The 72089-nt window shown below is 38.2% G+C and overlaps 2 protein-coding genes and 1 non-coding gene across 4 annotated transcripts; 1 reads left to right on the forward strand and 2 right to left on the reverse strand.

The window, feature by feature from the left end:
• Positions 1 to 5824: 5824 nt before the first annotated feature.
• Positions 5825 to 13366, reverse strand: LOC122046106 (65-kDa microtubule-associated protein 5-like). Its single transcript, XM_042606640.1, has 11 exons — positions 13217 to 13366; positions 12080 to 12286; positions 11740 to 11994; positions 11450 to 11665; positions 10353 to 10508; positions 8208 to 8367; positions 7491 to 7642; positions 7247 to 7334; positions 6573 to 6646; positions 6403 to 6477; positions 5825 to 6247 (listed from the first exon to the last, which is right to left on the reverse strand). Exons 1-11 carry the CDS (start codon positions 13286 to 13288, stop codon positions 5945 to 5947), a joined length of 1758 nt encoding a protein of 585 aa, XP_042462574.1. The 5' UTR covers positions 13289 to 13366; the 3' UTR covers positions 5825 to 5944.
• Positions 13367 to 14777: 1411 nt separating this feature from the next.
• Positions 14778 to 14849, reverse strand: TRNAC-GCA. The gene has a single exon. It is a non-coding gene; the product is annotated as a tRNA-Cys (tRNA).
• Positions 14850 to 16417: 1568 nt separating this feature from the next.
• LOC122046103 (squamosa promoter-binding-like protein 9) lies at positions 16418 to 28827 on the forward strand. Of its 2 annotated transcripts, XM_042606634.1 has the most exons (10): positions 16419 to 17058; positions 18928 to 19103; positions 20839 to 21074; positions 21228 to 21302; positions 21386 to 21493; positions 22685 to 22802; positions 24818 to 24953; positions 25415 to 25547; positions 26845 to 27408; positions 28433 to 28827. In XM_042606634.1, the coding sequence occupies exons 1-10, from the start codon at positions 16517 to 16519 to the stop codon at positions 28718 to 28720; spliced, it is 2376 nt and encodes a 791-aa protein (XP_042462568.1). In that variant the 5' UTR covers positions 16419 to 16516; the 3' UTR covers positions 28721 to 28827. The 2 variants fall into 2 exon arrangements, with proteins under 2 accessions (XP_042462569.1, XP_042462568.1); XM_042606635.1 differs by lacking the exon at positions 28433 to 28827 and having other exon boundaries at positions 16418 to 17058; positions 26484 to 26914.
• The last annotated feature ends 43262 nt before the right edge of the window (positions 28828 to 72089 follow it).

Raw genomic sequence — 72089 nt, forward strand, 5'->3', positions numbered from 1 at the left:
ATGAGCCATGTAGGTGGTAGGCCAAAGCTTGGGTCCCAAGCTTGGGTGGCCGACCACTAGAATATTTAAAAGGATTTTATTAAAATTATTTCTTATGTGGATATCATGATTTTAAAGAGAGTTTAAAAATTAAAAATTTCCTTTTATAGCTTTCTACAAAGATTAAGAGAAGAGATTAATCTCTTTCCTTATTTGTAGTTTAAAAGGATGGTTTTAATTTTGGTAAAACTTTCCTTATTTGTAAATCATCTACATGTTTAAAAGAGAGTTTAAAATTTGAAATCTTTCCTTATTTGTTGATTAAAGGAGGATTTTAAATTTTAAGAAAATTTTCTTTTTTAACCATGTTCATGATTTAAAAGAAAGTTTAAAAATTAATAATTCTCTTTTATTAGTTTCTACAAAAGATTGAGAAAAGATTTGATATCTTTCCTTATTTGTAGATTAAAAGAGATTTTAATTTTTAGAGATAACTTTCTTTTTATCCACATGTTTAAAAGAAAGATTTTAATTTCCTTTTTATAAACCAATCATGAAGGGATTAAATTATTGGAGAAATTTTATAAATTTCTGGAGACAAATTAGGAAGTTTTAATTAATTAAAACTCTCCTTGTTTGTAGCTTTGGTGTGGCCGGCCAAATAGAATTGAGAAAGAAAATTGTTTTTAATTAAATAATTTTTCCTTTTCAATGGATAAAGAATTAAGGAAATTTTTATTAAATTTTCCTTATTCGCCAGGATCAAGGATTATAAAAGAGGGGGTAGAGGAGGCTTCAAAGCTAACGACTCTATTCTATTTTTCTTTCTCTTTTCCTTGGTGTTGTGGCCGGCCAACCTCTCTTCCTCTTGGTGGTGGCCGAACCTTCTCTATTGGCTTGGAGCTTTTGTGGTGGCCGGATACTACTTGGAGAAGAAGAAGAAGAAGGAGACAAAGCTTGTATCCCTTGGAGCTTGGTTGGTGTTTTGTTCTTCGTCCTTGGTGAAGCTTCTTTGTGTTGGCCGAACCTAGCTAGGAGGAGAAGAAGGTGCTTGGTGGTTTCTCATCTCGGAAGATCGTTGCCCACACAACGTCCGAGGTTAGAAGAGGAATACGGTAGAAGATCAAGAGGTCTTTCTAGAAGGTATAACTAGTAATTTTTCTTTCCGCATCATGCTAGTTATTTACAAGAGGCTTACGATTCTAGTATTTCGAATATGTTTTTCGAAGTTGTGTTTTTTTGTTTTATTTTTCCTTGTGATTTGATTGTTCTTTTCGGTTAACCTAAAGTTATTTTAGGAAATTAAATATTAGATTTCTATAAAAGGTTTTGTCTAGTCGGTGGTGGTTGCTCCCATATCCAAGAAGGCCATGTGCCTCGCCACGTCAGTACTGGGAACCAATTATGGAAATTAATATTTAATGGAATTAATAACTTAAGGTGATTTGGGTCGAACGTGTTAAGTTCCGCAGGAGATCCAAGTCAAAACCTAAAAGAACAAATAGATTAAGTTTTGGATCAAACGTGTTAAGTTCCGCAGGCGATCCAAAATTTAATTTAAAAGAACACATGGTAGCTAGGAAAAGGTTCAGACCTTTGTACAAAATTTTTGTACAGTGGAACCTCTAGGCTTTCCGAGTAGCAACCAACAATTGGTATCAGAGCTAGAGTTTTGCCTCTGTGTATTTGGTATTAGTTTAATTATGCACATGTCATACATAATTTAGGCAGGTTAATAGTAGGATGTGCTAACTTTGTGGTTGCAGGATCCAACTATTATGGCTTTTAGTTATTATGTGTGTGATTGGACCCTTGGACATGTCAAGGGCATTTATATGTGTGTGCATGATTGTATTATAAAATACAGCAGGAGCTGTATTTAGTTTTATTAGGATTTTATTTTTGATCTAGATACATGTACATTCCTTTTATGGAATATAGGATCAAAAATGTAAAATTCTATTTATGTCGCGGATCGAATCTTGCAAAGCGTGGAACCTTCTAAGGACCAGAGGCGCAGCGGAACTAGAAGCAAGATGGATGCGACAGCTAATCCCGATTCCCTGTCCGCTCGGCACTATTCCTCTGATGGAGTCTGGAACAACGCGCGATGAAAGGGGATTGGCGCATTGGGCGCGTCCCATATGTGCCGGTCAAATTCTTATTCTGCCCCCGAACGAATATATATTTCGCTCGATCTCTATATCCGACCTGCTGCTCCGTTGCTGATGTCGCAGTTCATGTACCTGGCGCTCGGCCAACACCTACTGTTGTTGTTGTTCAACTATTTTTTGCTGCTCTGTCTTGTATTAGCATATCTAATTCCTCCTTTTGTCAATATCACCATCGTGAGTCATTCAGCGTCCTCCAACTTCGTGTTTCAGATACATGCCACGTTCCCACAGACGAAGTCAATATGATCCTGTCCAAAAATCATGAAGAAGGTTGGCTGGGGATGTGACTTTTAGGTTGATTGCTTGTAGACCTCGTTCCGCTCTACAACACAAGAAACGTCAGTGCCGAGCCAGGGAAGGGGTTCTCGGCGTTAGCCCAACGATGCTTAAGCCAGTCATCGAAATAATGGAAGGAAGCGGAGCAACAGTAAGCACAGGTGTGAATACTGAATAACATGTACCTCCGTCGGTGCATGGACCCCCTTTATATAGCGCCCTAGTGGGCGACGTGCACGTGCCTCAAGGCGGTGACACGCTTCCCTAACCCTTCTATGAAAGGACCTGTCAGGAAAATGTCTCTAACATCATACCTTAATAGGGCATGCAAATCCCTAATGCGACAGTAGAAGTTTCCATCGTATGATCCGCCTATTGACTATGCATCGTTGTCAGCGGCATTATCTCCCAAAAAGATATAAAGGGAATCCCACTGTTTAGCTGAGCGAGGAAGTCGTTCGACCGAGGATCCCCGCCTGATCGACCTCAGTCGATCTTCTCCAAATTGTTTCTGCCCGACCGAACCAACGCTCTAGTTGCCTTAGCGTTCCTTCACTTTGTGATGAGCATTTAATGTTCTAGCCGTCGTGCTTTTGGTTGTCCGGGCTATTAGAATGTATACTAAAAGCCTAGTTTTTTATATAAACATTTATTTTGAAATGAGAATCACATTGGTCAAACATCTGCATCTAGTTAAATGTAGTTGTCCATTTAATTTATATTATAGATAACATGGTGTGTGGTGTTACACAGAAGATCATGTTATTAGTTCCTTATAAATTATAAATAGAAGCTCACAACCAAGATGGATTGAGACAAACTATTGGAATGGTTGTAGTGTAATTTGGTACTAATTTATCTTGACTATAAAATTACACTAATACACTATGTGTGTATAGAACATGACCATTTGAAGTTATTCCTTTTATACTGACTACATAAAAGAACAGAACATCTGTTATTATGGATGTGCGTACTCTTAATCCCGATGTAATAACAAGCGCATGCACTTAGTATTTATTTCTTTAATTTATCAAAGGGTGAGATTTATTCGTTAAATCAATAGGCCCGATAAGTTGAGAAATAATATTATTTATATAGTGTGTTGTTGATTATAGAAGTAAACTGTGTCCTATTTATTAGGATGATGATGTCCCCTTGAGGAGCTCATAAGGATTGTCATATAAACCCTGTAGGTGGACTTAGTTCCGACATGACAATGAAGTTGAGTGGTACTATTCTTGGAGCTAGATGTTAATTAAGTGAGTTGTCAGTAACTCATTTAATTAATGGGCATTCGATATCTTAAACACAGGTAGATTAACGCACTCATAATAAGAATGAGCCCATATTTTAATATGAGATTGGTGCGGTAGTTCAATAATAACTCTTTAGTGGTATGAGTTATTATTAATTGACTTGAGTTTGATGTTCGGGCTGAGCACGGGAAGCCCAAGTCCATCAGGAGACCAAAATTAATTTCTCATCTAGGTCCTTGTTGTAGCCTCTTTATAAAAAAAAAATCTCATATCCAACCAAGTCCACTTCTTACCCAAGTAATGGATCGGCCACATCCTTGCTTGGTGCCCAAGCAAGGGTCGGTCAAGCTTTGCTTGGAGCCCAAGAGGTGGCCGACCAAGCCTTGCTTGCTGCCTAAGCAAGGGGCCGACCACAATGAATTAAAAGAGATTTTTAATTTTTTAAAATCTTTTCTTTTATAGCTATCCTCCAAGGGATTTAAAAGAGAGATTTTAATTTTAAAAAACTTTCCTTTTAAGGGATTTAAAAGAGATATTTTAATTTTAAAATCTTTCTTTTTTTTTAGCCATCCACAATGGTTTAAAGGAGAGATTTTAATTTAAAATTTTTCTTTAATTGTTGCACAAATAAGGGCCGGCCACACATAATAGGAATTAAAAGGAAGATTTTAATTTTAAATCTTTCCTTTTTTACATTCACCAAGGATTATAAAAGAGAGGTAGATGGTGTCTTATGGTATAACACAACCTAAGTCTCTTCTTTTAATCCTTGTTTTGGCCGACCCTCTTCCCTTTCTATTCTCCCCTTGTTTCCTTTACCAAGGGTCGGCGGCATCAAGAGGCTCCATCTTCTTGTGGCCGGTTACTTGGAGGAGAAGAAAAATAGAAGGAGACTCTCTATTCTAGCATCCCTTGGTGGCCGAAAATCTTGGAGGCAAAGAAGTGGTTCGGGTGGTGCTGTCTTGGAAGATCGTAGCCCACACGACGCCCAAGAGGAGGAGAGGAATACAACAGAAGATCAAGAGGTCTATTGAAACAAAGGAAAAGTACAACTAGTTAATTATTCCGCTGTGTATTAGTTAGTTTATTTTCTTTGTATGGATCCTGAAATACCAACACAAGAGGTCAATGATCTTGTGCTTCGATTGTGGTCTCTGTAGTTAAACCTAAGGTTACTGTGAGGAGTTTAAATATTCAATTTCTTTGAAAGATTTTGTCTAAGAAGTGGTGGATGATCTCATACCCAAGAAGGTCGAGTGTCTCGCCAACGATCTGGAAGCAATCCTTGAAATAGATATTTAATTAATTTATATAATATGGTTTAACTTCTGATGAACACATGAGTTGAACTTGGATTAATAATATTAAGTTTCGTTTGCAATCCAAGTTTAATTTCTGAAAAACACATGGGTTGCTAGGAAAAATTATGTGCTTGTACAAATTTTTGTACAGGGGAAACAGAACGGAATTTTTGAAAAGCAAAGGGTTGCTTGGACACTTCATGCTCGATCAACAACTACAATAAACCTCCACTCGACTACTTTTGGTAAGCTCATTGATTCTCTGACATTGATCGTCTTAACTTTAACCTTTACATTGACTGTTATCTCCACACTTGATCCGCACTTCGTAAGCCCCCCTTTATCTCCACGTCAAGATAATTAACTTGCTTGACAACTAACTCAACATTTTTACGTAACCTTAAAACTTAACCTCTAAAGCCACGGTATAGTAAAAAAGTATTAAATTGTCAAGTATTCATAATTCAACTCCCACTTCAACGTATTTATAAAAAATTTTCACATTAACTATTATCTCCACACTTGATCCGCACTTCATAAGTCCCCCTTTTCTCCACGTCAAGATAATTAACTTGCTTGACAACTAACTCAACACTTTTAAGTAACCTTAAAACTTAACCTCTAGAGCCACGGTATAGTAAAAAAGTATTAAATTATCAAGTATTCATAATTCAACCCCCACTTCAACGTATTTATAAAAAATTTTCTCTAAATAATTAAGACACATAATCATGAGATGCTAAAATTCAAAGTAATCTACCATAACTACTTTCCAATTTATCTGCAAAAAAAGTTTCATAAAATCAACCCCTAAATTTAATTTAGTATTACCTGATTTATTATTTTTAAGCAACCTTAAAACTCAATCTCAACGGGTCCAAAAGATCTAAATAGCCAAACAAACAAACATACAAACAAACAAACAGAACAAGGCCATGAACCTCGAGCAACAGATTCATGGCGATACAACGAGCAACGAGTTGTTGCGAGGCAAAGATTCATCCACCTTCTGAAGGGAAACGTAGTTTACAGGAGCAACTACGTTTCCTCTCCCACCTTTCTTCTCCTCGCCAGATGATGCGAATCCATGGCGTCCATACGGAGTAGCGACACGGCGGCCGCTGGAAACAGGAGTTCCACAAGCCATGTTGGCGATGGAGCTCTGGCCCAGTGGTTTCTTCGCCGGAAATTGCCTCAACGGACTCGGCTTACTTCCCAACGGAGCTTCCGGGGCCGCCGCTGATAGCCTCTTCTGTTCCTGTACAAGGACGAGAAAGAACCAAAGGAAATGGCAATTAAAGCACAAAATATAACAAAAAAATTGTTCTGTAGGCTAAAGAAAGCAATTTATCTAACTCTTTTCCTGGTAATTAGTGTTGAATGAAGAGATCTAGAGAAGGAAATGGAACAGACCCGAGATCGTCGTTTCTCCTCTTCCCTTTGCTGCCTCAATCTGGAGTGCTCTTCCAAGCTGTCGATCAAGCGTGCCTACTTCCAGAGAATAAGATAGATAGAAACCTGAATCAAACTCTAAACGGTATCTGTCATTGAGGTAGTAATTCTGTCGGGAACAATAATTTCACCTTGCAATACATAAATGGAATTTCGTGTTCTCTCTCCCACGCTTTTGTTTTTGCAATCAAATTTTCTAACAGAGCTGAAGAAACATAAATATTGGAACCAAAGATGAAGAATCGCTAAAGCAAAAGCACAGAAAACAAGCGAGTGCAGCAACTTGAAGAAATTAAGCAACTAAGAATTAGCTAGTTTAATAATTTCATGTACTGTATAGTTTTACCAAGGGAGCCTCAACATAATGATAAAATTGTTATCATATGACTTTGTAATCACGAGTTCGAATCGCCGCTTTCAATGTAGTTTGTCTTCCCGAAATGTCAAAAGTTTCATGCATCAGCTGCTTTTTACTGTATAGTTTTAGTCTCACAAGAATATTGCAAAGCAAGTAGAAAATGATCGTATTCATCTGGTAAGAGAATCTAAAGACATTCCATCATGGAACAAGAAACACCATTTAACACAATTTAGCGAAAATGTACATCATGAAATATAGCAATTCACCCAATAAAAAAAAATGTAACCTTAAATTTTTAATAATGCCAAGCTCTAGACTCGTAAGCATATCTAATTCAATTAAAGGGGTTTAGTGATTCCACCATCTCAAAATCTAAACTGGCCTTTTCATGTCATCCAACATCACATTACGTATTCTGTCCAATAAAAACAAATAGAAATGTACCAGGTATCTTATTCATCAGTATCCGAGCCTTTTCTGCACGTTTAAGATTCTTATGAACTCCTCGGCCAGTAGAATAGCGATTTTCATCCTGTTTAATGTGTTAAAGTATATCAACAGCTTATATAACTGGCCAAGGTCTCCACAGACAAGTAGTAAGTAAATTTTAGTGAGAAAATAATAAAAAGAGATGAGAAAGCTCGTTGAAGTGATCATGCCAAAAATTAACTAAAGAATCTAGTCTTGCCTTCTCATAATTATCAAGCCATTTTTCCTCCTCAGATGCATATTTCCATTTATCCACCTTTTCCAAAATGTCTTTTCGACTTAGAGCTTGCTCTTTAGCCTTTTGTATCTGGTTATCCATGCTTGAGAGTAGGTCAGATAGATCTTCCTTCCCTAAAATCAAACACAATAAAAACAAAGAAAATTTTACCCCATCAGTAACCTAGTTGTCATGCTGTTGACCATATAGATATACATGAGACAGAATTTCAAGCACATAACCGTTGATATACACAATAAGTTTATTTCAAAGAGATCATGATTATCCACAGCGGTTAAAGAAGTTTACATGTCACTTCACCTAGAAGTTTATATGGTAATTCTCAGTCTTATATTCTCATATGAGATAGCTAATTTGTTATATTATTTACAATAGTTACAATCACATTAATAAAAAAAATCAATAATTTAATCTATGAATAAGCCAGAAAAAAAATGCATTAGCTATTGACTCTTCAACATCGAGTCCATCCTACAGAACAAGATCTAGGATCAAGCTCAAGCATTGAATCCAAACAAGACAAAATGTTAAATCTCTGAACAATGTGCGGTATAAAAACACAAGGCACAGACGTGTGTCATTCACGATGTAGCATGCACACAAAAACATAAGTTAATTAATTCAATAAATAACTGGAAGCTTCAGAAGAACTTGATCACACTTGAGTAGAGAAAGAACCAGAATCAATGAGGTTGATGAGCATTTTCCTTGTCCTTTCAAAATCGATATCCATGTGAACACTTTTGTAAATTTCATCGAGTTCATTTTGCTTCCTTAAAAGAATTTCTTTCATCTTGACAACTTTTAACGCATTCAATCTTTCAACTTCGATCTCAACCTAGCAATGAAAAATTTGCAAAAGGAATGATGATGTAATATTAGATGTCAAAAAAAAATGGAAATCTTGTTCAACTTAAATTATTAATGATGTATTTTACTTGGATGGAAATTAGAGGAAAAAAAGTTAAAGAAATGAATTTACCAATCTCTCCTGTTTTTTTTGGGAAAAGGGAAAGAGGAGAAAGGAATTTAACTATCTAATTGTTCATTTAGACTGAGTGGAAGTTTGAGTCTCTAATAAATACATGATTTACTTTCTTTCGGTGGCCTTCATTCTATTGGTGCATTTTCTTTCGGTGTCCTAGGTCAATGTTGACTAAGTTTGAACTGGCTCAAGCTTGAGTCCTGATGTTTGAATTTTAATGTTTGACAATGTATGGATTGCAAGTGCAATTGTCCATTTGGGGAGATTGTTGGAGCAATTCTCCTCTGGTCAATATTTGACCAGTTTAGTGTGTAGAAGAATTAAGTAGGTCAACGTTGACGGGATACTTGACTGAAAAGTCCTAATTGGAAGTTAGGTAAGGGCAAGTCCAACGAGGAGGTTGGCAAATGATGAAAATCCAAGTGAGTCAGTGTTGACCGGACACTTAGTGTGGAAAGTCTTGGTTAGTGAAACCAAGTAGATGGAAAATCCAAATGAGTGAAGTTAGGCAGTTAGAAAGCCCTGATGAGTAAAGCTAGATGAAAGGCCCAGTGAGTGAAGCTAGGCAGTGAGAAAATCCTGATGAGTGAAGTCAGGTGAAAGTCCTGGTGAGTGATGTCTAGCATATGGAAATCCAGGTGGGTCCGGGGTGACCAGACATCTAGTGTTTGGAAATCCAAATGGGTCATGGATTACCGAACAGTTGGCACGGCTAGAAAAGTCCAAGTGGGTCAAAGGATTGACTGGACACTTAGTAACGAAGTCCCAACAGGTCAAGATTGACCAGATGCTAGACATGAGCGAGTCCCAATAGGTCATAGTTAACCGGATGTTGGGTTTGGGACCCTAGACTTGAGTTAGTGAAGTTTGGGTTGGTCAATCGATCAAATCAAAGCCCAATCGATCAGTTAATCGATTGGAAGAGCTTCGCGAGCAATCGATTGGTCAATCAATTGCGGCTTATTTTCTTGCTAGATTGTCAGGCAGCCTGAATCAATTGGTCAATCGATTCGGGGTTTATCTGTGAGAGCACAGAGGCGTTCTGAATCGATCGGTCGATTGATCAAAGCCTCCCCAATCGATTGGTCAATCGATTGGGATATGACCGTTGTGTAAAATGCAGGCTTTGGACGGCTGGGATTGCGTGAATCTGACATGACAATCGACTGGGAGCAAGTCCAATCGATTAGGAGCCCTAGATCGCAACAGGATAAAGCCGTTGGTGAGGTTCAAACGCGAACAAGTTCTCCCGTTCTCTTCAACGAGCTCACGACTACTCATCGCCGCTTCTTGAAGCATCTTGGAGATAAGCGTTGTTGCACGTCCAATGTCAAAGGGCATCTACAAGCTACACAAGTTCAAGCAAGAAAGAGGTTTTCTCTTGTATTCTTGTATTTATTTCTTGCGTTGAGTTGTATGCTTGTGTGAGTGTTGTAAGAAGTTTCTCCACCTCCGATTGTTTCGAGAAAGAGTTTCTTTCTTAATGGAGAGTGTGCTCGGTGTGTGGATTCTTGAATTAGTACCCTCTTCTTAAGGTGGATACCAAATAAATCCTTGTGTTAGCATTGGGAGCTTGCTTCGAGTCTATTCTACTACAAATCATCATCATCGAAGCGCGAGAAGCTATTCACCCCCCTCTAGCTCCGAAGTGACCCAACACATTCAAGTAAATAATATAAGGGGAAGTGGATGAAATAAATATAATTCTTTTCTTTTCGTCTAGTTAAACTACTTCCTTTCGCTCTTATTCCTCTTCTCCCTATTCCTATTCTCCAGGTAAATACAGAAATGGTAATACATTGAACATTGAAAAAGAAAAAAAACAACAAGGGCTATACCTTCTCAATTACATCATGTGCGAGGCATCCTTGGCCAAGTACTGAATCAACGTAAGCAGATATCATGCAGGTTACATGGTCAAATCTTTCTCGCTCATTGACGGGTGTGTCCATGAGATTCCATAACTCTATGAGTGTAGCCCCTAAATTTTGAAGCTATAGAAAAACATATCATTCAGGAATTATCAATAGTTTCAAAAGTCATGCAGATTGAAAACTAAATGACTGCTGTCTGAGTATACCCTAATTGTAATTCAATAAAAAATTTGGAGTGCATGTAAAGTTTTATCAAAAATTTGATAGTAGCAGTAGGAGAGAACATACTAACTGCCAAAAGCTAGTAACAATCTAGTTGAATACCTCCTTGATAGACTTTCATATAAAAATAAAGTTTATCCAGAAGGGATCAAATTAATAATGAGTTATTACAAGTCACACTAAAATAAATCAAGCAATGGGAAATAATACTACTATACCATATGATATTTGCCTTGCTTCTGTAAGTTTCATCATGTAAATTAAGTCAAGGACCTAAATTCATCTTTAGATGGAAAAAAGAAAATAATAATATTATTGCCATTGGCATTAGTTATCTCATCTAAGAAGTGACTATTGATATATAACAAAATTATTGTCATAAGAAATGAAAGACATGTAAAGCATGGAAAATAATTCTGTGCTTACCCACACTTTTTGCAAACTTTGCATTTTTTTTCTTGATTTAATCAATCAACAATTCCTGCAAGTCTAGTATGGGTATCATTGCACACTAAATTTATTGCCATCGTCAAGTTACCTCAATTAAGAAAGGAAGCTGCAAGCATATGATGAAATCATTGTCATCAGAAGAGAGATACACAAGAAGGAAAAAGAATTGTGTGGCAAGACGACCACCCCTTGCAGCCTTTGTATTTTTTTTCTTGATTTACTTATACACAATTCCTGCAAGTCTGGCATGGGTGTCATTTCTTACAAAATTTATTACCATTTGAAGTTACCAAATCTAAGAATGGAAGGTACGAACATATTAAGAAATTACTATCATAAGAAGGGAAAGAAATGCACAGCATGGAAAAGAATATTGTGGTTAGCTGCACCTTTTGCAACCTCTGTTTCTTTTCTTGATTTAGTGAATGAACAATTCCTGCTAGTCTAGAAAGGATGTCATTGCTTATGCTTCTTGTCTGATTGATTGCAGAATCACCAAAATTTTGATGCACTTCATGTATCATCTTATTGAAGTCAATAGATAATACAACTGATAAATCAAGAACTTGCTTGGTGTAGATATTAACCTTCTGGAAGCGCAAATTCTGCAAGTTTCAAATAAAGTAAGCTAATTTTTTTCTATGTAACCAAAACTAGGCCTTGTTTGTAAAATAATAACCTTTTCTTGTTGAAGTTCAAGAAGTTGGGACTTCAGATCTCCCAATCTTTTAATTGTCAAATCTTGTTCATCTACCTGAGAAGAGATGGAACTTCCATGATAGATGTTACCAGACATTTCAGAACATACCCATGCAATTTGTGATTGAACATCTTGGAATTCCTTGATTCTTTCTGCTTTCATCTTTCTTAAATCCTCCAGCAATGGTTTTATCATCACCAACTGTTCCCTGAGTGAGCCTGCTGCATTTTCTATCTAAAAGAGGAAAAAATAGAGATCCAAATGTTCATAAAAGAACCATAGTAACACAATGAAGACAATAGCAATTCGAACAACCAACATGCACAAATGATTCTCGTTGTTCTCCAAGTGTGGATATAAGACTAGATATATCTGCTTTGCCCTCCGCCAGCATCTGGTGTAGCTCTGCCATATGTTTTCTGGTTTTGTCTACTTCTCTCCTGTACAGATCAAGACATTCTTGTTCAAGCTGCAGTATAGCCCTGTCTCTTTCAATGTCTTTCTCTCCTATTTCATTCCATAAATCCTGGTTCAAAATAATTATTACTTTCACGGATTTTGCAATCCAATGTGATATATGGAATAGTCCTTGCCAGAAATAAAAATAGTACTACTATAACTGAAGTTAGACAGAGCTGCAATTCATGACTTAAGTCAAAGCACAAGTTGTCAGCTTACAATGATAGGCAAACCAATGATGGCGAGAATGCTCACTCTTTTATACAACTTCACATAGCTATATACAGTCCTCTATCAAGATGGTAGGGCATCAACAATTTATAACTACAATGTGCAATCACACTAAACTGCATAAGCAAAGTAGTACAATGATCTATTCCTCACCCAAAAATACCACATGTTGATGATAATTTAAGATATACGAGGATAAGCTACCACATAAAAGAAGTAAAGTACTATATAACATCCACTGAAAATGTAAGAAACAACTATAAATCATATGAGCAATAAAACATATAGTAATCCGTTGCATGTTATGCTTCATAAATAATTACATATTTGAATCAATAGCATCAAGCTTGGATTTTTTTTTGTGTGTTTGACCATGAGATTCCCACATCATATTAATTCTGAAACCAAGCCCCATTAGGAGCAAGAGTGACAAGGGTAAACCCCACCTAACCTTTGGTTGAAATCCTCCACCTTACCCTTCTCAGATCAATTCGCAATCATCAATGTCCTCAACTATAAACCCAACTATGAAAAAAAACCATGAAACGGAAAATGGAGAGAACAGTCGCTCCAGAATCCCAAATCAGGAATTTTTTTTGCAAAAACGGAAGCGAACAAATCAAAGATTTCGAATTCTTCCTCGATCTCCGAGTCTACCGCACAAGACGCCGAGAAATCAACGATGCCAACACAAAAATCGACGAACGACGGAAAAGAAGCGGAAAAGCTTCGCCGGGAAAAGATGATCGGGAAAAAGAGGACGGACCTGTAGCTCTCTAAGCAGAGAGCCACAAGAGGCGACCTCGGTCCGAGGCGGCGGCGACAAGAGGCGAGGCATCTCCACTCGCTGGGAATGAGAGATTTGAGAGATCGTCCAGAGAAGAAGGGGCAGAAATTTGAACAGCGCAGAGCGCCAAAACCGAAAGGTGAATCAAATCGCGATCCTGAACTATAACGGAAACGGAGCAAGCATCGCGACCATTCGGCTGCTTGACATGAGCCAGGATACACCGTTCCGAGCATCTATTTCTCTTCAGAAAGCAGAAGGGACCCACACTTCGATCTGTTGCAGGGCCGTCAGAGAGAAGAATGGTGTTTCCTGGATCGTATCAGTTCAGGGCATCTTTTCGGAAGCCAGAAAATAAACCGCTACGGTGGATTCTCCGGAGGGGAATGGGGGAAAACGGAATTGGCGGTTACGATGTCGATTTTAGAATATTTTGAAATTCCAAGGTGTTAAAAGATATATTGGACGATATTGAACTTATAAGGTGTTTGAATAGCTCATGAGGTGAACTCAACATTCATAACTAAATTTGGAATAAATTTGATGTTAAACTTAATAAGAGTTTATTTATATTCATTTAATATATATAAAATTAATTAAATAAATAAATTTGAACATCTCATTAAATTAAATAAGTAAATTTGAACATATGTATTCAGTTCGTTAATATTCATGAACAATATTTATGAATCATATTTATTAATAAAATTATTTTTAATATAATAAATAAATAATAAAATAAAATAAAATAACACAAATAAATTTGAATTATCAAAGTTTTAAAACCAATCAAACAACAAAAAGTTTCAACAATCAAACAAGCTTGAATTATAAAGTTCGATAATATCTAAACGAACTAAGATCGAACCAAGCTCAAGCCAAACTTGAAATGAGAGCTTGATAACATTTAAATAAACCAAGTTCAAGTCAAGTTTCAAACAAACTCAAGCTCTTACAAAATAAACTAAGTTAATCTTGAACAATCATTTCAAAAACTTGATTTATTTTAATTTTGGCTCGACTGGACTCGACTCAATTACCTTATCAAATAAGTTTAAACACCCTTAAAACTCGGCTCGACTTGACTCATTTACAGCCTAATTCTGAGTGGAGGTTGGCTAAATAATTTTGATATAATTTTAAAAAAGAATTTAATTTAATATTGTATTTTCTAATAATTTGTATTTTTTTATTTCTACTCTGTGAGTAAGAAAAGTTCAAATAAATTAAAACTAATTAAAAATTAACAAATAATAAAATTTAATAGATTGGAATAAAAGGTGATAACATGTCCCATCTTTTCCCAGCTAGATTTAGATAGATAAATTTAATAGAGGTTGATAGATGAAGAAGTTCAAATAAATAAATTAAGAGTGTGATAAAAAAAAAAATTAATATGTGAAATGTAAATATATTATTTTTGCTTTCCTAAATGTTTTTTCTTTGGGCCTCAAAGATTGGATTTTGTAACTACGCCTATACTTTATTACTTATTTCATATTTAACCTCTGAATTTAACTTCAAAAAATAAAATAAAAATAGGGCCCAACCGGGTTCGAACCGGTGACCTATTGATCTGCAGTCAATTGCTCTACCACTGAGCTATGGACCCATTTGTTTTATATTGTTTACTTTTAAATATTTGATAAAATATAGTTGTTTAGTAGTTATACTAAGTTTTATTGATGATGTGGCCATAGAGTTAATCCTCAAGATTAAGATTTTGCATTTTTATATTACATAATAAAGTTTTAAAATAATTTAAATCATTTGGCATATGCGAAATACCTAGTGAATTAAAAATAAAAATAATTTTGTCATTTATCTTTTGGATATACGTACACTCAAAAGAATAATCCTAAATGCATAATACAAAATTGTCTTTTTCATCTACAATGAATGGGAAAGCTCGAGATAAGAATATCATCATTTTGTCCTCTTAAATAGTGTAATTAAGAATAATACCCGAAAATGACCACATTTTTTTTAAAAACCCCTTAAATTTTTTTATTTTTTTTATTCGGTGGAACAAAATAATTGGGCCCACCAACATTGCTTCGTAATATCTCCTACTTCTTCCCTTCCCTTTCAAGTCATTGCCATTTACTTGTTCAACTTCGCCCACCCACTCACTCACTTCTCAACAACTACAATTTTCCAACTACTTAAATTAATTTTAAATCGGAAGAAAATAATTTTTAAAATTATCATTTCCTAACAAACTTTTCTTATCCATTAGTTTAATCGAATTCAAAACCTCAAAAATAATAATAATTTATAAATATTTAATCCATCGTACTGTGAAGTTTGCCTGTCTCGTGCGGGACAGGGACAGCACATGAAAATGTCTTCGTCCCTGGATGATAATGTCATGCATCCTGTTGCCTGTCTGCGGTAGTTATGAGAAATTTGGCTGGATCATAGAAATCGAGATTAAATTGGACTTTTTCTAAATTGTTTTTTTATTTATTAATTCAACAAACTGAATATAAAAAATATTATCGTTTCTTTTGCTCCATTTGTTTGTGTGATCTATACGCAACACGGTTCACAGCTGTACCTTCTCCAATTAACTCGGATTGGTCGCACTTATGAGTCAAGACGCGGCCCACAGAAATAGGCAATTCAGAGATCGACGCGACTGTTTTTAAGTAGCAAGCTAGCTGTTCCCGGTACTCTTTGTACAGGAAATCTTCCGCCCAACGCGGACTCGGTTGGTTGTTATTTCTAATTTCCAGTATCCAAAATAAAATAAAATAATTTAATAGATAATCATATATATTAAATTATTTAATTAACGTTTAATCGATGATCGAAATAAATTAAAAATAATTCATAAATTCAATAAATTTCCTAAAAAATTATTTAATTTGTTAAATTTGAGACTCTATCCTTACAAAAATTGAGAGAGTATAATCGTCTTTTGAAACTACCATGATTAATACATGGAGTATTGTCATATGATATTTTGAATTTAAATTCAACCCATTTAAGTATGTCTTTTTTTTTATGTTTATTAATAACTTGAGTATATAATCTTATTTGAACACTATTGAAAGAATATTTGATTTTCTATAAAATTGAAATAAATAAAAAAATTGATTTCCAATATTTTTGGAAATATAGAAAATTGTTTTTTTTTTCTCTGGAATATTTGATTTTCGTGTTGTCCAAACCTGATTTGGCTGACTTGAATCATCGCCGTCGAATCTGATCTATAACCTCGCCGCGGCGGCGGAGCGCTCCCTCGTCTCGTCGTCGTTTCTCCTTCTCGTCACGATGGAGGCCCCTCCAGCTCCGGCGTACGATGGCATCGCACCCACGGAGGCGGAGGCGGCGATCTGGGACTGGGGTAACTTGCTCGACTTCTCCTTCGCAGGCGACGATTCGCTGATTCTCCCGTGGGGTACCCCTGAAGAGGCTGGGACGCCACCGGAGGTGGACTCGACTCCTTATCCCCTGTCTTCCCCCCACTCGGTGCCGCTGCCCTCGCCGCCGACCGTGGATTCGGTGGGCCGGGTCAGGAAGAGAGATCCCAGACTCGTTTGCCCGAATTATTTGGCCGGGGTGGTTCCGTGCTCGTGTCCCGAGGTGGACGAGAAGGTGATAGAGGCGGAGAAGGTGGAGGTTGGCGCGAGGAAGCGACCAAGGTCAGGCGGTGCCTCTACCAGCGTTGTGAGATGTCAGGTGCCTGGGTGCGAGGTCGACATCAGAGAACTGAAGGGCTACCATAAGAGGCACAGGGTTTGTCTCGAATGCGCCAATGCATCATCGGTGGAGCTCAACGGGGAGCAAAAGCGCTATTGCCAGCAGTGTGGCAAGTGAGTTGTTATAACAGCGCCTGTTTTTCTTTTAATCTATAATTTTTTCAAGCATACACATGTGAACTCCCTTCGTGATGTTGTGAGAAGCACAGATCTTTCTTTCGGCCTATTCATGATCATTTTTATCCCCATCGGCTTATCTATTCAGTATATTTGTTCTATAGTTGAGACATCCTTTCATATTACTACCACATACATTCGTGTAGTCTAATCTGACATATATACATTTTCTAATATCAAACCACTACTGTTTACTGGGCGTTACTCTAACTGCGGGACTACAAGATGGCAAATTTGAGAATCAAAACTATATTCACTAACGTTTCAGAGGAGCAATCTCGGAGTTCATTCCCCAGGCACACCCTATCTTTAGTTTTAGAACCTCATGCATTACTATTCTTCCAAGTAATTACTCTGAAAACAAAAAACATTAACTTTAGTACCCTCTAGAAACGACAAAGCAGCCTATGCATCCAAGGAAACTTTAGTACCCTATGAGCATTTATTTAGGTTCGTTAAAGGGCTTCCCAAGGTAACTTGTCTATTCTGTAGCAGCAGGTGATATATGATGCAATCTCTAATTGTACTGTTTGTTATGATTGAGTGTTGTTAAATAAGGTCATTTCAGTTCGCATTCATTAATCTAACATCTTGAAAGGCTTAGAATGAAGTACCTAGCTCTAAAATATAGCTTGAGAGAAATAAATTATGGTGTTTTCTTATGCTGTATTACCTTATAATCATTGTTGTTATTTCCATCAAAACAAAGAAAATCCATTTAACAAAATCTCAAGCAAAGTTTGAGGTATTGTTTTGAGTTGGGATATTTTTTCCCCTACTAGAATGGCTGTTCTAGTGTGGCAACATGTTGTGTGTGCAGCATTGAGGAGGAGGAGGTGGAGGATGTTGATTCTTGGTTGGAGAAAACCCTACTTGAAACCTCAATAGAATGCCTCATTGGTAAAAGACAGAGCAGAAGAAGACTTGAGCCTGCAAAAAAGCTAGAGAAGAAGTCTCATTTCTAGAAGAAAATCTAGAGGAAACCTCCCTGCTTTGCAGTTCTGCTGATCACAGATGAAGATCATGCCTGGAAAAATGCTTTTCTCCTAATCCTTGTACCAATCAGTGGGTGGGAGGATATATTTCGTTTGTGTTCACTGGCTTGGGACTGTATTCTAAACTATTATAAAAAATCTATTATGTTTTAGATCATCTAGGTATTTCTAGTTATATGACCTTAGAGCTCAATGACAAAATAGGATCCATGCGATCAACTACAAATATTCTAGACACAAGGCTTGTTTCGTTGTTGGTGCTGCTGATTTTGGTTCTGCCCGATCATACTTTTTTTTCTTTCCCATTTTCTTCCACAATCAACTCAAGATGGATTTATGTGTATTTATCTGATAAATCCAGATCATCAAAACCTTAAGCTAATTTCAAAGTTCAGAAATGTTTTGGAACCTTATTGCAACCAAATTATTTTCAGGAGTTTGAGATCCTTCTAAGACATTAATTTTAAAATTTGTGGTAAAAAATCTCTAGGGTTAGCTTTCTTATCTTCTTCAAACATGACAATTTTATGCCATTCTATATCATGGTATGTGTAAAATATATGGACTTTGCGGCAATTCATCTTGTAATTTTTTGTTCAAAGATTTTATGCTAGTTGCTAGGCACATTTTCAGAGTTTACCTATAAATTAAGCAGCTCCTGGCGTTGGATTGATGTTTTTTAGCTTATCTGATATTTTTCTAAATTATCTATATCCTTGGATATTTACACCTTGCCCTTGGATATTTACTATGAGAACATGTTCTTAGTCTGAAATTTTGTCCTTTTTTTAAAACCTTTTTTACTTTCCAGGTTTCATGTTTTGGCCAACTTTGATGAAGGCAAACGTAGTTGTAGAAGAAAATTAGAAAGACACAACAACAGAAGGCGGAGAAAGAACAATGATCCAAACAATATAGTAGAAAAAGAAACAGAAGCTCAAGGAGACCCACTACTAGGTGTTACATGTGATGGTGAACTAATAAAAGGTTAGTTTCTGAGATAAAAAAAAAGCTCTGGCATTGTGCTAAACTCAAGGATTATAGGACATTTACTCTAGTTTTTCAGCCATTTCAATTGAAAGAACTACTGGATGCATGCATTTTCAAAGAATTTCCAGTCCCAAAGATTAGCTTTTACAGTTATGTGATATTTACATACTGGGTTCTGCTAACACAATACAACTATTCTGCTCATTACCACTTTGTTGATTTTAAGATTAATTTGTGCATTGATTGATTTGAGCTGCAGAAGAACTGTCACTCAACAAAATTGTATGTGTTAATTGATCCATGCACCAAGGTTTAATTTTCATGCTTTGAAGTACCTCACAATTCCAAATTCATCTTGTTGACCCTAAATCCTAATCAATTTAGACATGTTTGTCAAGCATGTTAGTTTTTGATCAAAGTGTGATTTTTGGCACATTACAGTAAGGAAATACTTCAATTTGTTTCTTTGATGAATAAGATTTTACTATGGAAATACTCTTTATACTGCTATCTAGTGTCATGTTGTCATAGGAACCTTGTGTTCCATCTTGTTTATCCCAATCATCCTTGTTAAATTGATTGACTAGCCACTTATCCAAAAGCTTGAGCTTTTATGAAGTGGTCCAATTTATATTTATATAATGACCATTGTACTTGTCCATGTGGTACCAATAAGCATCACAAATGTATATATATATATATATATATATTATAAAAAAATTGTGTTGGTTTTATAGTTAGATTACTATTGTTCCTTAAATCTATAGGTTTCTCAATCCCAAGAATCAATTAAGTTTTTGTGCGCGTAGCTCCTAGTCTAGTTCCATGAGTGAATTTGCTAACTAAGCCCATAAGAGGTCCTATAATCAGAGATATTTGTAGTAGGGATTACCCAAGGAAATTAACCATACTCTTTCCCTTTCTCCAAGTCAATTTAGTTTGACAAAATTTCAAACTATTCCATCCTCTTCATTAATGATTGGATGAGCTCTCAGTCAATTTAATATATTTTATAGTGAAGTTCAACTCATTCTACCTAATTCCTTGATTTTGTACTTTTGTAAACTTCTGCATTGATATATGTGAATGATTGGTTTCTTAAGAAAAATCGAATTAGCCTTTACTGATACTAATCCAACTCAGGTAATCTGTATTGGTTTCAATTGATTTTAGCAACCATGATCTCTACTCTCCTACAAGTGTAGTTATTTATTCTTCTGCCAAATCAGTTTCATACTTTCTCTTATTGCAGAACCCTACTGTACCCTTATGATGCTATACTCGTAATAATCTGTCTGGCCTCAATTGCTTATAGTCTTTAATCTCTACTATCATTCAAGTTAATGCCCTTTTGTTAGTTTATGGTTTTTACTTGTGCAAAACTTGGTTCTTTCCCTCTCTATGCTCTAGCATTCGTCCAGCCAAATAATTGATCCACAAGTCTTTCTCTCCTGATATAGTTTAGTATTGTTCAAGGATCAACTTAAAATTCGGACAACCTTTTTTTTCTTGAATTTTTTCAATGCATTACAGCTGTGCAAACTGATTTATGTAACTTACACTTGCGAGCTTTACATTTTCTTTCTTAGGCATGATGACCAGAGATATAGGACTGTAGTTTTATTATTTTCTGTGTTATTGTGTTCCTATTTGCCATGTTTCTTCTTACTTTAGCATAGCATAAATGAGCCATTTATTTGATTGGTTCATTCTGATTTGATGATTTTTCTAGAGACACCACATGTATTAGGGTGCAACACAGCTGAGACAGTTTTGAGCAGTAAAACTCAGGATGGGGAGACAGTAGATTCTGAAGATGGGCAGGGTTCTCCCATTGCTTCACTTCCTAGACTTAACAATGATGAGCTTTTAACTTCTGTTGAAGCTCATAAGGATGAAAGGAATTCACTTTCAAAATCTTCCCCTTCAAGTACATTTTGTGACGAGAAGAGTGCTCATTCATCTAGGGTGAGCTCTTTAATTTTCATCTTCTTATCTGTTCTCTTTTTCCGCCGAAGTTTGATCTCAATTTTATTAACAAAGAGTTGATGGTGCTATTTTTTACTAGTAAGAGAAATATTTTTATAAGCATTTGGATTGTGATGCATTACTTGATTGTAGTGCCCTACAGGTCGAATATCATTCAAGCTCTATGATTGGAACCCTGCTGAATTTCCTAGACGGTTGCGCCATCAAGTAAATTTTCCAGTTTATGCAATATTTAATTTTAAAAAGTTCAGTTTTCTATAAATGGTAAAATGACTAAGTCTCTTTTGCAGATATTTCAATGGTTGGCAAATATGCCTGTCGAGCTGGAAGGTTATATTCGACCTGGATGCACTATATTGACTGTATTCATCGCAATGCCAGAGTTCATGTGGGAGAAAGTACGATGGACAATCTGTATTTCTTAGTAGATTAAGTTTATTGCAAATGCTTTCTCTTCATTTTAGATGCTTTTAATGCCTTTTTAAAAATAATATTCTGTTTCCATATTTGGGAACCAAACCACTTTTTTGCATATCCTGCTATCAACGACTACGTTGTCCGGGAAACTATTGTTTTGTTAACTGTGAAGCTTTTCTTTGCTGTTGGCTTTACGTTTTTCATATTGAAAGTCTAGTTATTCTGAACCCTATTCAGATGATATGCAAATTGAGAAATAGTTGCACAAAAACTTCTTGTTGGTACATTTCAGTTTTTACCTGACTGTTTTTCTAACTACTGCAAACAGTTAGTTGGTTGTTGGTGATACGATATCCTTGTCAGTAATTGTGTGGTTACTCTGCATGTTTATATGAATTGGATCTGAGTGAGTTGATATACTGCCATCAACAAACAAAAACTAAATCAATGAATCGTCATTTAGCTAGGGTGAGAAGAACAGATGCATTGAATAGATGAAACTTATCCAACTTGGAAATAATACTCATTCTATCATGGTGGGTATTCCATTTAGTTTGAACTGCTTCACATACTGCATTTTGGTGTTTTGTATCTGGAACAGCTTCACATGCTGTATTTATTTTTTGCACTATATGTTTTGATGAATAAGAAAAATGATACTGCAAATCATTGGTTACTTTGGAATATTTGTTACTGGATACTGCTACAAAATGTTGGTTTATTATGACCTTTGAGATTTGTTTGCTATATGACTCAGTACTCATATCAAGTAAAACTGTCATACCATTTATGATCACACATATTTCCAACTAATTTGTACTTCCGTATGTGAAAATTTATGGATGAGATTATAGGAGATTTAAGTCAAAATTAAAGAATTTTTCTCTTGGACTGTTAACTAACTGAAGTTTTGTCCATCAATACTAACTATTGTAAAATTTGTTTTAATCTTTTAGTAACTTCTGCAAATTTGTTCATCCTCTACTTGATACAAATTACAAAACCATTCATCTTAAATTCCTCACTTACTCAGTTCTCAATAATAATCAGTTCTTTATTGTCTTTCATTTGATTCAATTTCTTGCTCAGTTTTCTTTGTGTGAGACTATGTTTCCCTGTTGTGATACATTCAGTTGGTTACTGACAAAATTAGGTTCATTTTCTCCTATCAGATAACTCAAGATGTGGCTCATTCTTTAAGAGACTTGATTAATCAACCTGGAAGTTTGCTACTAGGAAGAGGAACCTTTCTTATTTATCTCAGCAACACAATCATTCAGGTTCTACAAGGTAGGATTCCTTGATCCCTATTCGTTCTCATTAATTTTCCTTCAACTAGCTTTGCTAACTTTCTTTTCTCTTTTAAACTATTATGAGCTGGAATCAGCTAATGCAATTGGTAATTAGATTGAGTTATTGTCTCTCTCAAAGCATAACATATTAGGAGGTCCCAACTATTATTTTATACTCTTGATCCTTGGAATTTTCATCTGTCCCCTACCAATGTTGAATATGTGAAACTGTGAATCAGTAATCTACGCTCCCATTTACCACATGGAAAAGCATTCACAAAATGAGCCATTGTAGTCTGAGATTCCATACTTGTATGGGATATTCACATGTAAGATCTCAAAACAGGTTCATATGCAAACGATCATCAATAAGGTAATACAATAACAATAACCATTATTATTTGAGATAAGATAGACTCTATGATTAGATCCAAAAGGAAAGAGCTACCTTTATGCATACAAAAAGGAAAAGACATGATAACATTTGTCAACTCACATGTCTCACATTAATCTGAGCACAGAAAACTAAGAGACACCTTTATTTTCAACATTGATGGATGATGAAGATGACAATGCCACTTGGGCTTGGTGGTTGGTAGAGTGAATGGATCCTCGAGGTATTATACTACATGAGACATGACCACGATCAATATTGCCTTCATTCATAGTTCCTGAAATGCACAGTGAGTGGAAAAAAGTTGCACACTAGTTGACGGATCTTAGAAGTGTTAATGAAGAATATGTTCACAGACAATTGTGGGATATAATCTTTTTAGAGTAATGATAAAGTATGCAAAGAATATTGTTGCCATGTGAACCATCAGCTACCACGAGTGATGGATTGAAAGATGAAAGGTGAAAAATAAATTGCAGTTACATTTCATATGGGAAGATGTGCTAGAACCAAGCAACCATGGAGGCTTTGGAGTGTAACATGGAAGTGTTACAGAAGAGTTAGGAACAACAAATCTGGAAGAACTAGAGTCATTGTAAACCAAGACATCAAACTGTTCCGGAAGAACTAATTGTAATCTTACAAGGATGTTGGAGCAGAGCAGCCACAGGACAATGGACTGATCACAGCTCAAGTAGTAGAGGTTCACCTAAACTTATCCAACAATGCTGTAATGGGTGTTTGGTGCAACCAGAACGAACACATAGTGGTTAAGAAATTTATCCACATTTAATACCCTTGTCATTGCCATAACTGCCACAACCTTGTATAACAATATGAGCAGCAACTTTAAATGGAGCTGGGGAGGTTGCAAATGCATGATAAAAACACGACACTCAGAAGCCAAGAAACATTAGAAAGAGTTTGTACAATGGCATTTCTAAAAAGTGCAACTGAAATCATCAAAACTAGAGGAAAAATTTCCTAGAAGTCTTCATGTTAGTGCATTAAACTTTGAGATCTGTTGAGATAGGGTGATGTATGGTAAGTTCATCCTAATTGCCTCAGAACCAGCAATAATGTATTATTCTGACCATAGTTTTAATGGGAGCTTAAAAATTAGTGGTATCATATCTTATCTAATTCACATCTAGTTTTATATTTTCTTTGATTTGCAAGATTCAACATGTTCTATTGATCTACAGAGTGTTTATTTTGATTGGTAACCTGTTGTTCCAACTATCAGGGAACTGCTCAATCTATACCTCTTTTATTCCTTAGAACAATAATGGTGAAAGAATGAGTGGTGTCATATACTTGTATTCTTCTTCAGTTTTATTCTATGTCTGATTTGTAATGGTTATAATTCGTTAGTGATGCAATTCTAGTTATTGGTGAATCAAATTTGTAAACCTGGATTTGGAATCAGTTATTTTTTCAAATATATAAGGATCATTTTGAGGCATCACAATGTAAATATTTGTTTGCGCACAGTTGAGCACATTTCACAAATTTCTTTTAGTTAACACCACCTCATCTTATATCCATGCTCATTTAAGTCATTTTATGAATAGCAACCACATCCACAAAATTTGTTAAAATTGATGCATATTGTTCAGACGGTACGACACTGACAAATATCAAGATGGAGGTGCAGTCACCGAGGCTTCATTATGTTTATCCGTCTTATTTTGAAGCTGGGAAGTCACTGGAGTTCATTGCATGTGGCAGTAATCTTGGGCAGCCTAAACTTCGGTAGTCTACTTGCCTAACAATTTTGGCTATGCAGTAGTAGATAGTTATGTCTATAATAACTTTACCGCATGGTGAATTTTCTCAGTGATTGTTTTTCATTCTCAGCATCATTTCTGCTAGACGTGTTATATGCTTTGTTGGAAAGTGCATGTCACCCATATGCATCTCAAATAATTTCAAGTTCAGTTTGAATACATTTGACATCAATTGTGCGCTGCATGTATGTGAAAAATTGAGTTTTCATTTGGATTGTCCCTAATTTACAAACTGCATATGGAAAAAGAAGAGAGTGCTACTTTTCACTTGTGAGTTTTTCCCAATTGGGAGGATTACTGCTTATGCACTCACTGCATTGTGATGTTTCTAAAGTATGTTCATTGTACTAGCAATTTAAATGTTTTAACAGATAGTTCCTTACACAAGAAGCTAGCTGTTGTAATAAAAAATATTTTATGTGGCAGGTTTCTGTTATCCTTTTGTGGGAAATATTTAAAACATGAAGTGGAGCAAATCACCACCAGCTCTGAACATGAGCTGTTCAGGATAAAAGTGAAACACACTGATCCAGAAGTGCTTGGCCCTGCTTTTGTTGAGGTCAGCTTGCTTTAATGAATTTCAAAAACTGATAAATTTAATGTTCATTACTCTTCAAATAAATTAACAAAATTATTTCCATTTTCCTGAAAAATACTTGCTAAATGTATTCCAATAAATGTGACCTCTCACATCTGGTCTCATGTTCCTTTCCATTCTTTTCCTCGTGAAATTATGGAAAATTATTTTCATACATCTCTGTATTAAAACTTTGTCCTACAATGTTTCTGTGACCATATAATAAGTATCTAGCCCAGCGATTATGAGGTTCTCGCCTTGGTGGCAGTCAATCAAATCACCCTATGCTTATGACCAAACATCTAGTATAGTGTTTTGAGACTGTTCTTCTATGTGGCACTCAATCAAGTCTCTGCTTTGCTGGAACAAAGGCTATTGATGACACCAATGATTGTTTAGGCGCTTGTCAGGTGTTAAATAGTCAGTTAAATGTGGCAGTAGTAGTTATCCGAATGAATTATGTGGTTGGTTTCAAGAAATGGTTGTTGAGTATGGACTATGTTGTTATTTGGCCCACGTACTAGTATGGTCATAGTAGGATGCAATGTTTTAGTTATTGCTTTCAAGCAATGTTATGAAAATTGGACATGAAAGCGAACCATTGGTCCTGTGGTTCGCTATTTATGCAATTGAACTGGGCCAGAATCTGGTTCAATCTTATTTTTATCTATTAATTGGACTGGACTGTTTTTGCTTTTGGTTCAATTTAACTCAGTTGATATAACCAATCCAGTTTGGTTTTCCAAACATTGCTTTCAAGTTGTGTTGTAGTTGTAATAAAGTCAAAACATAATTTAATCCATTTTGCTTAAGTTACTTAAAAGTTTAAGAAAAATCAAATAAAATGCTTTAAACTCAAAATAGAAAACAATGAAGGCATAACCATTGCTATCTTACAACCTTTCTGATAGCTGCCAGGTGTGTTGCCTCTTTGAGATAGAGGTATGCATGGGTTTCTTCTACATCCACTTGAAATCCCTTGATTCACCCCCTGTTTGCTCCATCATCGGTTGCAAGGTCACACAACAATAAGAACTCGTTGTTCTGCATCCCTCCTGTAACTTGATCTCTCATCTCGTCTGCTACACCTTGGATAAATACCCTCTATGCGAATGATTTGTTGCTTGGAGCCTTGGATAGCTTGGTGCTCATGTGTAACACACAAGAAAAAAGGAAAGGAAGAAATATTTCATTTTTTGTTCTGACTTCTAATATCTATAAATCAGTTCATTTGGCAAACCATTGATTTTTGCAACTATAAGGTTTCATCTCTTTGTAGGTTGAAAATGTGTCTGGAATATCCAACTTTATCCCTGTTCTTGTTGGTACCAAAGATGTATGCTCTGAGCTAGAAAGGATTGAAGAGCTTTTTGCTGGAACCCATGATGACAGCAGCTTAGTGTTCCATGCTGATTCCTCAAGATCATGTAAAATTCTTATGTCTGGTCAATATGCTATGTCTACGTTGCTCTTGGACATTGCATGGTTACTGAAGGCACCTCATCCAGAAGAGATAGAACACTTGCGGAGTTTGACAAATGTCCAGAGAGTAACTTCGTTGTTGAAATTTCTACTCCCTAACAAGTTTTTAAGCATCCTCCGATTAATAGTGTGCCACCTTGACGATCATATTTGTATTAAAGGAGTTGACAACCCAGATAGCTGGACTTCTAATGCTGACCTGAAGCAATTTCACGAGTACCTTAACCATGCAAAAGAAATTCTTTTCCAGGAAAAGCTGTATCATTTTAGATCAGAAGTAGAATCAAGAAACTCAGTTTCCAGATCCCTCATGCTACAATATGAAAAGAGTAATATGGGTGACAAGTTCTATGCAAATCAGGTAATTTCCATTGTTTCTTCAAGCTGAGTTAATTATAATTCTTACAATTAATGCAACAAAAACGTGATAACGCTCACGCCAAGCACCCCTCGTCGCCAGCTCTATGGTGAGATGAAGGGAGGTAAATTAGGTACTGAGCGGTCCCCTAAGTGGGAGGGTTATTTTCTACCCATTGATGCAAGTCTACCACTTGGATACCAACTCAGCTACGCCCTGGGGCGATTATAATTTTTACAATGTTTTGATAACAAATGGTGTCACAGATGACAAACAAATTATAATTGGTTTCTCTCTTACAGTGATATTGATCATGTTGATAGCCATGGATTAGTTGTCCTTCACTCTGAGATTAATTCGTTATATTAAGTTTGCTTAAGGTAGCATTTATGTTTGGTCTAACTAGAGTAACTGCTTTTGGGGCCTTATTAACAGTGAAGTTAAAATGTTAATATTTCAGAAAATAATTCTTTTTTATATTGGCAATAGAACTACTTATAGTTATATATGCTTATCTTCCTAGTTGTTAATATGATATCACTTCATTGGTTCAATTCCCATTTTAGATGCCCTTGTATTCGTGCAGAGGAATAAATTGCATTCTGTTTTACCTTAATATTCTAAATGTAAATTAGATCTCAATATTGGTGTTGCATTTAAGAATATTGATTAATCATTCAAATTCATGGATATTAATAGCATTGTCTGGCGTACTTGAGAGGTGAGATGGGGAGGAAATTAGGGAGGTTGCAAAAGGTAGTTGTATTTCTTTGACAGTACAACAGGAATGTAACTCCACCTCCTTCGGAAATAGCAAGATCTTTGGCTCAAGAAGGGGGTGAGCTGAATCATCATCTTGCCTTGTTGACTTGGTTCTGCTTCCCCTGCTCTTTTAACAATAGCGAGTAAAAGAACATCTCATCTGTTCAACTATACAGATCTTTATGACTTGTTTACTTGAGTGGATGGATACTCAGCTTTATGTGCACTCTTGCTAATCAAAGAAGTTGCTCTAAACTTATTGCAGGACGATGAGCCAATTAGAGACAGTTCATTCCCAGATCCACTGCTGCCATCCATGGAGCATGATGTTGAGATGCCACTTGTGACCAAGGATATCATCCACAGGCATACTTGTTACCAAAACTCTTTTATTGATGTATTCTCAAACAAAATCACAAGGTCTCGCTTATCTTTCTTTGTAGCCGTAAGTGTTATTTTGTGTTTAGTAGCTTGTACCATCCTCTTTCACCCGCGCAAAGCTGGGGACTTTGCAATTTCCATTCGAAGATGTATGTTTGGTGACACGGCATGAGTCTGACCAACCTAACCTTTTGGTTTTGCTTCTCCCCTTTGTATATTGTAATTGCTTATGTTGTACTTGTTGCAAGGAGCATTCTTAAATGATAAATGTTCAGGTAATTTCTATGGGTTGGTTGTCTTATCCCCACGATCATAATTTTGAGTGGAGATTTTGAACTCCATTTGTTCATTTTTATCTATGAGAATGTGATAATCGAGTTAGAATCATCCATTTGATGTATAAAAACCTTTTGGCCTTTATCATGCCTGTGCTTTTGAGCTTTAACATTTTGTTTTTTTTTTTAGCAAAACAATGGCTGGATCTTGGCTGATGCAGCCAAATACTCTTGCATATCAAACCAAACGGTGATAAAAGGTGAATACGTTCGTTCCTAGCGCCCCCGCTAATTCGTCCCAGGTTAACACGGAAGAGGTAAATCATGGGCGGTTATTAGTTTTTGGAATAGTGACGAGCACATAAGGGAGGTATTTATCTCAATTCTGTCGAGATTCGAACTCTAGATCTCATGATGATAACACCTATATGTTAGTCACTAGACCGTCTCGAGGGGACTCTCTTGCATATCAAACATGATTTTACAATGATATAGAAATTATAGTTAATTTTTATTATTAATCTGTAATACTTGGATTAAGTCACTTGCTCTTCTTATTTGAATTGATAAAATTGATTATGAAATGATTCTTTATTTCGTATGTTAAAAGGATCATAATTGATTGATGCATAAATATGAAAATGCTCACGTCAAGCGTCTCTCATCATCAGTCCCATAATTTGACGAAGGAAGATAAATAAAGTACTGAGCGCCCCTTGTTTATTTGCTATAGTCTACCACTTTGAATACTAACTCAACCATGTTATAGGGTCAAAGGATAATAATTGATGGATAGGTATAAGATATTAAATGTTTTTTTTTTCATAATTTAAGTTTTATAATTTGGTTCGAAAGATAGATGATTTTTTTATTCGGTCTAAGTAAATTCAGAGCACATTTTATACTTGTTTAAAAGTTGATTTTTAAAATATTTGTCACATTTAAACTCTAATCATTTTATTATTCACTATGTCACACAAATGGAATTGCATTTTTTTTTATATATTCTAGGTGTTTAAGTTTTGTCTGACTAACTCTAGAGGTAAAATGCAAGTATTTAAATTTTGCTTGATTAATTTTAGAGATAGATCTTCTTTAATCTTTCTTCTAGTTAATAGATTCGAATTCTGTTTTTTTATTTATTTTCCCAAGTATTTTATTACTACATCAGGCAAATTAAATTATATGGAAAGGATTATTTATGAAAAAAGAAATATAATTACTATAAACAAATCTATTTGACTAAGTTCATTTATGTTTTATATTTGTTAACATAAATCAGTTATTATCAAATTAATTCTCACAATATGTTCTACGTATAATAATGTATTGAACTACTTCAACAAATCTATGTGTGAAGTATCCAGCATCTGATATTCGTACAGTAATATCTATAACTCCTTTGCGAGCCCCATATCAAGAAATTATATATTCTGTCAAAGAAAATCCTTCACGTAAATGACTTTGAATGAGTAAATAAATCATTTGTTTTTGGGGATTCGACATTAATTTTCTCATATCTACTAATTGATGTATCTGAGATATATTTTCTCTAGCTCCCGAAAAAATATTATATTACTGGATTAGAAGGATCAATCATAAAAAAAAATTAGGATTCATTTCTTATCTCAAATATTAGCATATCATATCTCAATGGATTAACGTACTCTCTTTATGTGTGACTCCGTGCACCACACATAAATTTCGTATGTTGGGATCACTTTCAGGTGTCTTGCACATTTATTGGACATGAGAGTCCGACACGGGATCAGATACCGTATTAAAGTCGAATAAATTAAACTGAAAAGTAACAATAATAAAATAGCTTTTTTATCAATAAAAATTTGAAATTACGTGATTTATGCACGTTTATTGGACATGAGAGTCCAACACGGGATCAGGTGTCATATCAAAATCGAACAAATTAAACTGGAAAGTAACAATAATAAAAAAACTTTTTATGTAAGTATACGACATTGCCTCACGTGAGTTTTTTTCCCCTTTCTCCCATATTTTCATCGTCTATACTAATAACTAATAGTTATTTATAATTTTTTTATCAAAAAATAATAAAAAATAATAGTTATATGTGATTTAACTCCTCCCTATTAACTTAGAAACGGATTGACGAGAATACTAGGAGCAAATGAATCAACTTTTATCACGTATAGGATAGTTTTAAAATGACTAATTTATATATCTATTTTTCGTTTTACTCCTAATAGATCAATTCATAAAAAAATTAGTGAAAATCAATCGACTGATTTTTAATACTAGTCAAATCAATTTCTCTATATGTCGAAATTTTGAATAAATCAATCGACTGATTTATTTTTGTATCAAAATTAATTTTGGACAAAACTAGCTGATCTTGTCGGAAGGCCGCTAGCTCTGGTCGATACTTGATTGACAGGCATAAAACTTCTTTAGCTTAAAATGGAATCTTCCTCCGATTCTGCATATAGTCAGATGATCTGACAAAGCGTTAGTGATTAAAGACCAAGAAGGGATCCTTGACAAGGTCTTTCGACGCTCAAGTCAGTACACTTTCTGGCGAGAGGGCGAAGCAGAAGAACTATAATGGATATGCGTCAAAGTAAGGTGTAGATGATACTAATTGCGTACCTCGTCAACAGAGAGAATCTCCCTTTATATGCCACCTCTTACAACTTCTGTGATCGTGAGGTGGCCCCTTGCGTCAGAGTTTGTTAGGTGATGGAAATAGTACAATCTGGGTGATCGGCAATGATGGTCCGAGGAATCATTTTTTTTACCCACAGATGTATATCTTTTGTTGCTTATGCCTTACGCATTTGATAAGGTTGTTGAGATATACTATTATAACGAATCAATTAGTGAGGGAATCCTCAAGGAATATTCCTTGACAACTTTGACAGTCTGTCAAAATGTTGTCTGCTGCATGTCTGCTAAATATATCTCGGTCAGTCCTTAAGTTGGTCGTTTAACTAAAATGTCTTTCATTGAATATATTTCGGACTGATCTTTCATTTGGCCGGGCATTTATAGTAAGCCTTATGAAATGAAGCATCTTTAACCTGTATCGGTATCGATCTACTCTGTCGTGTGCTAAGTACTACAAAGACCTGTTCAAAGACTAGTATGATGCCCATAGTATGCCAAAGATCTATTCAAGGAATCATATGATAAGTTATGCATGTTAGAGTATTTATTTTGGAGACAATATAATATCAAGTAACTTAGACCCGATCAACCATTGCCTGGTCGACCGTATATGTAGAGTTTCCTAGGGATAAGTATCTTCAAGCCTGCTTGGTCTTTGCTCGATCGGGCGTACACATAGAGTCTTGTGTTCAACCAATCTTTATTTGGTCAATCTAGTATAAAGAAGTTTATGAGGCTGTCTTTAAGCCCGCTCAGTCTGTGCCCGGCCGGGCGTACACATAAAGTCTTCTGTTCGACTGACCCTAATCCGGTTGATCGTGTATTAAGGTCTTTGCGAGGCTAAGTGTCTTTAAGCTCGGTCTGCCTTTGCCCAGTCGGGTGTACACAGAGAGTTATGTTTGATCGGTCTTTATCTAGCCAATCGTATATTAAGATCTTGGTGAGGTTAAGTGTCTTTAAGCTCGGTCGGACTTTGTCCGACTGAGCGTACACAGAGAGCCCTATGTTCGATCGACCTTTATCTAGCCGATCGTATATTAAGATCTTTGTGAGCCTAAGTGTTTCATGGCCTGGCCGACCTTTGTTCGACCGGGCGTACATAGAGAGTCCTATATTCGATCGGCCTTTATCTGACCGATCATATATTAAGATCTTTGTGAGACTAAGTGTTTTTGAGTCAAGTTAGCCTTTGTCCGGCCGAGCGTACACAAAGAGCCCTATGTTCGATTGACCTTTATCTGGTCGATCGTATATTAAGATCTTTATAAGACTCAAGTGCCTAGGGTCCAGACAATCTTTCATCTGGTCGGGCTCCTTTGAACCCGACCAGCTATTTACCGTCTGAGCGCATTATTTCTTTAGTTTCAGAGTAAAATCCTAGAGTCCTTATACTCGATCAGGTGTGTACCTGGCTAGCCTTATCTGAATGCCCTGCTTTAGAGCCACGCAGGCAGGACTCGAGAATTTTGAGGCTGGGTGATCAATAGGACAAGTATGGAATGCACCTCTATCCTGACTTTGACCGCTGCGTCACCTATACCTTGACTACAACGTTATCTTCCGAATTCACTAGTTATAACTCGTATCACTAGCCTCCCTTCAAGTATAGTCGAAGGAGATGTAGGCGACTAACTGGACTCGAGTTTTAGTCTCGTTCACTCACCTTCTATACTTGGTGATTTTCCATATTCATGTTCTTGGTTGTGCCTTAGGTACTTGATGCTTTTTTCAAAAACGATCTTCCCTCTGTTGGGGGCTAGTACCAAGGACATGCAAAAAGATATTTTTTGCTATAAAATGTTTCGCTTGTCACATCCTTCATAAATGCTCGTTTATAGGTGCATGCCACGTGACCCCACTACTCATTCTCTGCAACTTTTGCTGTCGTCAACTGCCTCGTATAATGCACTGGCACACTCAATTTTGCAAATCAACTATCCTCCTTAAGTGGGTCATTTTAATCTGACAGTGGCAATTAAATTCCTCTTTATAAAACTCTAAATGCTGTGGGTTCTTAGCACTTCGTGCTTCCTTTTCTCTGGTTTATTTTCTTCGGTGACCTTCCTACATTCCTTTATTTTCTTCGGCGACCCTCATTCCTTTGTATTACTTCTTTCTTGAATCACCAATAATCTAGTAAGTTATGATAGATCAGATGCGAGCGATAGAGGGGGGGGGGGGTGAATATCGTGCTCTTTTTAAAACTTTTCTTTAACTTTAAAATCAGAATTGTGCAACGGAAAATAAAAAGATAGACAAATTCTTTTACTTCGTTCGGAACCTAGCTCGACTCCTACTCGAAGGCCCGCGGTCCTTGACCGCACCGATGGGCAATCACTATAACTCTTCTTTCTGAAACCTTCGGAAAGAAGCAGATCGTACAGATACAGAAAGTATAAGATAGTAACAACCCTACTATCTTATTTAAAAATGAGTGCAATACAAAAGTTATATCGACAGTAGTATTCGTAGAATGTAGCTTGGTTGGTACTTCCGGACGGAGTGGCTTGCTGAGCTGATGAAGACGTGTAGCACAATTCGTACGCAAAGAAGAGTTTTTTAGATGATCAGAAGTATATACAGCCTCATACTTCGAGCCTCCTTTTATAGGTGTACTGGACGTTCGGTCGACCGATCCTCCTGTTTGGTCGACCAATCCTCCTGTTCGGTCGACTGAACACGCTCCCTTCCTTTCTGGCTAGCGTCTGACGCTGGCTCGATCTCTGGCAATCAATGCTCTTTAAGGGTTCGGTCGACCAATTTTTTCGGTCGACCGAACAGCTTCCTTCCCTGTTCGTCGTGATTTGCCGAGATCAACAGTTAATGCGCCTTTAATGCTGATTGGTTCGGTTGACCGATCCATGCATTCGGTCGACCGATCAGTGTGCTTTCCTTCTGCTCTGATCGTTGCTGTCTGTGCTGAGTCATCTGGGTTCGGTCGACCGATCATAAGGTTTGGTCGACCGATCAGTATTTGATTGGACTTAGACTCTGTTCTGGTCTGGTCTGAATACTGCACTGATTTTGCCTTGTTCGGTCGATCGATACAGTGGTTCAGTCGACTGATCCAGTTGTACCTACAAAACAGTGTTAAGCAAAAATCTCCTGCAAAACAGATGTTAGAACAATAATATTATAATACAGGAGTAATATGAAAGACAGTAGAACTGTCTTGATCTCAACTTTGAAACCTTCTCAGTTTCTTCAGTTGGATCAGCCACCTTAGGTTGTTCCCTTCGAGAACACGACCTCACTGTCGCTCCTCCAGTTTATTTACCTCAACCTACCTGCAAAACTTTGATCCTCCAGATCTAGTTTGGACTTTTCACTCAGCCTTGATCGGCTCCCCAGGACTTTTCTCTTGATCTTCGGTCCTCCAGACCTCTTGATCACATTGCCAAGCTTCGGGTCCCCTCGACCTACTTGGACTTACACCTGGGTTCCACGATCTGCTAAGATTTCTCCTGCATAGCCTCCAACTAGGTCTTTTCCGGTTGAGTAAACATCCTGCACACTCAGTCAACTTGTTAGATCATAACAAGATTTACTTGAACCTTTGACAACATCAAAACATAGGTTTGATTCTGGTGCAACTTGCACCAACAATCTCTCCCTTTTTGATGTTTGACAACCAAGATTCAAAGTTAAGTTAAAATATGTAATAATTAAATAAACAAGCAATTTTAAATTTTAACTCTCCCCCTGAGTTAAACAACTCCCCCTGAATTCACTATCTCTCCCCTTTTGACACACATAAAAAATAGGGGAAGACTAAAAAACCAAGTATAAGTAAGATTGAACCTTAAAGTTTGAAAAATTTAACACTTTAAAAAATTTAGCTAGGTTTATAAAGAGAGTTAACCTTTTATTTGTAAAAGAACACTAACAATCCATTAAAATTGTCAAGGTATAGTAATTTTTAAAGGTTTACCAAATTTTAAAAAGATCTTACTAAGTTTTAAAGTTTTACTAAGATTTTAGAAAAATATTTTACCTGAATTTTTCAAATATAATAAATTTAAACACTTTTAAAAGTCTAAAAATATGAAATCCAAGTGTAAAATAAGAATTTTACTAAGTGTAAAAGGTTTTTGAAAAATATAAATCTAAAAATTGAAATATAAAAAGTTTTTGAATAATTTTGAACACTTTTAAAAAATATGAAAGAATTTTACTAAGTGTAAAAATTTAAACATTTTTGAAAAGGTTTTCAAGAATAATTTTGAACACTTTTATAAATCTAGAAATCTACTAGATATATATATATTTTTTAATTTAAGAATTCAAAAGTTAAGAGTTTAGCATAGATAAATTATTTTGAAAGACACAATGTGAAAAGTTCCACTAAGTTAAAAATTATAGAAATATTTTGAAAAATAATTTTTTGGAAATTTTTGAAAATTTTGAAATTAAGATACATAAGAATGTGAAAATTTTAACGAAGTTGAAAAAGTATTTCAAAAAAGATTAAAAAAAAATATAGTTCAAGTCTCCCCCTAGAATTGATGACAACTTAAAAGTCCAAGCATGGGCAAAAAGACTAAGGAAAAATGTCCTTATGATGAAATGTCCAACCTTTGTACAAAGCTAACTACCATAAGATAGTAGCAATTGACTCAGGTTGGTCAATTTGAGTGTTTAGGACTAACCAGGTTTTTACTTGCTAGTTAACTCAAATTGATCTATGTATGCAGTTTAAAGCCCAGATTTATAGCGATGCACTGACATAAGCATCTGAAATCTTGGGTTAGGTCCTAAGCATCTCACCCATTCTAAGTTATCAAGCAAGGGATCCTACTGTGCTTGTGAAATGTTGGCTCCTAGAACTATAGGAACATGCAGTTCTACGGTAGAACCTAGGCTACTTTAGAAAATTAAAATAATTTGAAAGAGTATTGAAAACCAAAATTTTGAAAGAGGGATTTTTACAAAAATAATTTTTGAAAAATAAACTAAGTAATAATTTTCAAAAATAAAAGAACCTACTCTATAAAACATATTCCTAATTGTCTTCTTAAGTTACTAAATTTTATTTCAGGTAATGGCTTAGTGAAGATATCCGCTAAGTTAGATTTAGATTCAATATAGTTAAGTTCAATATCCCCTTTTGAAACATGATCCCTAATGAAATGATATTTTACTTCTATATGTTTCGTTCTAGAGTGATGAACTGGAGTTTTAGTTAGATTTATAGAGCTAATATTATCAATGTAAGTTTTTACATTTTTATAATTTAGATTAAAATCTTTTAAGGTATGTGACATCCATAGCAATTGGGCTACGCATTCACCCATTGCAATGTATTCGGCTTCGGTGGTTGATAATGCAATACATTGTTGCTTATGACTAAACCAACTAACTAAAGATGATCCTAGTAATTAACATCTTCCACTAGTACTCTTTCTATCTAACTTACACCCGACATAATCAGAATCAGAATATCCGACCAAGTCAAATTGTGAAGTTCTAGGGTACCATATTCCTACATTAATAGTTCCCTTTAAATATTTAATAATTCTTTTAACCAATGATAAATGGGACTCTTTCGCACAAGTTTGGTATCGGACGCACATACTAACGGCAAATAAAATGTCGGGTCGGCTTGCCGTTAGATAAATTAAACTTCCTATCATGCTTTTGTACAATTTTAAGTCAACAGATTTTCCATTTTCGTCACTATCAAGATTTATGTTACTTGCCATAGGTGTTTTAATTTCTTTGGAGTTTTCCATACCAAATTTCTTAATAAGGTCTTTTGTGTATTTAGTTTGATGTACATAGTTATTATCTTTAGTCTGTATAATTTGAAGACATAAAAAATAGTTTAATTCACCAACCAAACTAATTTCAAATTCATTTTCCATTAAAGTTACAAATTCGTGTAAGTTTTGAGTTGGTTGAACCAAATATAATATCGTCAACATAAACTTGAGCTATGAAAATATCTGAATTAAAGGTTTTAATAAAAAGTGTAGGATCAATTTGTCCTTCTTTAAACTCTTTAGATTTTAAAAAATTAGACAGTCTTTTATACCAAGCCCTAGGTGCTTGTTTTAGTCCATATAATATCTTTTTTAGCTTAAAGACATATGTTGGGTTTTCTATATCCTCAAAACCGGGTGGTTGACTCACGTAGACTTCTTCCTTAATATATCCATTTAAAAAAGCGGATTTAACATCCATTTGGTATAACTTGAAACCTTTAAATGCTGCATAGGTGAGCAGCATTCTAATTGATTCAAGTCTGGCTATCGGGGCATAAGTCTCATCGTAATCTAGTCCTTCGACTTGACTGAACCCCTTGGCTACTAGACGAGCTTTATTCCTTAGGATTTTACCTTGATCGTCTAATTTATTCCTAAATACCCATTTGGTGTCTATAATGGTCTTACCTTTTGGTGGAGGCACTAAATCCCAAACTTGATTCCTTTCGAATTGATTTAACTCTTCTTGCATTACAATTATCCAGTCAGGTTCTGTTAACGTATCACTTATGTGTTTAGGTTCAATTTTAGATATTAATGCTATTTGACTTAGGTTTCTAAAGGCAGATCTTGTTTGAACCCTTAATTCACGATTTCTTATGATTTGGTTAACTGGATGATTAGGGTTAAATTTTATTATTCTGGGATTAGAATTTTCAGATTCTTTAGGTTATGTTAAGTCTTCTTCTTCTTCTTGATTAACTAGATGATTAGAATTTGAATCATTTTGAGTAATAGAAATATGATCGTTTTCATTAAAGGTTACATTGGTGGTTTCCTCAATTTTCAAAGTAGATTTATTGTAAACTCTATAGGCCCTACTTGTAGATGAATACCCAAGAAAGATTCCTTGGTTGGTTTTTGAAGTAAATTTGCCTAAGTGATCTTTGAGATTTAAAATGTGAACATTACAACCAAATACTTTAAAATATTTTATGTTAGGAATTTTGTTAAAATAAATTTCATAAGATGTTTTATTTTGATCTTTATTAATAATGATTTGATTTTGGACATAATAAGCTGTATTAACAGCTTCGGCCCAAAAATATTTTGGTATATCATATTCATTTAACATTGTTCGTGCAGCTTCTTGTAAGGTTCTATTCTTATGTTCTACTAAGCCATTTTGTTGTGGAGTTTTAGGACACGAAAACTCATATGATGATAACCATTTTCTAAACAAAAATTATTAAAGTTTTGATTTTTGAATTCACCTCCATTATCACTTCTTAATTTCTTAATCTTAATCTCTTTTTCGTTTTCTACTTGTTTACAGAAATTTTTAAATATTTCAAAGGTTTCATTTTTATTAGATAAGAATTTAACCCAAGTATATTTAGAGTAGTCATCAATGATTACTAAGCAGTAAAGACTTCCATTTAAAGATTTTATTCCATGAGAATCAAATAAATCTAGGTGTACTAGATCAAGTATTCTATTTGTTCTATATTGATTAGTAAGTTTATGAGTTGATTTAATTTGTTTTCCTTGTTGACAAGAATTACAAAATTTATTTATAGGATTCCCTAACTTCAGCAAACCCTTTACTAAACCATTCTTATTTAATTTTAATAAATTTCTAAAGTGAGTGTGAGCTAATCTCCTATGCCACAACCAAGTTTCATCATCATTTGTTAAAAAAACATTTAGGTATTGTTTTAGGTAGATGAATTGAATATATATTTTTATCTCGAAAGCCTTTTAATAATATATTAGTTGAGTCATTGCAACTTATCAAGCATTCAGAAGACAAAAATTTAACCTTAAATCCTGAATCACAGAGTTGACTTATACTAAGGAGATTATAATTAAAATGTTCAACAAGTAAAACTTTTTTAATTGAAATGTTAGACTCTAATTGAATTTCACCTATACCAATTACCTTTAGCTTGCCATTGTTTCCAAAGGCAACTGACCCTAAGTTTTTGAATTCAATGTTGGTAAATTTGTGCTGAACCCCAGTCATGTGTCTGGAGCAGCCGCTGTCCAAGATCCATTTATCCAGAGCTTTGGATTCCTATAAAACGTAGGATTTAAACCAAAGTTTGGTTAAAGGAAGAAATTGAGTGGGTAAGTTTTTGGATTTAAGTTAGTTGAGGTGCATTTAATTTTTTAATATTTAATGAGTCTTTGATTAAGTTTTATAATTTTTAATTAAGTTTTAAAATAACTTTTAAGTAAGTTTTAAAATAATATTTAAGTTTTTTTTATAAAATAATTTTTAATTAAGTTTAAAATAATTTTTTAAGTTTTAAAATAATTTTTAATTAAGTTTTAAAATAACTTTTAAGTAAATTTTAAAATAATTTTTAAGTTTTAAAATAATTTTTAATTAAGTTTAAAAATAATTTAGTTTAAAATAATTTTTTAAGTTTTAAAATAGCTTTTAAATTTTAAAATAATTTTTAAGTTTTAAAAATAACTTTTAAGTTTTAAAATAACTTTTAAGTAAATTTTAAGTTTAAATAATTTTTAATTAAGTTTTAAAAAGATTAAGTTTAAATAATTTTTAAATTAAGTTTTAAAAATATTAAGTTTAAACAATTTTTAAATTAAGTTTTTTAAAAAAGATTAAGTTTAAATAATTTTTAATTAATTTTTAAAAAGATTAAGTTTAAATAAATTTTTAAATTAAGTTTTAAAAAGATTAAGTTTAAATAATTTTTAATTAAGTTTTAAAAAGATTAAGTTTAAATAATTTTTAATTAAGTTTTTTTTTAAAAGATTAAGTTTAAATAATTTTTAAATTAAGTTTTAAAATTTATGTTAATTATTTTTTAATTATTGAATTATTGAAAAAGGTTGTTGAACCCATGTTAGATTCAAATTTAGCTTTGGATTAATCAAGCAGACTTCCGAAGGATAAACTTTCAGTTCAGTGGCGAGACTTATGACCTTCTTGTGTATCAACGGTGGACCACTTGCTGAATACTTTCCAAACTGTTCCCGCCCAAAAAACTTAATACTAAATTCTGGTCTAACTAGCCCATGTTTGACTGGGGTAGCTTCGGCCAGATCCACTAAGTCTAGTGCACCAGATAGAATTCCATATTCAGCCTGGACATGCCTTCGACAAAGTTTCCTTGACGTACTATCATCCCAATCCATTCCGATGCTATGTTGTAGGGTTTGGTAAACATTTTTCATCTAACCATTCTAAGTAGAAAATAAACCTAATCCTAAGTGTTGAGTTTGGTTAATCAAGTTGGTTGTATTATTTTTCTACTTGCTCCCCCTGAGTCATAGCTTAGATAAGGTCTATCTAAGTAATGAATCTGACTCTTAGGGATTAAGTATAGGTTTGGTTCGATTTGTTTGGTTAAAAGTTTTATTTGAACTCATGCTTGGACTTGACTTCTAGCATTTTGACTGATTAAAGATATGATTTGTTTATTTTATTCGATTTATAGCCAAGCCCCGATTTGTTGTACACAGCTCGTTGCGATCCAAGTACCATATTTAGGCATTTGGATCCAAGTTCGAACCTATCCAACGTTTTCTTGAGTCACTCGACTTGACCTTTCAAGTTGGAATTTTCTTCCTCAAGTTTTTCAACTTGAGTTGAAGTTCCGACTTGAACTTGGTTAGTCGAGTCACTCAAGCTAACTTGTTGCTTAAGGTGGTCTATTTCCTTAAGTAACAAGTTATTTTGTTTTTCTGGTTTTGACAATTTTTTAAACAAACACTTAACTACTTTAAGCAGATTAGACTTAGAATAAATCGTTACCATATTTGGATCTTTCGATCCGCGGCTTTTGTCGGACTCGACGTCAATCTCGGACTCGTACTCGTCATCGGACTCAGAGTCGGAATCTTCGTTTCTTGCTATAAATGCAAGATGGCTTGAATGCTTTGTTTGCTCCGCGTCGGACTCGTCAGAAGAAGTCTCGTCCCTTGTCGCTTGAAGAGTCTTCTTTCGTCTACTCGATTTAGGTCCTTCTTCCTTCCAATTCGGGCAATCGATTTTGAAATATCCCTTTTTGTTGCACCCGTAACAAATCACTTCTGATTTGTTCTGGGTCTGGTTGAGCGGTGTCTTCTTGCCATTTCTTTTGAACTTCTTTTTCGTCAAAAGTCTTCGGACCATGTTGACTAACTCTTCTTCGTTTGTTGAGTCAGAGTCAGACTCACTTTCTGACTCGATCTTCGTTTTTGACTTTACTTCCTTGCTTGGACCTGCATACAAAGCAACTCCTTTCTCGACATGACTTATGTTAGATTGTTTATGTAATTCCAACTCGCAAAATAATTCATCTAACTTAAGTATTGAAAGGTCCTTAGAAACTTTGTACGCATTTACAATTGATGCCCACTAAGCATTCCTCGGAAAAGCGTTCAGAGCGTACCTTATCGTGTCACGATTTTCAAGATTATGCCCGATCAGGTGGAGGTCGTTTAGGATGTCCTTTAGTCGAGCATGTAGTTGCGAGGTCATCTCTCAGGGAAATATTTTTATATTAAATAAATTATTTAAAAGTAGATCTCGTTTGTTTACCTTGGACTCATCGGTTCCTTCGTGTAGTTTGACTAGCGAGTCCCACAGTTCTTTGGCGTTGTCGTAGGGCCTGACTCGGTTCAACTCCTCCATTGTGAGCCCACACTGAATGGTGTTGATCGCCTTGTAGTTCAGTTGTGCCTTCTTGATCATTTGGGGAGTCCATTCTTCTGGTTCTAATGTTATTCCGTCTTTCGTTGGAAGAGTGTAGCCTTTTAAGATTGTGAACCAGAGCTTGATGTCAGACTTCAAGTAACACTCCATTCTATTCTTCCAATAACTGAAATTCTCTCCTTTGAATAGTGGAGGTTAGATCGTACTGTGACCTTCTTGATACGAGTTCGACATCCTTGTAAGAAAAAAAAAGAAAAAATATTTCCAAGACTTTTGTCTTGAGATTAGTAGTGCTTGAAAAATAAAAATGAGAAAAAGAATTATTCTACAAGAAAAGAAAATAGTTTTAAAGAGTGCTTTGAAAATCGGTTAAGAACTTTCAGAGCTAACGAGGCTCTGATATCAATTGATAGATCGGATGCGAGCGATAGAGGGGGGGGCGGTGAATATTGCGCTCTTTTTAAAACTTTTCTTTAACTTAAAATCAGAATTGTGCAACGGAAAATAAAAAGATAGACAATTACTTTGTTCGGAGCCTAGCTCGACTCCTACTCGAAGGTCCGCGGTCCTTGACCGCACCGATGGGCAATCACTATAACTCTTCTTTCCGAAAAACCTTCGGAAAGAAGCAGATCATACAGATACAGAAAGTATAAGATAGTAACAACCCTACTATCTTATTTAAAAATGAGTGCAATACAAAAGTTATACCCACAGTAGTATTCGTAGAATGTAGCTTGGTCGGTACTTCCGGACGGAGTGGCTTGCTGAGCTGATGAAGATGTGTAACACAATCCGTACGCAAAGAAGAGCTTTTTAGATGATCAGAAGTATATACAACCTCAGACTTCGAGCCTCCTTTTATAGGTGTACTGGACGTTCGGTCGACCGATCCTCCTGTTCGGTCGACTGAACACCCTCTCCTCCTTTCTGGCTAGAGTCTGACGCTGGCTCGATCTCCGACAATCAATGCTCTTTAAGGGTTCGGTCGACCGAACCCTTTTTTCGATCGACCGAACAGCTTCCTTCCCTGTTTGTCATGACTTTTCGAGATCAACAGTTAATGCGCCTTTAATGCTGATTGGTTTGGTCGACCGATCCATGCATTCGTTCGACTGATCAGTGTGCTTTCCTTCTGCTCTGATCGTTGTTGTTTGTGCTGAGTCATCTGGGTTCAATCGACCGGTCAGTATTTGATCGGATTTGGACTCTGTTCTGGTCTGGTCTGAATACTGTACTAATTTTTCCTTGTTCAGTCGACCGATACAGTGGTTCGGTCGACTGATTCAGTTGTACCTACAAAACAGTGTTAAGCAAAAATCTCCTGCAAAACAGATGTTAGAACAATAATATTATAATGCAGGAGTAATATGAAAGACAGTAGAACTGTCTTGATCTCAACTTTGAAACCTTCTCGGTTTCTTCAGTTGGATCAGCGCTCTTAGGTTGTTCCCTTCGGGAACACAACCTCACTGTCGCTCCTCCAGTTTGTTTACCTCAAACTACCTGCCAAATTTTGATCCTCCAGATCTAGTTTGTACTTTTCACTCACCCGTGATCGGCTCCCCAGGACTTTTCTCTTGATCTTCGGTCCTCCAGACCTCTTGATCACATTGCCAAGCTTCGGGTCCCCTCGACCTACTTGGACTTGCACCTGGGTTCCATGATATGCTAAAATTTCTCCTGCCTAGCCTCCAACTAGGTCTTTCCCGGTTGAGTAAACATCCTGCACACTCAGTCAACTTGTTAGATCATAACAAGACTTAACTTGAACCTTTGACAACATCAAAACTTAGGTTTAATTCTGGTGCAACTTGCACCAACAATCTCCCTCTTTTTTATGTTTGGCAACTAAGGTTCAAAGTTAAGTTAAAATATGCAATAATTAAATAAATAAGCAATTTTAAATTTTAACTCTCCCCCTGAGTTAAACAACTCCCCCTGAATTCATTATCTCTCCCCCTTTGACACACATCAAAAATAGGGGAAGACTCAAAAACCAAGTATACGTAAGATTGAACCTTAAAGTTTGAAAATTTTAACATTTTAAAAAATTTAGCTAGGTTTATAAAGAGAGTTAACCTTTTATTTGTAAAAGAACACTAACAATCCATTAAAATTGTCAAGGTATAGTAATTTTTAAAGGTTTACCAAATTTTAAAAAGATCTTACTAAGTTTAAACGTTTTACTAAGTTTTTAGAAAAATATTTTACCTGAATTTTTCAAAGATAATTGATCCTGTCCGAATCGCTGAATCAACGGACGCTGGGCACGTGGTGCTCTCCTTGTCGCTGACGTAGATCTTCGGCCGGTCGGATGGCGCTCCGGCGAACCTGCAAAGAAGTCGGGCCGGGAAGGGGTTCCCGGCGACGACCCTCCGACGCTCAAGTCAGGTAAGTGGGCAACAAAGAAGTGGCTCCGAATATGCTAGCATGCGTACCTCCGGTGAAGGGTGAGGCCCTTTATATAGGGCTGGAAAGGGACTCATGCACATAGATCGAGGCACATACGTGTCCTCAGCCCATACCTCCATATGGGCTTATCAGAAAATCTTACCTGACCCCTTACTGCTACAGTCCGAGCACGTCTTTGATGGGACAGCGGACCCCTGTCATAAGATCCTGCGTATGGCCTGCTCCTCGAACATGTCCACTGTCAGAGGATGTTTCCTCGTCCTGTTCTCTCCTTACTACATGCCGAGTGTCCGGCCGGTCGGCAGTCCACTTGCGTCCGGCCGGTCATACGTGCTGGTCCACTTAGGATATTCCCGGTAGTGTGCTCGGTGGAGACTGATCGCAGTATTGCTACCTTATGCCTTCGGCCGAGTGGGCCACCCGCCCGGCCATACAAATCTGTTCAACGAGCGTCGGAACCCTGACTCCTCGCTGGGTGCCTTTGACTCCGATGGGACCCTGTTTGGCCGACCGGTCTCCTCCTCTCCGGTCGGCCCTTTGACTTCCACGTGGCGTTGACTTTCTTCAGAGGGGGGGGGTCCCTATTCCTATCGCTGGATCACTTGCCTCCCCTTCCAGTCTAGTCGAAGGAGGCGATTAGTTCGACTGACTGGACTGTCAGTTGGGCCGAGCGGCGTGCTGCAACTACCATCCGCTCGGAAACCAGGGGCAGCCAAAACGCCAGTCAACACCACCGTTACTCAGCATTTCTTCGAATTTTCCATCAATCTCCATCATTAAGGTCTAGCACGCGCACATTAAATGTGTTCCAGTGGTTGAATGCCACGTGGCGATGCTGCCATCATCGTACGGCGGCGGCGTGGTGTTCTGATGGGATCGAGGCGGTTCAAAATAAACGGCGCGATGAGTGCTCCGATTCTCGCGACCTGGATCCAACGGTGGAGGTCGCTCGGGCTCCACCCTATAAAAAGCTTCGTTTTCTCCCTTCGCCGCACTCTTGCTCTTGCGTGCCTCCCAACTTCTCGCGTTCCAGCTTTCCGGCGATCTCATTCCTCTGGTTTCGGCGATCTCCGGTGCTCTTCCTTCGATCCTCCTCTTCGTTGCAAGGTTCTCTTTCTTTCCCTCTTTGTTTCCGGCGTTTTCTTTGCATTTCTTTCCCAAGTTTCCATCTTTGGGATACTATTCCGTTGCCATCTTCTTTTATCGTCATTTTTGATTTCGTCCGCTCGGACAATGGCCCAATCTTCTCAATCCCAAGACCAAACCCTCGGCCCATGGTACACTACCATGGAGTCGCGCTTCGAGCGGCGCGACGCCGACCTTCTGATTAATACTTTTGAGATCCCCTCCAACCTTGAAATCATCATACCCACAGACTCCGCTCGGTCACACAAACCGTCGCGTGGAGCATTTTGTGTTTTCCGCGACCAGTTCACAACCGGTCTACGACTCCCCATTCATCCCTTCTTTGTAGAAGTTTGCAACTTTTTCGGCATTCCGCTCGGAAGCCTAGTCCCCAATACTTTCCGCCTTTTATGCGGTGTAGTCGTCCTCTTCAAAATCCATAACATTCCCCTCCAGCTGGAGGTCTTCTATTACTTCTATTACCCCAAGCAATTCGAGCCGGGCACCTAAATGTTCCAAGCTCGGCCCGACTTGGTCTTCTTCAATAAACTACCTTCCTCCAATAAGCATTGGAAGGTATTCTACTTCTACATTCGCCTTGCCGAACGGCCTACCTTCCGAACCCAATGGCAGGTCGGCCTTCCTCCCACCCCAGAGCTCAAAAAGTTCAAGACCCGACCGGATTATCTCCACGCCGCCAACATGTTGGCCGGTCTACGGTTTGACATCAACAAGTTCCTTCCAGAAGGGGTCATGTACATATTCGGCCTGAGTCCGATCAGAACCCCCCTCCCGAGCAGCTTCGGTAAGAATTTTACTTGGTCATTTGCTTTGATTGCTAATTGATTTTCTTCTTTCTCCTTTGCAGCGAATATTATCATGGAGTCGGTAATGGCTGGCATTCTCAAGAAGAAAGCGGCGGCGCTCGAGGCCGCGGTTGCTCGAGAGATGGAGACGCTCGGCATCCAGTCGGTCGGCTCTAATGAAGAAGAGAGCGGGACAAATGCTGGGGAGTCGGCCGCTCAGGCTTCTCTCCCAGAGCCAGCGGCTGGAGCAACTGTTAGCCAAGAGCCTTCCGCTCAGGAGGAAGGCTCCGCTCCGGAAGAAGAGTGGCCTCTCCAACAAAAGAGGCGCCGAGTGGAGACTCCCCTCCGATCAGCCACGTCAGCGGTTCAGCCGTCCGCCCGAGCCATCGCAAGCGCTCGCGGCAAGGCCCCAGAGGTCGAGGCTATTTCGTCCGACCGGACCCCGTCTCAACTGGATGCGCAGGCGGACCCTCTTGAGGCCATTCCCGTCAGCATCCTTCCGCCCGCTCCCCAATGAGTCCAGCGTTCAACCATCTTATCCCAATTCTCGGCACCGGCCTCTGATCCTCTCCCCTCATCCGCTCGGACGACCCCCGGTCATGGTCGCACTGTCCGGGTTACACTTCATCTTCCGACTGAAGAATTGCTACCCGAGGCCGATCGCCCCACCGCGCCTGAGCACACAATCACCCTGAAGGCGCCCCTAGTCGAGATGTGGGCCGACGCTCGGGCGCGCGTCGCGATGATCCCCCTCCGCAATTTGGCTAACAGCCATATGCAAGAGGCCAGGGGGGTAAGTTCGTTTTCCTCCCAAAATTCTTCGCATTCTGCGCGCTCGGCTCGACCATTTGGGAGGAAGCTGGGTGGATGAAGTGCCGGGCATCCTATGGGCCATCCGAACGACCCCGAAGGAGGGAACGGGCGTGACGCCATTCCACTTAGTCTATGGTGGCGAAGCTGTCATTCCGGTTGAAGTCGGCGTCGAGTCCGTCCGGATCCAGAATTATGGTGATGATAACGCCGAGAGGAGGAACATGGAGCTGGATTTGGTCGACGAAGAGCGCGCCAAGGCGTCCGTCCGGCTGATGGCGTACCGGCAAAGAATGAAACAGAACTACAATCGGCGCGTGATCCCTAGGGCATTCCAAGTTGGCGACCTTGTCTAGAAGAAAGTAAAGCCGGTCGGCGACGTCGGCAAGCTGGAGGCTCCTTGGGCGGGCCCCTTCAAAGTCATCGAAAAGCTCCGCTCGGGTGCTTATTATTTGGAGGATGAAGACGGACGACGGTTAGATCGACCTTGGAGCGTGAATCATCTCCAGCCGTACCGAGCTGGGTGAAAGGTGCACTGATGTAATTTTATATATGTTTTAGTCGCCTTTGTCCTTGTAATGCAGGAAGCAGAAATGATGAAAGGATGACAATTAGCTTAGCCAAACGGCAGTGTCAAAATTAGCCTTAAAGGCCGTCGAGCTCCGACGTTAAAAATCGAGAGACGAGTCGGCGTCTATAAACCCTCCGAGCGGAAGACCGTCAAGCTCCGACGTTCAAAATCGAGAGACGAGCCGACGTCTATAAACCCTCCGAGCGGAAGGCCGTCGAGCTCCGACATTAAAAATCGAGAGACGAGCCGGCGTCTATAAACCCTTCGAGCGGAAGACCGTTGAGCTCCAACATTAAAAATCGAGAGACGAGCCGACGTCTATAAACCCTCCGAGCGGAAGACCGTCGAGCTCCGACGTTAAAAATCGAGAGACGAGCCGGCGTCTATAAACCCTCCGAGCGGAAGACCGTCGAGCTCCGACGTTAAAAATCGAGAGACGAGCCGGCGTCTATAAACCCCCCGAGCGGAAGACCGTCGAGCTCCGACGTTAAATATCGAGAGACGGACCGGCGTCTATAAACCCCCCGGTCCGAAGACCGTCGAGCTCCGACGTTAAATATCGAGAGACGGACCGACGTCTATAAATCCCCCGGTCGGAAGACCGTCGAGCTTCGATGTTAAATATCGAGAGACGGACCGGCGTCTATAAACCCCCCGGTCGAAAGACCGTCAAGCTCCGACGTTAAATATCGAGAGACGGACCGGCGTCTATAAACCCCCCGGTCGGAAGACTGTCGAGCTCCGACGTTAAATATCGAGAGACGGACCGGCGTCTATAAACCCCCCGGTCGGAAGACCGTCGAGCTCCGAGGTTAAAAATCGAGAGACGAGCCGGCGTCTATAAATCCTCCGAGCGTAAGACCATCGAGCTCCGACGTTAAAAATTGAGAGACGAGCCGGCGTCTATAAACCCTCCAAGCGGAAGACCGTCGAGCTCCGACGTTAAAAATCGAGAGACGAGCCGACGTCTATAAACCCTCCGAGCGGAAGACCGTCGAGCTCCGACGTTAAATATCGAGAGACGGACCGGCGTCTATAAACCCCCCGGTTGGAAGACCGTCGAGCTCCGACATTAAATATCGAGAGACGGACCGGCGTCTATAAATCCCCCGGTCGGAAGACCGTCGAGCTCCGACGTTAAATATCGAGAGACGGACCGACGTCTATAAACCCTCCGATTGGATAGTTTCACGCATCGCACGACTCCGTGGTAATAAGCGGCCAACGACAGATCCTGCTCTTAAGATAAGAATGAGGCCAACGCACGGCCCGGTGGCCCGCTTATCAAAAATACTGTTCACATGGCCAAACACTGTTCACTTGCCAAACGGTCTCGCGACCGAGGGCATTTTCGCAAACAATCGATTCAAACTCGAGTTGGAATGGTGGGCCGAACGGCTAACTCATAAAGAATACTTTAGCGTAAAGATGGAAAAAATGCTGGCCGAAACAAAAGTTAGTGGATGGATACTGGTCGAGCAACCAAATGACAAACAAAAATAGGATTCATTTTCGCCAAACGACGGGCATAAAAAGTAGTTATAGCAAAAATATTTGTGCCGAACGGCGAGAATACAAAAATGTAACCACTCCTCACGCATCAAAATCAAAAAAGGCGTCAGGGATAGAGCCCATCATGACAGCCAGATCTTCTGGGGGGATGGACAGCTCGGCTGGTAGGTGGCCCTTAGTCTTGAAATAATCAACCGGCACCTTGATAGCCTCTTCAAAAGTTAGAGATAGCTTGTCACTGAACTTCTCACCAAATTCGTCCGAGCGGACGAAAGCTTTTCGCACTTCAGCCGACCGGCTGGGCTCCCCATCTTGATATTCTTTGAGCGTGGCTCTGGAAGCATCAAGGGCAGCCTGGAGATCTTTCAAATCCCCTTCAGATTTGGCCCGTTCAGCCGAGCGGCTCTCCCGTTCGGTGGTCAGTAGGCCGTCCAAGTCCCTCACGCGTTGTTCCAGCCCTCGGTTTTCCACCTTCATCAAGTCCATATCGTCCATGGCCTTGAGCTTCTGGCTGGTCACGAGCTTTATTTCCTTATCACGTTGCTTGACCAGAGCCTCGAGCCGAGCCACCTCACTCGCCCGATCAGAAGATCGTTGTTGTTCGGCTTCCAAGAGCTTCTTGGCTTTCTCCAGAGCAGCCGTGGACTGTCTGCTTTCCCCCGAGGTTTTGAGCTTTTTCAGCTCGTCCTCCAGCTCGGCTAGGCGGTTGCTGATGGCGATCTGCTCCACCCAGTTCTGTGAACGGATGTGATCAAGTTAAAAGCTAAGCCAAATTAACCAACAAGACAAAGGATATACCCCAGTCGCCTGCTGCAGATTGCTGTCGCCTAGCTGGCTGGGGGTCATAAGCGCGACGCGGATCCGAGTGTCCTCCCAGACTTTGGCTAGCGGCCCGGTGAGGGTGATCTGCTGTTCGGGAACCGATGGCCGATCAGCGGCCAGTAAGTATTCCTCCGAGGGAAACCGAAGGACAGTTTTAATCGCCCTCGGGCCGCTCAGATCATCCTGGGACGTAGCGGCTTGGCTAGAGGGCTCACCGGTCAGGACTGGACAGTCGCCTAGTCGCCTAAGGCGACGTAAGGTCCGAGAAGTGGAAGGCTGTGCCTCGGAGAGGGTGAGTGGTGAGTCAAGCTGAGTCGGAGTGTGCTCTGAGGAGACCGCCCCAGAGACCACGGGAGCATCGTCACCCCGCTCGGAACTCTACTCGTTGGATGGGGTCGGCTGAGGGACTTGCTCTTGCCTCCTGCGTTTTCGGGCCACCAGAGGAACTTCATCAACCGATCGGCCCTCTTCCTCTGCTTGAGCAGAGGAGGTGATATCGCCCACGGCCTCGTTGGGGGAAACAGGGATGGCTAAAGCTTCAGGGACACTTTGAGTCCCTTCACCCCCTTTATCTGTTGAGCCGACCAGGATAAGCCCCCGTTCGACGACCTCCTTGTTCTTCGCCGCTTCAATTTCAGCAGCTTTCAACTTAAGCCGCTCGGTAGCCTTGGCATGCCACATGACTTCAACTACAGAAACGAAGAATAAATCAGTTAGAACAAAAGAAAAAGGGTGATAAGAATGCTTACTCATGCTACAAGGCAGATCGGCTTGGACGGGGGACAAGCCAAATATATACATCACTCCCGGGAGGAGCAGCTTGTCGATATTGTAGCGCTGGCCGACCAGTTGGTTGGCCACATGAAGATACACCGGATGGCTCTTGAATTTGCCAAGTCCCGGTTGGTTCGGCACCGCTGTCTGCCACTTGGTTCGGAAGGCCGGCAGTTCGGGAAGACGCAGATAGAAAAAATGCTCCTTCCAGTGCTTATTGGAAAAGGAAAGTTCCCCACTCGGATTGTTTCGGGTAGAAGAAATAGTGGAAGATTTTTGGATCCAGTGGGATGTCATTCAGCTTAAAGAGAATTATCACCCCTCTCAGCAACCTAATGGAGTTCGGAACTAGCTGGCCGAGCGGGATACGAAAATAGTTGCATACTTGAAGGAGGAACTGGTGAGGAGGAAATCGCAGCCCGCCCAAAAATTGGTCCCGGAAAAAACAAATCGTGCCGGTCGGTGGGTCATGGGGCCGATCGGAAGGAGTAGCTAAAACTATTTCATGGTCAGTAGGGATCTCATATGTCCAAACAAGACGTAGGGCGTCTTCCTCATCAAAATGGCTCTCCATGGTCATATACCAAAGACCAGGAGCGCCAACTGATAGTCGAGAGGTACTCGCCATAGTCGAAAAGAAACAGGAGGCAAAAAAGAAAATCGAGAAGCAAACGGAGGGCGATGATAAAATGAATAGGATAGACAATGAAAAAAGGCGAGGGATGTAGTAATAAAGCTTACGAAGGAGAAGATGATTGAAGAAGGAGGCTGTGGAGGCGCCGGTAAGTCGAAGAACAAGATCACCGGAGCAAAGACAGCAGCAGAAACTCTGAGCACGAAGAAACGAGAATGCGGCGGAGAGGAGAGGATTAAGTTTTATAGGGTGGGGGCCGAGCGACCTCCATCGTCGGATTCAGGTTGCAAAAAACAAAGTTGCCATCAGACCGTCCATTTCAAACGGCGATTGTCCCATCAAAGGTAACGCCATCGCCGTACGCTGATGATAGCTAGTCCGCCACGTGTCGGTTGGACACAGGGCGCATTTAAGAAAAGCGTGCTCAGCTTTAATTATAAAGATTTGGCACAAATTCCAACGTGATATCGAAGAAGGCATCCATGGAATAACACCGAACGGGCATGACAGAAAAGAAGAGCCGAGCGGAAGAGCATTCCATGGGCTGGTTCAACGAGCGTTATTCAATCAGACCGGCGGTCCAGTCCAGTCAGTCGGACTTCGCCTCCTTCGACTAGACTTGAAGAGGAGGCAAGTGATCCGGTGATAAGGATGGGCCGATGGGGGACCCCCTTTTATGAAGGAAGTCAAAGCCACGTGGCGACCCAAGGCCAAGAGGTCGATCGGGAAAGAAGTGTCGATCGGCCTAGAGGAATATAAGAAGAGGCACAGAGCCCGACAAGGAGTTGGGTTTCCGACGCTCAGGGTGAAGAAGCTTGCCTGGCCGAGTGGACGGTCCGCTCAGCATAGGCATAAAGCAGCAACTGACAGGCGCAACCGAGCACACGAGCTAGACTCTCCTGAGCAGATTCATACTTAGGGCCGGTCGGACGTAACGGTACGATCGAACGGCTGGACCCTCGCCCTAAACAGAAGACAAGAACAAAGAAACATCCTCTGACAGTAGACATATTCGGAGGACAAGCCATGTACGGAATCTTAGACCGAAATGTTCTAATGTCCCATTATGGAGGTGCTCGGACTGTAGCAGTATGGCGTCAGGCATGCTCTTCTGACAAGCCCATGCTGGGGTATGGGCTGAGGACACGTATTCATCTCGATATGTGTGCATGAGCTCCTTCCCAGCCCTATATAAGGAGCCTTGCACTTCATCGGAGGTACGCATGCTAGCATATTCGGAGACACTTCTTTGTTGCCCACTTACCTGACTTGAGCGTCGGAGGGTCGTCGCCGGGAACCCCTTCCAGGCCCGACTTCTTTGCAGGTTCGCCGGAGCGTCGTCCGACCGGCCGAAGATCTACGTCAGCGACAAGGAGAGCACCACGTACCCAGCGTCCATTGATTCAGCGATTCGGACAGAATCAATAATAAATTTAAACACTTTTAAAAGTCTAAAAATATGAAATCCAAGTGTAAAATAAGAATTTTACTAAGTGTAAAAGGTTTTTGAAAAATAAAAATCTAAAAATTGAAATATAAAAAGTTTTTGAATAATTTTAACACTTTTGAAAAATATGAAAGAATTTTACTAAGTGTAAAAATTTAAACATTTTTGAAAAGGTTTTCAAGAATAATTTTGAACACTGTTATAAATCTAGAAATCTACTAGATATAATTTTTTTTTTAATTTAAGAATTCAAAAGTTAAGAGTTTAGCATAGATAAATTATTTCGAAAGACACAATGTGAAAAGTTCCACTAAGTTAATCATTATAGAAATATTTTGAAAAATATTTTTTTGAAAATTTTTGAAAAATTAGGATTTTTGAAAATTTTGAAAATAAGATACATAAGAATGTGAAAATTTTAACGAAGTTGAAAAAGTTTTTCAAAAAATATTAAAAAAAATATAGTTCAAGGCTCCCCCTAGAATTGATGACAACTTAAAAGTGCAAGCATGGGCAAAAAGACTAAGGAAAAATATCCTTATGATGAAATGTCCAACCTTTGTACCAATCTAACTACCATAAGATAGTAGCAATTGACTCAGGTTGGTCAATTTGAGTGTTTAGGACTAACCGGGTTTTTATTTGCTAGTCAACTCAAATTGATCTATGTATGTTGTTTAAAGCCAAGATTTATAGCGATGCACTAACATAAGCATCTGAAATCTTGGGCTAGGTCCTAAGCATCTCACCCATTCTAAGTTATCAAGCAAGGGATCCTACTGTGCTTGTGAAATGTTGGCTCCTAGAATTATAGGAACATGCAGTTCTACGGTAGAACCTAGGCTACTCCAGAAAATTAAAATAATTTGAAAGAGTATTGAAAACCAAAATTTTGAAAGAGGGATTTTTACAAAAATAATTTTTGAAAAATAAACTAAGTAATAATTTTCAAAAATAAAAGAACCTACTCTATAAAACATATTCCTAATTGTCTTCTTAAGTTACTAAATTCTAATTCAGGTAATGGTTTAGTGAAGATATCCGATAAGTTAGATTTAGATTCTAGTTAAGTTCAATGTTCCCTTTTGAAACATGATCCCTAATGAAATGATGTTTTACTTCTATATGTTTCATTCTAGAGTGATGAACTGGGTTTTTAGTTAGATTTATAGAGCTAATATTATCAATGTAAGTTTTTACATTTTTATAATTTAGATTAAAATCTTTTAAGGTATGTGACATCCATAGCAATTGGGCTACGCATTCGCCCATTGCAATGTATTCGGCTTCGGTGGTTGATAATGCAACACATTATTGCTTACGACTAAACCAACTAACTAAAGATGATCCTAGTAATTGACATCCTCCACTAGTACTCTTTCTATCTAACTTACACCCGGCATAATCAGAATCAGAATATCCGACCAAGTCAAATTGTGAAGTTCTAGGGTACTATATTCCTACATTAATAGTTCCCTTTAAATATAATAATTCTTTTAACCAATGATAAATGAGACTCTTTCGCACAAGTTTGGTATCGGGCGCACATACTAACGGCAAATAAAATATCGGATTGGCTTGCCGTTAGATAAAGTATACTTACTATCATGCTTTTGTACAATTTTAAGTCAATAGATTTTCCATTTTCGTCACTATCAAGATTTATGTAACTTGCCATAGGTGTTTTAATATCTTTGGAGTTTTCCATACCAAATTTCTTAATAAGGTCTTTTGTGTATTTAGTTTGATGTACATAGTTACCATCTTTAGTCTGTATAATTTGAAGACCTAAAAAATAGTTTAATTCACCAACCAAACTCATTTCAAATTCATTTTCCATTAAAGTTACAAATTCGTGTAAGAATTTTGAGTTGGTTGAACCAAATACAATATCGTCAACATAAACTTGAGCTATGAAAATGTCTGAATTAAAGGTTTTAATAAAAAGTGTAGGATCAATTTGTCCTTCTTTAAACCCTATAGATTTTAAAAAACTAGACAGTCTTTCATATCAAGCCCTAGGTGCTTGTTTTAGTCCATATAATGTCTTTTTTTAGCTTAAAGACATATGTTGGGTTTTCTATATCCTCAATTTTCAAAGTAGATTTATTGTAAACTCTATAGGCCCTACTTGTAGATGAATACCCAAGAAAGATTCCTTGGTTGGTTTTTGAAGTAAATTTGCCTAAGTGATCTTTAAGATTTAAAATGTGAACATTACAACAAAATACTTTAAAGTATTTTATGTTAGGAATTTTGTTAAAATAAATTTCATAAGATGTTTTATTTTGATCTTTATTAATAATGATTCGATTTTGGACATAACAAGCTGTATTAACAGCTTCAACCCAAAAATATTTTGGTATATCATATTCATTTAACATTGTTCGTGCAGCTTCTTGTAAGGTTCTATTCTTACGTTCTACTAAGCCATTTTGTTGTGGAGTTTTAGGGCACGAAAACTCATGATGATAATCATTTTCTAAACAAAAATTATTAAAGTTTTGATTTTTGAATTCACCTCCATTATCACTTCTTAATTTCTTAATCTTAATCTCTTTTTCATTTTCTACTTGTTTACATAAATTTTTAAATATTTCAAAGGTTTCATTTTTATTAGATAAGAATTTAACCCAAGTATATTTAGAATAGTCATCAATGATTACTAAGCAGTAAAGACTTCCATTTAAAGAGTTTATTCCATGAGAATCAAATAAATCTAGGTGTACTAGATCAAGTATTCTATTTGTTCTATTGTGATTAGTAAGTTTATGAGTTGATTTAATTTGTTTTTCTTGTTGACAAGAATTACAAAATTTATTTATAGGATTCCCTAACTTCGGCAAACCCTTTACTAAACCATTCTTATTTAATTTTAATAAATTTCTAAAGTGAGTGTGAGCTAATCTCCTATGCCACAACCAAGTTTCATCATCATTTGTTTAAAAACATTTAGGTATTGTTTTAGGTAGATGAATTGAATATATATTTTTATCTCGAAAGCCTTTTAATAATATATTAGTTGAGTTATTATAACTTATCAAGCATTCAGAAAACAAAAATTTAACCTTAAATCCTGAATCACAGAGTTGATTTATACTAAGCAGATTATAACTAAAATGTTCAACAAGTGAAACTTTTTTAATTGAAATGTTAGACTCTAATTAAATTTCACCTGTACCAATTACCTTTAGCTTGCCATTGTTTCCAAAGGCAACTGACCTTAAGTTTTTGAATTCAATGTTGGTAAATTTGTGCTGATCCCTAGTCATGTGTCTGGAGTAGCCACGGTCCAAGATCCATTTATCCAGAGCTTTAGATTCCTACAAAACATAGGATTTAAACCAAAGTTTGGTTAAAGGATTAAATTGAGTGGATAAGTTTTTGGATTTAAGTTAGTTGGGTTGCATTTAATTTTTTAATATTTAATGAGTCTTTAATTAAGTTTGATAATTTTTAATTAAGTTTTAAAATAACTTTTAAGTAAGTTTTAAAATAGTTTTTAAGTTTTTTTTTATAAAATAATTTTTAATTAAGTTTAAAAATAATTTTTTAATTAAGTTTTAAAATAACTTTTAAGTAAATTTTAAAATAATTTTTAAGTTTTTGAAATAATTTTTAATTAAGTTTAAAAATAATTTAGTTTAAAATAATTTTTTAAGTTTTAAAATAATTTTTAAGTTTTTAAAATAACTTTTAAGTTTTAAAATAACTTTTCAGTAAATTTTAAGTTTAAATAATTTTTAATTAAGTTTTAAAAAGATTAAGTTTAAATAATTTTTAATTTAAGTTTTAAATAGATTAAGTTTAAATAATTTTTAAATTAAGTTTTTTTAAAAAAAAGATTAAGTTTAAATAATTTTAAATTAAGTTTTAAAAAGACTAGGTTTAAATAATTTTTTAAATTAAGTTTTAAAAAGATTAAGTTTAAATAATTAAGTTTTAAAAAGATTAAGCTTAAATAATTTTTAAATTAAGTTTTAAAAAGATTAAGTTTAAATAATTTTTAATTAAGTTTTTTTAAAAAAGATTAAGTTTAAATAATTTTTAAATTAAGTTTTAAAAAGATTAAGTTTAAATAATTTTTAAATTAAGTTTTATAATTTATGTTAATTATTTATTAATTATTGAATTATTGAAAAAGGTTGTTGAACCCATGTTAGATTTAAACTTAGCTTTGGGTTAATCAAACATGCTTCCTAAGAATAAGCTTTTAGTTCAGTGGCGAGCTTATGACCTTCTTGTGTATCAACGGTGGACCACTTGCTGAAGACTTTCCAAACTATTCCCGCCCAAAAAACTTAATACTAAATTCTGGTCTAACTAGCCATGTTTGACTTGGGTAGCTTCGTCAGATGCACTAAGTCTAGTGCAACAGGTAGAATTCCATATTTAGCCTAGACATGCCTTCGACAAAGTTTCCTTGACGTACTATCATCCCAATCCATTCCGATGTTATGTTGTAGGGTTTGGTAAACCTTTTTCATCTAACCATTCTAAGTAGAAAATAAACCTAATCCTAAGTGTTGAGTTTGGTTAATCAAGTTGGTTGTATTGTTTTTCTACTTGCTCCCCCTAAGTTATAACTTAGATAAGGTCTATCTAAGCAATGAATCTGACTCTTAGGGATTAAGTATAGGTTTGGTTCAATTTATTTGGTTAAAAGTTTTATTTGAACCCATGCTTGGACTTGACTTCTAGCATTTTGACTGGTTAAAGATAAATATGATTTGTTTGTTTTATTCGGTTTATAGCCAAGACCCGATTTGTTGTACACAGCTCGTTGCGATCCAAGTATCATATTTAGGCATTTGGATCCCAGTTCGAACCTATCCAATGTTTTCTTGAGTCGCTCGACTTGACCTTTCAAGTTGGAATTTTCTTCCTCAAGTTTTTCAACTTGAGTTGAAGTTCTGACTTGAACTTGGTTAGTCGAGTCACTCAAGCTAACTTGTTGCTTAAGGTGGTCTATTTCCTTAAATAACAAGTTATTTTGTTTTTCTAATTTTGATAATTTTTTAAACAAACACTTAACTGCTTTAAGCAGATTAGACATAGAATAAATCGTTACCATATTTGGATCTTTCGATCCGCGGCTTTTATCGGACTCGACGTCAATCTCGGACTCGTACTTGTCATCGGACTTAGAGTCGGAATCTTCGTTTCTTTCCATAAATGCAAGATGGCTTGAATGCTTTGTTTGCTCCGCGTCGGACTCGTCAGAAGAAGTCTCATCCCATGTCGCTTGAAGAGCCTTCTTTCGTCTAGTCGATTTAGGTCTTTCTTCCTTCCGATTTGGGCAATCGATTTTGAAATGTCCCTTTTTGTTGCACCCGTAACAAATCACTTCTGATTTGTTCTGGGTCTGGTTGAGCGGTGTCTTCTTGCCATTTCATCTGAACTTCTTTTTCGTCAAAAGTCTCCGGACCATGTTGACTAACTCTTCTTCGTTTGTTGAGTTAGAGTCAGACTCACTTTCTGACTCGATCTTCGTTTTTGACTTTGCTTCCTTGCTTGGACCTCACAAAGCAACTCCTTTCTCGACATGGCTTATGTTAGATTGTTCATGTAATTCCAACTCGCAAAATAATTCATCTAACTTAAGTATTGAAAGGTCTTTAGAAACTTTGTACGCATCTACAATTGATGCCCACAAAGCATTCCTCGGAAAGCGTTCAAAGTGTACCTTATCGTGTCTCGGTTTTCAAGATTATGCCCGATCAGGTGGAGGCCATTTAGGATGTCTTTTAGTCGAGCGTGTAGTTGCGAGGCCGTCTCTCCGGGAAACATTTTTATATTAAATAAATTATTTAAAAGTAGATCTCGTTTGTTTACCTTGGACTCATCGGTTCCTTCGTGTAGTTTGACTAGCGAGTCTCACAGTTCTTTGGCGTTGTTGTAGGGGCTGACTCGGTTCAACTCCTCCATTGTGCGCCCACACTGAATGGTGTTGATCGCCTTGTAGTTCAGTTGTGCCTTCTTGATCATTTGGGGAGTCCATTCTTCTGGTTCTAATGTTGTTCCTTCTTTCGTTGGAAGAGTGTAGCCTTTTAAGATTGTGAACCAGAGCTCGATGTCAGACTTCAAGTAACACTCCATTCTATTATTCCAATAACTGAAATTCTCTCCTTTGAATAGTGGAGGTCAGACCGTACTATAACCTTCTTAATACGAGTTTGACATCCTTGTAAGAAAAAAAATTAAAAGAGAAAATATTTCAAAGACTTTTGTCTTGGGATTAGTAGTGCTTGAAAAATAGAAATGAGAAAATGAATTATTCTACAAGAAAAGAAAACAGTTTTAAAGAGTGCTTTGAAAATCGGTTAAGAACTTTCAGAGCTAACGAGGCTCTGATACCAATTGATAGATCGGATGCGAGCGATAGAGGGGGGGTGAATATCGCGCTCTTTTTAAAACTTTTCTTTAACTTTAAAATCAGAATTGTGCAGCGAAAAATAAAAAGATAGACAAATTCTTTTACTTCATTCGGAGCCTAGCTCGACTCCTACTCGAAGGCCCGCGGTCCTTGACCGCACCGATGGGCAATCACTATAACTCTTCTTTCCGAAACCTTCGGAAAGAAGCAGATCGTACAGATACAGAAAATATAAGATAGTAACAACCCTACTATTTTATTTAAAAATGAGTGCAATACAAAAGTTATACCGACAGTAGTATTCGTAGAATGTAGCTTGGTCGGTACTTCCGGACGGAGTGACTTGCTGAGCTGATGAAGACGTGTAGCACAATCCGTATGCAAAGAAGAACTTTTTAGATGATCAAAAGTATATACAGCCTCAGACTTCGAGCCTCCTTTTATAGGTGCACTGGACGTTCGATCGACCGATCCTCTTGTTCAGTCGACTGAACACGCTCCCCTCCTTTCTGGCTGGAGTCTGACGCTGGCTCGATCTCCGACAATCAATGCTCTTTAAGGGTTCGGTCGACCGAACCCTTTTTTCGATCGGCCGAACAACTTCATTCCCTGTTTGTCGTGATTTTTTAAGATCAACAGTTAATGCGCATTTAATGCTGATTGGTTCGGTCGACCGATCCATGCATTCGGTCGATCGATCAGTGTGCTTTCCTTCTGCTCTGATCGTTGCTGTCTGTGCTGAGTCATCTGGGTTCGATCGACCGATCATAAGGTTCGGTCGACCAATCAGTATTTGATCGGACTTGGACTCTGTTGTGGTCTGGTCTGAATGCTGCACTGATTTCGCCTTGTTCGATCGACCGATACAGTGGTTCGGTCGACCGATCCAGTTGTACCTACAAAACAGTGTTAAACAAAAATCTCCTGCAAAATAGATGTTAGAACAATAATATTATAATGCAGGAGTAATATGAAAGACAGTAGAACTGTCTTGATCTCAACTTTGAAACCTTCCCGGTTTCTTCAGTTGGATCAACGACCTTAGGTTGTTCCCTTCGGGAACACGACCTCACTGTCGCTCCTCCAGTTTGTTTACCTCAACCTACCTGCCAAACTTTGTTCCTCCAGATCTAGTTTGGACTTTTCACTTAACCTTGATTGGCTCCCCAGGACTTTCTCTTGATCTTCGGTCCTCCAGACCTCTTGATCACATTGCCAAGCTTCGGGTCCCCACGACCTACTTGGACTTGCACCTGGGTTCCACGATCTGCTAAGATTTCTCCTGCCTAGCCTCCAACTAGGTCTTTCCCGGTTGAGTAGACATCCTGCACACTCAGTCAACTTGTTAGATCATAACAAGACTTAACTTGAACCTTTGACAATATCAAAACTTAGGTTTGACTCTGGTGCAACTTGCACCAACAAGTTACTCATCCTCTATTTAAGTTTTGTTCTAACATGACCCAAGAGTCTTTTGTCCCCTAGTATACCTCTACTTTTTTAAACTTTGACGTCTCTGATCGAGCCTACCTCTACTCCAGATATGAGATCCCTCATACTTATCGCATCCATCTTCCTTCTCTGACCGATCATCCTCACCTTCCTCCCAACAGCCATATCACTTTCTTTTTTGACCAATTATTGGTCGGGTTGCCCTTCCCCATTCACCCTTTTTCTATCGGAAGTAAGCCAATATTTTGGCATCCCATTGCAACAATTTGTGTCAAACGTCTTTCGTTATATGTGCGGGAAATTCATGTTATTTTTTCTATTCGGAATTCCTCCTACTCTCCGTAATCTTGATCTGTTTGCTTATCCCAAAAAAACAAAATTCAGGGTTTTCCTCTTCCAGTCCTAGCCGAAAGTGGTCTTCTTTGAGGACATGCCGTCTTTGAACAAGGGCGAGAAATCCCATTTCTTCTTCATAGAAATACCTAATTCTATCACTTAGTCAACTGCATGACAATCTTCTTTTTCTGCTCTTCTTGATCCTACAAATCTTAAATAGGATCCTATCTTTATTTCTTATCTTTCTAAACTGAGTAGCTAACGGTTCAAAATTCACTAGTGGTTGCAAGAGGGATTTTTGTATCTATTTGGTTTAAGCCTCATCCAAAAGAAACTATCCTACTCTTTTGGTAAGTTGTAATAATTTGATTTTTATGTTATCACTAATTGAGACATTTTTTGTTCTATGTAGTGACCTCGATTTTGAAATCCCTGATTTCTAAAGAGATTGTCTTATCCAAGGGAGAGCTCCTCACTAAGGAGCAGGAGCTGTTGGCCGAGCGAGGTCTATCTTCAACCGTCCCTGCCAGTGAGACTTTCGCGAGATACGCAGCTGAAGCCACTATTTTTTGGAGAGTTGCCACCTGCTTCACCTTCAATACCTGACATTATTCCTTTGGAGCAGGAAGTTACCTTAAAGAAAAAATACAAGGGGAGGAAACTCACCCTTGCCCCTACTCCCAAGAGATAAGCACTCTGCTCAGGAAGATACCGCCCCAGAGGATGAACGGGAGTCATCTCTAGAATAGACTTTGTCCTCTCTCTATCCCATCCTCTCAACACCTGCTTCTATTCTTACTCAAGAAGATTTTTCCTAACTAAGTGATTCACCAGCTCCAGGCTTATTGACCTCTCATTGGGAAAAACCTGTTGCGACTATACAAGCAGAGTCTGGCTCACCACCCATCCTTTTTTCTCTACCTTCCACCCAAGCTTCAATTCTACCACATCTCTCCTTCCCTCTATTCTCCCCATATTATTAGGAGATCGTCTAATAGATGCTTGGTCAGATGCCAAAAATCGACTCAGTGAGCTTCCCCCTAAAGAGTTAGCGGATGAGTTTTCATATGAACAGACTAAGGTACTGTAACTTTAATGCATTATCTTTCATTTATTTCAACTACTCCTAACCATGCATATTTTTTAGCGCTAGCCAATTAGTATGAGTGTTGCTCAACAATTGCATGATTTAGCTCAAGAAAATGAGCTGCTAAAACAGCAAACTTCTGAGGCACTGCCCATAAGAGCCTCTAAGCAAATAAAAGAATTATCTGCTCAACTTCAAGAAGCTCGAAAGTTTGCCAAAGTTGAGATCGAGAAAGTGACCCAGTGGAAGACACCATAGATTATGTTAAAACTCAACTTTAATGGGAGACAAATCTCTGAATAGTTACACAGACAAAGTTGGACGACCAAGCTGCCAAGAATGTGCAACTGTCCACTCAATTACAAACACAGGAGGTCACACATACTATCGAGTTAACTGCTAAAGAATCTGAACTGGCGAATCAAAAGGCCAAGTAGGACTCCTTGATATTGGATCTGCTGACTGCCCAGATGGTGTAACACTCATAGGATCCCTAGAAATTTTACATGAATTTATGCATGGTTAAATAGGTTTCATGTGAACTCTTCTTTAAAAAAAAAAGAACCAAAAAGAGGCATGACCAAGAATTGAACCTTGGACCTCTTAGTAAGTGGTTCCATGTTATAACCAGTAGCCCCAGCAGGGGTGTGCTGTTATGAAAATAGGGAAATTATAGTTAAAGGTAAGGAAAGTGAAGGCTCTCTTCACTAAGAAGGAGAAGTCCAAGTTTCCTTCTTCTTCTTACAATGAAAAGAGAGTTTTGCTTTCTCCCTTCATTTAGGATGAGTAAAAGAAAAGGGAAGGAAAAGTTCATTTTTCCTTCTTCCTTTCATTTGGAATAAAAGGAGAAAAAGAAAGAGAAATTTTCATTTTCTTCTCTCTTCCTCCTCCCTCCTCCTCTCCACCGAAACCAAGCTCCCTCTTCTCACCATTGCCGAGACCAAGCTAAAAGAATTCTTCTCTAGGAAAGCTTCACAAGCAAGGTTACTTCTCTTAGAGAATTAAGCGAGAGGAAGTAAGTATCCCCCCTCACCTACAGTACAAGTAGCCTCCTACGTTTTCTATACTTAAAATGTTTTGAAAAGAAACTTAGGGTTCGGCCATGATAAGTTTTGAAATGAAAACATGCTTGTTTATGCTCCTTCATGATACATGATCTCTTATATGTTGTTAGTTAAGAGTTTTATGCTTCATGTGGTATTAAAAGTTTAGAAACCCTACCTTGAAGTTTCAGCCAAGTTGAGATACAAGGTCTAGGGCAAAGTTTTGAAATGAAAACATACTTGTTTATGCTCCTTCATGATACATGATCTCTTATATGTTGTTAGTTAAGAGTGTTATGCTTCATCTGGTATTAAAAGTTTAGAAACCCTACCTTGAAGTTTCGGCCAAGTTGAGATACAAGGTCTAGGGCAAAGTTTTGAAATGAAAACATGCTTGTTTATGCTCCTTCATGATACATGATCTCTTATATGTTGTTAGTTAAGAGTTTTATGCTTCATGTGGTATTAAAAGTTTAGAAACCCTACCTTGAAGTTTCGGCCAAGTTGAGATACAAGGTCTAGGGCAAGGTTTTGAATCTAAGCATGCTTGTATATATTTCATTATGATGTATGGTCTTTAATATATGGTTGGTTTAAGTTTCATGCTTCATGTTGTATTTAAAAGTTTAAAACCTTACCTTTAGGTTTCGGCCAGGAATGGATGAAAGGCTTAGGGAAAAATTTTGTAATCTAACTATGCTTGTATATGCTTCCTTATGATGTATGATCTTTAATATATGGTTGGTTTAAGTTTCATACTTCATGTTGTATTTAAAAGTTTAAAACCTTACCTTTAGGTTTCGGCCAAGAATGGATGAAAGGCTTAGGAAAAAATTTTGTAACCTAACTATGCTTGTATATGCTTCCTTATGATGTATGATCTTTAATATATGGTTGGTTTAAGTTTCATGCTTCATGTTGTATTTAAAAGTTTAAAACCTTACCTTTAGGTTTCGGCCAAGGTTGAATTTGAGACTTAGAGCAAAGTTTTGAAATCTAACCATGCTTGTTTATGCTTCTTCATGATGTATGATCTCTTACATGTTGTTAGTTTAAGTTTCCATGCTACATGTTGTATTGAAAGGTTGGAACCTCACCTTTAGGTGTCGGCCAAGAATGAGTTAGGATTTGTAGGAAGATCAAAACCCCAACCATGCATGATAATGACTCCTTATGATGTGCTATGGGCTTTAGGTCACCATGTTGTATGTTATATGCTAAATGTTATGTGCACTTATGCCATCATGTTATGATTCCTTATGATATGCTTTATGTTATGTGCACTTATGCCATCATATTATGATTCCTTATTATATGCTTATTGTTATGTGCACTTATGCCATCATGTTATGATTCCTTATGATATGCTTATGTTATGTGCACTTATGCCATCATGTTATGATTCCTTATGATATGCTTATGTTATGTGCACTTATGCCATCATGTTATGATTCCTTATGATATGCTTATATTATGTGCACTCATGCCATCATGTTATGATTCCTTATGATATGCTTATATTATGTGCACCTCATGCTATCATGATATGTTTATGAAAGACTTATGTAAGATGAAAAGCCTAAGAGATGCTTCCCTTAAGATTGGGATCAAGAGCACTCTTCATAATATGACAAAGAGATACTTCCCTTAAGTTAGGATTAAGAGCTTTCTTCATGATATGACAAAAATATAATAAGCTATGATATGATAAGAAACATGATATGCTATTTTACTTTTGTATGGCTTGTACCAAGGGTGGGCTCCATAAGCGCCCCTAGGTCGATGGTCTATGAAACGGGCCTATTAAAAGGGATGAGCTCCTAAGTTGCCCCTAGGTCGATGATTTATGAAACGGGCCTAGTTCCTAGTGGGTTCAAGATTTGCTACCTTGGATCTATTTAGGATGTGCGCATTTATATATGTATGTGGTACAAGCCGGGCCCTCATGTTGAGATTATGTTTAAGTATGTATATGATATATGTTTTCAAAAGGACATCTCGCATATACTCATTTCATGATACATGTTTTCAAAAGAACATCTTGCATCTACAAGTTCATGTTATATGATTTCCTTTATGCTTACTTAAGATGCTCTTGAAAATATGTCTATGATGCTTATATGATCATGTTACTACTTTAAGTTTATGCTCTCACATGCTATGATATGATCTTATGCTCTCACATGATATGATATGACTTTATGTTTATGCTCTCACATGATATGATATGACTTTATGCTTATGCTCTCACATGTTATGTTATGATTTACGAAATGAACATGTTACCACTTTATGTTCATGCATGATTCATGGTTTTTGTGAGTAGGAAAGGGACTTACTAAGCCTATGGGCTTATAGTTTTTATGTTTCCTTGTACTGCAGAAAAAGGAAAGGAATGACTAAACTAAGAGGAGCAGCAGGAAGGGCAAGAGTGTGTGTGGCAGTGGCATGGTGGAAGAAAATTACTTTATGCTTTTATGTTCTAAGTTTGCATATGAACCATGTGTTGTCTTTATGCTTTGATAGTACTTGAACTAGTATGGATAGTTATGCACTTATGTTCTCCATGTTTCATGCTAGTATGCTTAGGATATCATGAATCATGTTTCAAGTAGTTGATATTAATTAAGTTGTATGCATGAATACTAGTATGTCTACATGTTCAATATGATAAGCATGATGATTAGTGTAGAAAAAAAACAAATAAATAACTATTTCCGCTGCCATGATTTTATATGTATGCATGCACGTAAACTATAAGTAACCCCGTCCCTCCTAAGCAGTGGGAGGGCGGGCGTTACAGATGGAGGCGACAACCATCCAGGCAGAGCTAAAAGCCTATCAGGCGAGGGAGGATGAGTGGTTTAAAGCAAAGAAAAATGAGCTTTTCTAAACACCTGAGTTTAATGTACGGATTGCTTGTTCCGTCGTCAGAGCACTTATACTTGGAGTGAAAGGTGCAATGGAGCAGCTAAGAGAAGGTCAATTTTTAACTTCTGATCCTCCCACCATTTAGACTATGATCGAATAACTCAAAATGCTCCCCCTGACATGTATCCTGATCTTTCATGATTTGCCTTGTTTTCTATTAACTTGTGAATTTAATGGCTCGGATATTGACATTCACTATATTGTAATTTTTAAGCTTTTGTTAATTTTAGCAAGCACGTTTATTCTAAAATTGTACCGGTTAGTAACTAATGTTTCTTCTTTAGCTTGTGCAATTAAGCCCATCTGGGCAATAAACCGAACAAAATTAGGATTACTTATAGGTCGAGCGGATTATGGCGTCTTACCCTTAAGGCCGAGCAAGCTATGGTGTCCGACCCTCAAGGCTGAGCGAACTTTTGCTCAGGTTTACGTCGGCTTATACTAGAATCCTTAGAACATGCCAAACTGCTATTTAAAAGATATTTAAGATAGATCAAAATTGAATTCATTTGGGGCGAAGAATTAATCCGCATAAATTTGATCAAGTTTTAACTTACTATTTTTTTGTTCGAGTTATAAAAGCTCGTTCGGGTTTGTGGCTAAAGAGTTACACAAAAAACCAGGTTTACCTCGATAAAAGCACCACTACCTCAAGATGATTGCCTGTCGAATAAGTTACCTCTACGGGGTTTTTATTGGTAACACATGTGTGTAAGTCATTATAGGTGCACCATTTTTTCTTTTTCCACCGCCTTATCTTCATCATCCTACGGTTCACATGTAATCCCGCCTTATTTGCTGTTATGATCTTACGACCTTATTTAGAACACCTTTTCACAGGATCCTTATAAACATTCTACGAAAAAAAATCCTAAGGCTCTCCTTTAATCTTCGTCTTCATTGTTTCTTCTTCGGCTCTCTACTCTCCTCATTCTTTAGCTCCTGCACTCTTTTCTTTTCAAAAATGGGTGAAAGTAATGAGTGGTATATGCAATGTTCTTCCACATTCACCCTCGATGATGTCTATGACCACAATATTAACGACGATACTCCTTCCTATATAGTCATTCCCACTCTGGAAGACCGTCCTCATCGTCCCCCCAGAGAGCATCGCTATCTTTAAGGAACAAGTTGTATCAGGATTCTATTTTCCATTATATCCTTTTTTTTTTATTGATGTCAACTGATATTTCAACATCCCGCTACACCAACTTATTCCTCAATCCCTTAACATTTTGAGTGGTACTGTTATCGTCTTTCGTTTACTTAATGTCCCCTTATCTCCTTGCCTATTCCACTACTATTTTTGCCCTCGCTAAGTAGTGAATAGTCTGTTTGAATTTCAAGCTCGCCCTAAGATAATTTTGTTTAACTGAGTCCCAGCCCAAGAAGAATGGAGAAATAAATATTTGTTCATACGCCTCCCAGCTTCTCCACCTTACCCTGTGGCCTGGCAACAAGAGCTTCCCCCTCTCCCTAATTTAGCTAACATCTCCACAAATCTAACTCTTCGTGAAGCTTTGGAAAAATTAAAGGGTGCAAAGTTCAATCTACCCGCATTGACTATAGAAGGCCTATTATTTATTTTTGGACTCACTCCAATCAACTTAGAGCTGAATGCCTCCTTTGGTAAGTAAAAATCTCTTTCTTCCTTGTAATTAACCAGTTGTAATTCCCTAGCCATTTGTTATATAAGCTTCTAACGTTCACTTATTTTTATAGCAGAGGTCATTCTCCCAACTTTTCTGTACAAAAACCCTCAGTTAACCAGAGAGGTCTTAAACAGGATAGGGGAGGATTTATTGAAGGAGCGTTAATTTGAACAACCCTCCGCATCCATTGGTCCACTCCCTCCGGGAGAGCCTTCCTAAGAGCCATCTTCTAGCTCCTCGGAATTGGATACACCTCTGGTCATCTAGCACAAAAGGCCTCGAGCGGAGGCTTCAGGCCTAGATATGCATGAACAACCCATCACCGACCAATCTCCTCTTGCTTTAGCTGAGATCTCTTTTGATTGAGGTAAAGAGCCTGGGTCTCAAAAACATAGTCATTCTCGTTTTGCAATTGCTATGATGAGTCCAGACCTTCTTATACCTATGTCTCATGCAATTCCCCCAGTTATCTGGCTCCTCGAGACAACGTCAATCCCTCTAACTACGCAACCAATTCCCCTACCCGCCTTAAATTATTTCTTCAACTACTCCCGGCTCCAACCGAACTCCCAGTAGGTGATCGGTCGGTTGGGGGTCTGAAGGATCAATACCTGAGCAAAGTCTCAAGCCAGCTGGACAAACATTAGCATCTTTACCCATCCAACCAACTCTTGTTCATTCACAACTGCTCAAGCTCCCTCTTGCTTTTCCTTCAGTGCATATGCCTTCCACTAGCTCTTCATGTCTTTTCAAGCAATCCCTTGGGTTACCATCCCAACAGAGAGTGGACACTACTTCTCCCTTACCTTATGGGATACTTAAGTTGAAGGGCTCATTAGCCAAGTCATGGGTGTAAGCACACAAACAAGCGCAAGGGACTACAATTTCAAAGTGTGTTAAAGAATACAACTGAAACGCTACTGTAGTAAGTTTATGACTAAGTTTTTTTAAATTACTTTTATGAACTATAACTTTGTAGTTATTCTCTCTAGTTCTATACTTTTGGATAACACTTGGGCCAATTGGTTGTGGATCTGGAGATGACCAACAAAGTTTTGAAAGATCATGTGGAAAAATTACAAACTACATCCAATATTTCCAATAGCGAGATGACCCACTTGCAGGGAAAAATAAAGGAATATGCTGAGCTCATTTCTGGTATGGAAAAGACTTTACAAGATTGCCAACGATTATTGAAGTCTTAAGAGATGGACAAGTAGAAAGAGCTCCAGTTGCAAGGTAGTGAGGCCAAACTTTGGGTGGAGAGAGCAATGAAAGATAAAGTCCTTTCAAACTTAACTCACAAGATTACTTTGTTAGAAGATATAAGGATTGCACATGCATCTAGATTTCTTGAACTAACTTAAGAACTATCTACTAAGAATTTTCTACTACTAAAGCAACAAACAGAATTGAATGTACGAGAAGTCAAAATGGAACCCCTACAGGCCCAGTTAAACTCTGTAAAAGCTAAAAACAGATGATATTCAGGCTGAGTTATCCACTTATCAGGCTGGAGAGAATGAACGCCTTGAGGCCGGGAGGGAAGCCTATTTAAATTCTATTTAGTTTAAAGGAAAGTTGACCAAGAGGTTTTCAGGAACACCCAACCATGTAGCCGAGGGAGTAATTCAATAATTACGAAAGGGAGGATATCTACCAACAGAACCTCCTCTATATTTTATAGATCAACAACAACTTCTCGATGAGCTCCCAGAAGATCTTCTAGATGATTTTGAATTATATATTTGTATTTCCTAATATGTAACTATATGTATTTATGAAAGCAAAATCACAATTAAATACTAAGCTATGTATTAAGTAGTGATCCTGTCCGAACGCTGAATCAATGGACGCTGGGCACGTGGCGCTCTTCCAACCGATGACGTGGATCTCTGACCGGCCGTATGGAACTCCGGCGAACCTGCAAAGAAGTCGGGCTGGGAAGGGGTTCCCGGCGACTACCCTCCGACGCTCAAGTCAGGCAAGAGGAAAATATGAAGTGGCTTCCAATCTCAGAGATCACGTACCTCCGGCGAAGTATGAGGACCCTTATATAGGACTATGAGGAGGCTCATGCACATATACCGAGGTGAACACTTGTCCTCTTACCATACCTCAGTATGAGTTTGTCAGAGGAGCTTGCCTGACACCATACTGCTACAGTCCGAGCACCTCTCTGATGGGACGACAGAACCTTCTATCGTAAGGTTCTGCGTATGGCTTGGTTAATGGACATGCCTGTTGTCAGAAAATGTTCCCCGATGTCCCCTTGTCCTTGTTTTCTTTTACCCGCGCCGAGCTCCCACCCGCTCGGCAAGAAACTTATCGATCCGAGCGGGTGGGATGCCTGGTCACGTGCTCGGCTCGGCTGAGATTATCCGCAGCATTGCTGTTTTATGCCGTGGCCAAGTGGGTAGCCCGCTCGGCCTTCACCCTGAGCGTCGGAGACCCGACTCCCCGCCGGGTTGTCCTTGATTTTGTACTGATCCGTTCGGCCGGTTGACCCGACCCTTATCCGGTCGGCTTAACCTCATACTGCCCTTGACTTTTGCCCTCCACGTGGTGTTGATTCCCCTCAAAGGAGGTCCCCTGTCTGTACTGCCGGATCACTTGCCTCCCCTTCAAGTCTAGTTGAAGGAGGCGATTAGTCCGACTGACTGGACCGTTAGTTGCGCCGAGCGACGTCTCCGTGAAACTATCTTCCGCTCGACCCCCACGTGAGTAGCTACGGCATTCAGTCAACGGCAATATTCCTTGGATCTCTTCGGAATTTATGCTAATTTTCGACATTAAGGCCAGGCACGCGCTCTGTGCCTCGTTAAGGTGCTTATTAAATGCTCTCCCGTGGTGGAATGCCACGTGGCATTGCTTCCGTCATCGTACGGCGGCGGCGGCGCCGCGGGCGACGAGACCGAGGCGGTTTGAAATGGACGGCGTGATGCATGCTCCGGTTCTCGCGACCTGAATCCGACGGTGGAGGTCGCTCAGGCTCAACCCTATAAAGCCTTCGCTTTCTCCGCCTTCTCCGCATTTCTACTCTCGCGTGCCCAGAAGCTTCATTGACATTCCTGCTCCGGTGATCTCGTTGCTGCTTCTTCTCTTTCCGGCGATTCCGCATTCCTTGTCGATCCTCATCCTTCTTTATAAGGCTCTTATTCTGTTCTATCTTTGTTTCTTGCGTTTTCTTTGCGTTTCTTTCCCGAGTTTGGTCATCTGGGCGTTGTTTCTTTTATCATCCGCCTCTCTTCACCTTTTGTGATTTCGCACGTTCGGACGATGGCTAGTTCCTCTCAGCCTCAAGACCAAGCCCTCGGCCCTTGGTATACTACCCTGGAGTCACGCTTCGATCGACGCGACGTCGATATTCTGATAGAAAATTTTGATATCCCCTCTGATTTTGAAATCATCTTACCCTCCCCCTCCGCTCGGCCACACAAACTGTCGTGCGGAGCTTTTTGTGTTTTCCGGGACCAATTCACAGCCGGTCTGCGATTTCCAATTCATCCCTTCATCGCTGAAGTTTGCAATTTTTTCGGCCTTCCACTCGGAAGCCTAGTTCCTAACACTTTCCGCCTTCTATGCGGCGTTGTCGTCTTATTCAAAATCCACAACATTCCCCTCCGACCGGAGGTCTTCTACTATTTCTACTACCCTAAACAGTCCGAGCTGGGCACTTACATGTTCCAGGCTCGGCCCGGTTTAGTTTTCTTTAATAAACTGTCTTCTTCCAATAAGCATTGGAAAGAATATTATTTCTACCTCTGTATGCCCGAACGGGCCTCCTTCCGAACCCAGTGGCAGGTCGGACCACCAATCTCCCCTGAGCTAAAGAGGTTCAAGACCCGACCGGAATATCTTCACGCTGCCAACATGCTAGCCGGTCTGAAGCTCAATATCAACAAGTTCTTACTAGAACGGGTGATGTACATATTTGGCCTGAGTCCGATCAGGACACCCCTCCCGAGCGGCTTCGGTAAGAATTTTACTTGTACATTCGCCTTGATTGCTAACTGATTTCCTCCTTTTTCCTTTGCAGCGGACATTGTCATGGAGTCCGTGATGGCCGGTATTTTGAAGAGGAAGGCGGCGGCGCTCGAGGCCGTTGCCGCCAAGGAGATGGAGGCGCTCGGCATTGAGCCGGTCGGCTCACATGAAGGGGAGAGCGGGACTCACGAGGAGTCGGCCGCTCAGGCCTCTCTCCAGGATGTGGCAAGAGGAGCAACCCCCAGCGGGG

The sequence above is a fragment of the Zingiber officinale genome, chromosome 2B (genome assembly GCF_018446385.1).
Source record: "Zingiber officinale cultivar Zhangliang chromosome 2B, Zo_v1.1, whole genome shotgun sequence".
Taxonomy (NCBI): Eukaryota; Viridiplantae; Streptophyta; class Magnoliopsida; order Zingiberales; family Zingiberaceae; genus Zingiber; species Zingiber officinale.

Coding starts and splice junctions, on each gene's coding strand:
- LOC122046106 (XM_042606640.1), bottom strand. CDS start 13,288: ATGCCTCGCCTCTTGTCGCCGCCGCCTCGGACCGAGGTCGCCTCTTGT. Junction 6,647..7,246: donor ACTGATGAATAAGATACCTG/GTACATTTCTAT, acceptor ATGTTTCTTCAG/CTCTGTTAGAAAATTTGATT. Junction 6,248..6,402: donor AGGAGAAACGACGATCTCGG/GTCTGTTCCATT, acceptor GTCCTTGTACAG/GAACAGAAGAGGCTATCAGC.
- LOC122046103 (XM_042606634.1), top strand. CDS start 16,517: ATGGAGGCCCCTCCAGCTCCGGCGTACGATGGCATCGCACCCACGGAG. Junction 24,954..25,414: donor CTTGGGCAGCCTAAACTTCG/GTAGTCTACTTG, acceptor TTTATGTGGCAG/GTTTCTGTTATCCTTTTGTG. Junction 27,409..28,432: donor ACAAGTTCTATGCAAATCAG/GTAATTTCCATT, acceptor AACTTATTGCAG/GACGATGAGCCAATTAGAGA.